Source organism: Citrus clementina, unplaced genomic scaffold, assembly GCF_000493195.1.
Source record: "Citrus clementina cultivar Clemenules unplaced genomic scaffold, Citrus_clementina_v1.0 scaffold_8, whole genome shotgun sequence".
NCBI lineage: Eukaryota > Viridiplantae > Streptophyta > Magnoliopsida > Sapindales > Rutaceae > Citrus > Citrus x clementina.
Window position 1 is genome coordinate 15,029,627 of NW_006262022.1, and position 72,089 is coordinate 15,101,715.

General features: G+C 34.5%; 1 protein-coding gene across 7 annotated transcripts; it reads left to right on the plus strand.

The window, feature by feature from the left end:
- The first annotated feature begins 15,669 nt into the window (after positions 1–15,669).
- Positions 15,670–41,760, plus strand: LOC18033640 (copper-transporting ATPase PAA1, chloroplastic). 7 transcript variants are annotated; one of them, XM_024178393.1, is made up of 18 exons: positions 15,670–16,177; positions 16,262–16,315; positions 16,527–16,680; positions 17,837–17,947; positions 19,347–19,421; positions 19,537–19,814; positions 21,041–21,268; positions 27,186–27,284; positions 27,397–27,546; positions 31,212–31,358; positions 32,921–32,971; positions 33,070–33,242; positions 34,220–34,352; positions 35,046–35,143; positions 35,681–35,927; positions 39,755–39,958; positions 40,631–40,711; positions 41,253–41,760. In XM_024178393.1, exons 1-18 carry the CDS (start codon positions 15,785–15,787, stop codon positions 41,478–41,480), a joined length of 2,904 nt encoding a protein of 967 aa, XP_024034161.1. In that variant the 5' UTR covers positions 15,670–15,784; the 3' UTR covers positions 41,481–41,760. The 7 variants fall into 7 exon arrangements, with proteins under 7 accessions (XP_024034161.1, XP_006423888.2, XP_024034167.1 ...); XM_006423825.2 differs by lacking the exon at positions 17,837–17,947; XM_024178399.1 differs by lacking the exons at positions 35,681–35,927; positions 39,755–39,958; positions 40,631–40,711; positions 41,253–41,760 and adding an exon at positions 35,227–35,576.
- The last annotated feature ends 30,329 nt before the right edge of the window (positions 41,761–72,089 follow it).

Sequence of the window (72,089 nt, forward strand, 5' to 3'; positions counted from 1 at the left end):
AAGTCCTTGGCCAACAAAAAATAGGTCAAGTAATCGTCCATCGCTCTCTCAAACTTGTCCAGTAACATTGTCAATAAAATTAATTTATATTTCTAGTTAATTACAAGTTATTGATATCGATAAGTGTTGAATTTGAGTCACATATAACATGCGGGCACCTACACATTTGTTTCATACGATAAACAATACTTGTTGTTCATTAGTTCATCATCATCCTTATCCAGAAAGTAAATTTAATTTAATTTATTGTTTGTGACAAAAAGTAATATCTACTAAATAATTAAAAATGACAAACTGTTAAAATTATACCACAATGACTTTATGCAGTTGGAGTTTCAAAGTTGCAATTTGACTAATTCAATGTCCAATTTAATGCCATGGATGCAACGTAAAGAATTTCAACAAATAAGTTTTTAGGAATTGCTTCAACATAGCATAGTTTTCACTCTCTTGTACTTCAATGAACTAAATTAGTGTTGTTACTTTATAAACTGCTGGTACTGGTTGCTGTTTAGCTTTTTTTTTAGGTTTATAGTTGTTTTATTTTTTTCTTTTTTGGTTTTTAGCCGTTGTTTGCTGTTTTTCTAGGTTCCATAGTTACTATTTTATTTTTTTTGGATTTACAACTGTTTTTTTTGCTATTTTTCTTAGTTTTATAGCTGTTGTTTTATTGTTTTAGGGTTTACAACTGTTGTTTGCTGTTTTTCTAGGTTCTATTGTTGTTGTTTTCTTTTTTGGGGTCTGCAACAACTATTTATTGTTTTTCTAGGTTCTATAGTCATTATTTTGAATTATTTAGCTGTTGTATTCTTTGCTACTCTGTCTTGGGAAATATGATAACACAGATAACAATTTTGTAATTTCAATCTTTTTTAGCCAATAAAACCAAAACTATCATTTCTCAAATTCAAAAGGGTGCTACATTGTAGTCTTGTACAAACAATTTTAGTAACAGAATGAGCTATATTATTCTCAAACCAAGGAAAATTGTTGATTTAAACTAAAAAGAACATTTGCAAGTACTCTCAGTTATATATTTGAATTGCTTTATATATTTGATTTTAACAAAAATATAAATCTAGTGGGTTATTGTAATCCTAGATGCCAAACATTAAATTCATGATTTTACAAACCTTTGACTTGGCTGGGGAAGCAATGACACTTCTTGATTGTCGTGTGCTTGTATTTCGATTTTGAAGATGGTATGGGTGCAGAGATGCTCTAAATGAGTTCAAGTTTTGAAGTCCTGCTAGATAGAGGGGGTAGAGTCCTAAATCCTTGATTGTTAATTCTTTCATTCAAAGCTTGGCATTATATTGGATCGAATGGTTCACACCAACAATTAGGACTTTATTGATTTGCATCCCATCCTTGCTGAGAGCCTTCTGGGAATTAGAACAGTTATGATATAAAATGTGCATCCAGTTAGCATCTGTTGGACTAGGAACATGTTTCAAGATCACACTACATAGGGCAGTGAAACAAATAAACTAATCAAAATGAAATTGAATCATAAATGGATTAAGTAAAAAATCTAATGATTTAGATTCGATTTACTTATTAAACAAATTGAATTCTTAGAATTTGGATTCAATTTATTTATTAAAAGAATGTTCCGTTCAATTCATTTAATAGAATTAATAAATGAATCAAATGGAATATGGATTTATTTACTATTCGTTCATCCTATTACTAGGGGTGGCAAAAATCCCCACGGGGACGGGTACCTTCGGGGATTTTTCCCATTCGGGGAGAGTATGGGGATAATTTCATACCCAATTTCTTATTCGGGGAAGGGACAGAGAAATTTTTTTATCCAATTTCTTATTCGGGGAGGGGACGGGGATGAGGTGGAATCCCCATCCCCTACCCATTTCCCCATTTTAATTTTTAATTTTATTTTAATTTTTTAAAATTACTAGTAAATAAATTATAAAATTATAAATATTGGTTAAAATAAAAAATATCAAAATATTTATATTATTAAACTTTTAAGCCTAATTAACTAATTAAAGTCCTAAATTTTTATTTAAGACATTAAAAAGACCGAGTAGATTCTATTAGCCCAACATTTTTTTAATTTTAATATTCTTTAAATATTTTAAACTTAAATCTATTTTTTATTTATTTTTAGATGTTATAATTGCCCACAGCCAATCACAATTTTAATATCTAATCTAATATTTGCTCTTGATTTGTTCCAATTTAACTATTGTGTTGTAAAGGGAATAGTCCACATTTATAAAGTGCCCACGCCACCATTGAAAAAGTTAATTTTGAATCTAAATTCGATTTTATTTGTAACAATTTTGTATTAGACTATTAATTTATTCATGATAGTTTGTAAAAGAAGTTTGTATCCCTTGCATGTTGCGTTACTTACTAATTTAATGTATGTGACTTTTGTAATATATATTAATGTAAGATATATTTGAACTTTACTTTTATTTGAATTTTTTATTTTAATATGATTAACTCAAAATCGAAAACAAAAAAAAAATGTATTAGTTATTCGGGGATCGGGGACCCTCGGGGATCCCCTGTTATTATTCGGGGAGGGGATGGGAATTCTCTCAAGTAATTCTGACGGGGACGGGGAGGGGACGGGGACATACGCAAAATATTGGGGATGGGTACGGGGAGATCGGTCTCCTCCCCTCCCCTCCCCATTGCCATCCCTGCCTATTACGGATCTATAACGAATAAAATCAAATCTAAATTTGTTTACAATTCTTTAGAAAAATATAATTAATAAATGAAATTAAGCAAAATAAAATATAAAAAGACAATATCCTAACATCCTACACAATAGAAATAATCCAAATCCTATTCGAAGATTAAATTAATAGTCATCCAAACAAAAATTACAAATTCTTAACAATACAAATAATAGTAATTCAAATTCAAATTTTAAACTAGGAGATTTTTTTAATTCTCTTCATTTTGTCTTTGTCGCCTTGAAAACAAGAATCATACACCAAAAAGTAAATAAAATGATTAACATGTTGCAACACTAATAAAATGTTGCAACACTAATAAAAGTCACTATAATATTTTAAAATATCAAATATATAACAAATTTGTGATATTGTTAAGGAAATAATAATTAAATCTACAAAGCCAAGAAAAATAAGTAAGATAAAACTTTACCTATCACACTCCCACATTGTCATTAGGATCATTAGCACTCTCTGTAGATGAAGAACTATTAGTGCTCATGTTCACAATGTTTTGACCAAGTTGATCCATAGTGACATCAAAATTTTCTATATAATTTTTTAAAAATAAATCTTAATTAGAAACAAGTCCTTACAGCAAAACCTTAGAGTCAAACACAGCAATTTTGTTGAATTCAGTGATTAACCTTGTTGGATTGAAAAATACTGCAATCTTAACTATTATAATTAGAATCACTAAAATAATAAAAATAATTATAATATTCTAACCAATAGATTTAGCTAATATTAATGGCCATCATACAATTTCGAATCCTCCAATGCTTTACAACTTTGCGAGTCAATTCTTGAACAAACAACCTTACCATCACTTTAAAATCTTAGTTTATTATTGTTTTGATAATTTAAAATCTTAATCAAATAGCTTGTGTGAACATTATTGCTTAACCATGAACGTAATAATAAACGAAGATTAAAAAAATTAAAGAAAATTCATTTCATTGGTTAAATCACTTACAAGCACACAAATTTTTTTTTTATCTACGAGAGTAACAGTTAGCACAAAACCCATTGCTAAAAAGTTAAAAAAAGAAAAAGAATTACGGCTTACTGTGTGATTGTGTTAGATAAGACGACGTCGGCTGAGAGATGAAGAAATTATTGAGGGCGGAGACTAGAGACAAGGGAGGGATATTGGTTGAGAGATGAAGGGAAAGAGAGGCGAAATGATAAAATGTAAAGATTAGGGTTGGCTGCCCTAATTCTTGTTTCACTTATATGGCTTGTTTTATTATCGTCAAGAATTACTATATTAACCTTCAAATTTTAAATTATATATATATATATATATATATATAAATGAATATACCGTATTTGATTTATTTATTACCCATTTATTAAACGAATCCTAAACGAATAAATGAATCAATGTCCTTAGTCCCAAATTCAATTTGTTTAATTAGCGAATTAAATCGAATTTACCCATTTATTAAATGAATTAATTTCTTCAAACCCAAACCCATTTAATTTGCATTGAATAGAATCGAAGAAACAAATTCTAACTTAATTGCCACCCTTAACCACACTTTTCAAATTCTCGCAAAACCAAATTAGTATTAACTAGAGGAAATCCATAAACTATAAGCATATTACAACAACCTCACAGTAACTCTCAATTCTCCGGCACTAGACACAAATTGTCACAAATTACTAGTACTCCAATTACAAAAAAATAAATAAACAAAGAGATAGATAAAATTACTCCCCCTAACAATGACATCAATTTGCATGCTCCATCAATTATTTGGGCTCCTCAATCATCCATTCTTTAATCAACCTATTTGCAAGTAGTTACAAGAATTCCTTATTAATCAGACAAAACTTATTTCACCATTCTTTCTCAAATCTTCTCAACATCGAAAGCCAATTTCATTCAACCATTTTTTCATCAAACATGTTCAGCTATTTTTTTTTAACAATATCTGGACATTGGGTTTAAGAGTTCCCAAAGGTATGACTTATGATTAACTTTTTATTTTATTCTTTTTTCATTTTATTCAAATTACCAAAAAGATATATTTTTTAACTAATGTTCTTGTAAAGTGACTAGGTTACTACTATCTTATAGATGCTGGATGTTGAAGTATTCTTTACAATTGATAGAGGAACACGATATCACTTGTCAGAATGGAGAGATGGGTGTGCTCCTAAGAACAAAGAAGAGTTCTTTAACACGAAACATTCTTTGGCAATAAACATTATAGAATGATGTTTCGATTTACTCAAAATGCAATGGGCTATACTATGAAGTCTATCTTTTTATCCAATCAAAACGTAGTGCCATATTATTATTGCTTGCTATTTACTACATAATTTAGTTAGGAGAGAAATGTCAATAGATCCCATTGGAGCATGAATTACTTGAGATAGATGATAATAAAGTACAAGATAGAAGTAACATAACCATTGTTGAAGCTTCAGATCAATGGATTAGGTGGAGAAATGATTTAGCAGATGCAATGTATAATGAATGGCTTGGAAACTGAGGCTAACATATTTTTCATTAGGATTTTATTTCAGGGTTGTGACATTATATTTATGTAGTACTTTGTGATTTGTTTATCTATCAATTTAAAGTTGCAATATTTTTTTAATATTTTAAGTTAAGAATTATGGTAATTTTACAGTTTAAATTATATTTCAAAAAATATAATGAAATCAACATATAAGAATGGAGGAGGATGAAGGTACAAGCCACACTGGTGGAAACAAGGTGCGTATAAGGCCAGCATGGGCAAATGTTGAAGAACAAGCACTGTTGGATGCACTAGATGCAGTGGTCGTAAGTGGTGGTCATGCTGATAATGGATTCAAATCCGTTACATTTAGACATCTTGAAAAGGTACCAAATCAAAAGTTGCCAAATTGTGGTCCGAATGCTCCTTCTCATATTGAGAGGTTAGGAAATGTAAGAAACAATGTGGGTTTATATTTGAGATGCTGAACATGAGTAATTTTGGATGGAATGATGTGAAAAAATGGGTGGAGGTTGATAATGATGAAGTTTGGAATTCATATGTGTAGGTTAGTGAAAATTTAAAAAAAAATGGATTTATTTACTCTCATTTATAGGTTTTTAAAATTTTCTTTTTAGAGATTGATAACTATTTAGCAATTGTTATGTTTAGGTTTATTAAATTTTTGAAATTTTGACTATTTACTACATTTAAATTTAATATTTTTTACTATTTACTGTATCTAACTACATCTTGATTAAATATTTTGTAATCTCATAACACAATAATTAAGAAACTGGAGAAACAAGGCATTCTCACTTTATGAAAGATTGGCAAACATATTTGGAAAGGACCGTGCTACTCAACATGCATGCTGATACAAAAGACGAAGCAAATCAAGAAGAAATTAGCGATGATGATAATGAAATAGATGATGGATGTTCTCCAATATCAGCAACACCACTTTTAAGTTCTCAGCACATTACTCGATCACTCACAACAACGAAATAGGAAGAGATCTAGTCAGAGGGTGACCTGCATGCTGGCATTGATACGATTGCTAATCTTATCAGCCAATCATTTGAAAACATGAATACAATAGCTCAACACATGTTTGATAACAAAAAAGATCGTTTTGACATTTTTTATGAACTTTCAACAATGTGACCTTCTATTGAAGAAGAACTTCTAGCCCTAGAGTTAATTCTAAAGGAACCCCATAATATTTTAGTTTTTAAGTCCTCACAAGGTGAGTGTAAGTTAACATTTGCTCATAAGCTCTTACGAAGAGCACGAGGTTGATATGTTGCTTAAAACAACTGCGATATTTTAAAGTCGATAATATTTTAGTATAGAAAAGAAGTGTGTACTAAACACGACCCAATATTTTATTATAGTATTATAGCATGTGAGTGCATGTGTGTACTTAACACAACCATATATTTTGGTATAGTATTGTTTCAATATTGTATTATTAAGTTGAATAAATTTTTGTAAACTTTTGAATGACTATGTAATTTGATTAGAATTACTTTGAATAATTTTCACAATAAATGTGTAGAAAAATTATGTGTTGAAATTTTTTAAAACTTATAGTTTCATAAATAAATATAAAAATCTTAAATTTGTATGTAAGTATTTTTGTATATAAAATTATTTTTTAGCATATCCATCCTTTTTAGCATTCAAACATAATTACATGTTCTAAGGATTATGATATTTGATATAAAATGGTTAGTTATTTACTTAAATTATTTATTTTTGACAAAAATTAATTGCCAAACATAGGACAATTGATAATAATACAATACAGCGCAGCATCAAATGTTGTACAATTTATACAACAAGTCAATAAATACTATTCTAATACAACACACTCCAATACAATACAATACAATACAATACAGTATAGTGTGGCTCACCAAAGCAATACTCGTTGATTGACTCCAAGTTGCGTTATTATCACCATTGAATAGCTTGGTGACCAAACTAATTCTTGGAAGATTTGAGAAATGAAGATAAAATATTTCCTTTGGATGGCCAGTCAGAAAGAACTATTCAGATGCTTGAAGATATGTTGTGAGAATGTGCTATCGACTTTCAAGGATCATGAAGCAATTTTCCAATGGTTGAATTTGCCTACAACAATAACTACCAAGCAACAATTAGCATGGCACCATATGAAGCTCCATATGGTAGAAAATGTAGGTCACCTATTTCATTAGGATGAGATAGGCGAGCTAAGGTATCTTGGAGTCGACTTAATTACTGTCTCATCGGAAGCGATCGGGAAAATACGTCAAAGAATGTAGGCAGCTCAAAGTTGATAGAAAAGTTATGAGGATAAAAGGCGAAGTGCTTTGGAATTTCAAGTTGGTGACAAAGTATTTCTAAAAGTTGCCCCAGTAAAAGGATCAATGAGATTTAGGAACAAAGGAAAATTAAGTCTGAGGTTTATTAGACCATTTGAAATACTTGAACTTATCAGGAATATTTTTTACTGACTTGCCCTCCCACCATCGTTATTAAGAATACGCAATGTCTTTCATGTCTCCATACATGTTCCAAACTCCTCTCATGTGCTAGATTATAAGCCTCTTCAATTAGAAAAAGACTTAACCTATGAAGAACGTCCAATTCAAATTCTTGATAGAAAGATAAAAGAATTAAGGAACAAAAAGATCCATTTAATTAAAATACTATAGCAAAATAGCTCAGTGGAAGAGGCAACATGGGAATGTGAGGAAGAGATGAAGAATAAGTATTGTGAGCTATTTAGTAAGTAAATTTCAAGGATGAAATTTTCTTAAAAGGGGAGGAAATTATGAGGTACAACTTTCTCACTTGAATATAATATAATTAACTTTAAGCTAAGAAGCCCCCTTAAGTATAATAATAATAATAATATAAATATTTAATTCTAAAGTAATGATGGCATGAGCAATGACATAAGTGGTGATGCAATAAGAGATGTTTGTAGAGATAGTTAGGAATTCTATAATTTACTAAGATATTTATGGAAGGATAATCTCAACCATTAATCAAGAGTTATTGTGGCAAAATCCTAACCATCCATTAACTTTAGGAAATCCTATAAATACCTCTTAGGCCTTTCGTTTTCTATATAAAAAAATAAGAATTCAATCATCTTCTATTCTAAGTCATAACATTAAGAGTAGAGAAATCTTCAAGTTTGAAAGGTCTAGAGAAGTCAAGGTTAAAAGATAAATAACACTTCAACTGCAATGTAGGGACAAAATCCTATTTATACTTAACTTCAACTTTACCTAATCCTTTTTCTTGTGATGGCTACTATAATGTGATTGGTTATAATCTAAATTTTTATATGGATGACTATGCCACCTATATTATGGTATTTTCTTATTTATCTTTATTTGGTTAGCTAGGCTGCCTATATTATGATATTTTCTTATTTACTCATTGTATGGTCGGCTATGCCGCCTAATCTGTGATACTTTTACTTAATTATACTATGGTTGGCTCTGCTGCATATATTATAATACCATTTTGTTTAATCTCTATATGAATGGCAATGCTGCCTAAATTAAAGATTGTTGTCCTTAATTAATGTTGTGTCTTGATTATGTTGTACATTTAGGAACTTCACATGTTATGACCTAAGTTGCATTAAACACGTGCATTTCATGGATTACTTTATAAAGAAAACTTTTTTTTTTTAAAAAAAAAGAGAATTTTTGAAAAATGGGTTGTTGTACTACCAAGTGGCAAAGTTCCCAAAGAGGGAAAGCTCTCTAAGCTAAGTAAAAAGTAATCTTTTGGAGACGGCGATATGTAATGCCCAAAAGATCAACTAATTAGACTCAAGGGCATGTTGTTTTAAAGAATAAAAGTGCTAGCCTTTTAGTGCAACATACCTGGGGCCCTAATAAAGTTGTTTTGTATTTCTAAGTTTCTTTTAAAAACTTAATAAGGTCATCTATATGCATAATCATTTAAACATGCATCAAAGTGTTATCTTACTAGACATTGTCTCATAAAGTCCTTACACTGCAGGTAACGATGAGTACGGCAAGCTGACGCCAAGTCCCAATCGAGGCAAAGTGCTTATGAGCATAACAAATCTTGTGTTTTATGATGGAGCTTTGGTTCTATTAAAAAATAAATATCTTAACCTTATGTAATAATAAAAATTTTAGATTCATACTAAGGAATCTTTGCATGTCTCTTACATTTTATAACAAAGTTTTGCATGTTATGTAAAACTTTTTTTATAATCCGTATTTATATTAAAAGTAGCGAGGTTTTAAATATTTTTAAAGTAAATCATTATTTTTATTATAAAAGTGGAGTGTTACAAAAAAAAAATCAAAATCTCTTCTTTTTTTTAATTGTGCTTTTTTTTATGTCTGGGTTTTAACATCGTTAAGTGTTTGATAGAATTTCCCAATTTTCTCATTTGGGTTGTTTAAAATATTTCATATACTTTGAATTGTTAAATTTCTTCCTTTCTTATCAAATATCAATTTTTTTTTTTGTGGTTTTAACCTATCTTCTTGTTTAAGCTTTGTAACTTTTTGTGGACAGTTGATGGATTGTTGGGACCTGATTAAATAGTTCATGTACTTTCTGGGTATATGTGATTTTCCCAAATTGTTCACAAAATGGTATTAGACTACGGATGATAATGCTGTATTAGGACATGGGCAGGTTAAAGAAATAAGATTCTTTCTTCATTTGACTTTCTCTTGGATAACAAGAACACAAGAGGAATTAATTTTAACCATATCACGACATGACGATCTTCTCTTGATTTAGAGTTTTTAAAGGTCATCTTATGCCATGTCCATATCACTCTTGTATGGTCAAAATTTGCTCCTTTCATTTGAACAAGTTTAGATGTTAAGTTAAACATCATGAACATAAAAAAAAAATTTACCAATTACTTGAAAATTGAGTGGAGTTTAAGCCATTGGTGATTTTTTTGAGCCTTGAAGTTCATGCAACTACCGCCTTCGTTTTGGCTTAATTAATTTAACTATAGTAGTAAGCTCCCAAACCAAATACCATTTTATTTTTTAAGTTCCTCTATTTCTTAATTAATTTCTTTAATTTTAATTAACCATATCTTCTTGCAAATTATATATATTATATCTCCAGTACTCTTCATTATCTCATGCAAATTTGTATCTTTGTATGTATGTATATATGGTGTGGGTATGGGATTCAAAAGATTCAAGCGTAATTTCTCGATGAATTTGATTCCAAATTAATTTACTTTGAATTTTTCGAGATTTTCCTATTAGAAATTTAGATCTCTAGTTATATGCATAGATTGTTGATGACGAGTGGGTGCCGCCCATTTTTATATTCTGGTAGAATATAAAATTAACAACGTGCTCAACTCATCCAAATTCTTTCAAATTCAGCAATTACGCTTCTTAGAATCTTCATCAATCAATTTGATTTCAACACTAGCTTCTCGGGAAATGGCTAGAGAATGCACTTGAGATTTACGTGCAAAGCAATTGTTTAGCAAGTTATACAAGGAGCTCCACTCAGTTTTTTACTTTTTACTTTTTAATTTTCACTAGTTCTAATAGTAAGTTTTAAACTCCTAGTGGGATTAAAATGTTCACAGCAATGAGTGGTAAAAAAAGAGTGGACCCTGAATTAAAATCAGTGCAGGTAATTTTATTTTCCCTATTATTTTAATTAACTATATGTTAAAGTTTTTTAGGTACTTAGATTGAGTTTTACTGTCGTGGGTTCCAAAAAAACCTGGTTTATACGAATGTGGTTACTATGTCACGCTTTATATAAGGGATATTACTGTTGATCATAGTTTGTTGTGCAGCAATGTAAGTGATATGTTTTTGTTAACATGAATATGTTCACAATATTGATTTTAATGATAACAAACTTTAAATGTTTTTTATTAAAATGATGGAGCTATCCATTAATAAACAAAAGCTTTATAATCATTCCAATTATATTCATAAAAGTTGGATAACTGTTAAATTTGAAATTGGAAAATGATTCTCTACAATATCTAGCTAAAACTGTGATTCTGGAAATAAACGGTGAACCGTTTTCCTTTAAACGGTTAACCGATTAAATCCAGAGAGTAACAAATTACTTAAGCTTTAACGGCAAACCGTTTATTTAAACGGTTAACTGGTAAAATCCAGAATGAAAGATTGTACTCATTTGGTACCATTTAACAGAAACGGATAAGGCTAATTTGTTTTGCAGGTTACTGGAAACAAACGGTGAACCGTTAATGACAAACGGCTAACCGAAAAATTCCAGAAAGGTCATCTCGTGCAAATCTTTAACCGTTTAGTATAAACGGATAGCTAAAGTTTATCTTGCAGGTCTTTGGAATTTAACGGTGAAAGGGTAAGCCTAAACGGCAAACCGTTTATTTGAAATTCGGCCCAATGGTAACTTTGACCAGTCTAAACGGTTAACCGTTAATGGTTAACGGCGAACCATTTTCGGGCAGACAGTCTGTAACGGCTAGTTTTTCAGCTCCAACTATAAATAAGCTCACTCAAATTCAAACAAAGGTTGATCACAACACTACCATTGAACTAATATTCGAGAATACAATCTTCATAGAGCTTTAAACACATTCTTGCTTCATCTATTCACACATTGGGCATCGATTTGAAATCTTAAATATTGTGTGAGAAAAAAATAATTTGTAATCTTTTACTTTGAGTGATTGTAAGTGTTGAGATATACTTGGGTTAAGAGATTGAGGATAATCTCTTGTTGTAAAGGTCCATTGACACCTTGGAAGTCAAGTGTAAGCATTTAAAGCCTTGGAGGCTTGCTTAGTGAAATTCTCAAGCCCGAAAAACTTAAAGGCGTGGACATAAGCGAGGTTAGCTGAACCACGTAAAAATCTTTGTGTTTGAATCTCTCTTCCCATTATCTTTTTATATTGTGATTGATTTAATTGTTATTGCTTTAAATTCGTTTTAGATTTGCTTGGTATTTTGTTTTAGAATTGATTAATTTTTAAAATCTCAATTCACCCCCCTCTTGGGTTGCATAACTAGAATTTCAATTTTATGTCCATTTTTTGTTAATATTTTTTCTCCATCATATTTCGTTAAATCATTTGGCCATTTGCAGTTTAACAACAAACCAGTTTACACTCACTTAGAAATGGATGAGGTATAGTATGAATGGATAAATTATGTCTGAACGCTCATATAAGGAGAGGAGATATTTATTAAATGCTTCGGTTAGTTTGGATCTGTTTTGAGTTTTAATGTTCATTTACTTGGCTGTGTTAGGTTGGTTTGAGAGCAAAATTTTGATATGTCAATATATTGTATGATTTTTTTTTTGAGTTGAGGTTGTAATTATACTGGATTAGATTGGTTTGGTTTTGATGGAACACTGCATTTTTAGAAATTTTAAATGTAATGGTAGTATAGGACTAAATTAATTTTAATTGAATATTGTGTTAGCTTATATGACTATAAAATAAAGATTTTGATAATAACAAACCACATGTTTTTGATAGAAAAAGAATTACACATTATGCTTTTATAACAAAAAAATGATTTTACGAAATTAATTATTTTTCAAGATATGGACTAAAATGAAAAAGTTTGATTTTTAAAAAGTATTGTTTTGAATTATGAATTGGGACCTATTTACAAATAGTTGAAACATTTTGGGCCATACCATAATTTCCACATATTTAGGCCAAATCATAATTTTAAAAAGTTTTGGGATTAATAAGTATTATTTAGAAATTCTGAAATTGAATCTTTTTGTAAAATTTTATGACATTTTAGGCCATAGTATAATTTTATAAAGGTTTGGGGGCAACATTACAATTTTAGAAAATAGTTGTTTCATTGTAGCGAAGCGGCTAACCGGATTTGACAAGCATCAAGCCATATTATGGGTAGAAACTCTCTGGATTGAAAGCGGCTAATCGGATTCTGAAAGCGGCATGCTAGATGTTTTAAAATTCAAATATTTGCTGTAACTGTAATATAAAAGCGGCTAACCGGATTCACAAAGCAGTAAGCCGGTTATCACCAAAAAATCAATAACGGCTAATTTTCTTCTTCAACTATAAAATGACTCAAATTAAATTCATTGCAAGTGATGCAACCATTAATACTTTGAGCATTTCTCTGCAAATCTAAAAGCATAAACTTTGTGTATTCATTCAATTGTTCACACATATTGGGCTTTCATTTGTATTCAAACACATTGTGTGAGAGAAATTTTTATAATCCTTTTTGTAAAATCAAATTGAGAGGTTGTAAGTGTTGTGATACACTTGGGTTAAGAGATTGGAGATAATCTCTTGTTGTAAAGGTTCATTGACACTTTGAAAGTCAATTGTAAGCATTTGAAACCTTGGGAGGCTTGGATAGTGAAATCCTTAATCCCGGTGTGCTTGGAGGCGTGGACGTAGACGTAGATTGTCGAACTACGTAAAAATCCTTATGTTTGTTTTCTATTCCCTTACTCTTTTATTATTGTGATTTATTGAATTTATTGTTTTCGATTCTATTAAGGCACTAGATTGAATTGTTGTGTGGTTTGCTTAGCTTAAGTTTTAAAATCTCAATTCACCCCCCTTTTGGGTTGCATAAGTTGTATTTCGTATTGCATCTAGTCTAATTATTAGAAGTGTGAATCTAGTGGAATTTGGTTTGGTTTTTTTTTTATGTTCTCCATAATTTCACTTGCATCTATTTTTATTGCATATGTTTACTTGCGTTTGATTGCAGTAGCAAACTATGTTTGGTTTTGTGGCATTTGATGGCAGTTCGACTGTTCCTGGTGTTGATTTAAGATTGATCTTGTTGTACTGATGTTAATTCCAGGTGCTTGAATCAGCTAGTGTCGCTAGCTTATTCAAATGGTTGACTCAAGCGGTGTTGCTGGTTTAAGGTGGTGTTGCTGGTTGATTCAGATGGCTGACTCAAGTTGTTCATCTAAGAATTGTAATTCTAAAGTTAAGAAGCAAATTAAGAATTAATGAAGTATTCATTTAACTGTAATTGTTGTAGTTATTATATTTCATAATTGAATTATAATCTATGAAAATTGTGGATGGATTTGAGAATTATTATGTATGAATTATATATATATAGATAGATAGATCTTTCTATTTATATAATAATATAAAGAGTATATTTCAATTCCTTTAAAAAAAAATTGGCGCCAATTTCAATAATTGTCGCTAAATAATTAAAATGATTTTATTTACTGCCAAAATATATCTTAAAAAAATTTTAGTTATTCTCGCCAGATTCAATAAAAATAATTTTTAGGAATTATTATTTAATTAAAATAATAAAATAATTTTATTATTCCAATTAAATATGTCATTTTTATATGACAGACAACAATCATAAATGGGGAGTCTTTATGATTGATATTAATCATGCATGAAATTTTTTTATTAAAGTAAAAATGACAGAATCGTGATAAATAGTATATCATGCATAACATGACATATAAAAACAGTCATCTTATTTTCTTGGCACCGAAATCAATGACGGTCGCTCAACTATCATGTTATAGGACAAATGACGGGTAATAACCGTCATAAAAGTCTTTTTTTTTGTAGTAGTGAAAAAATAAGAAAGGAAGGGAAAAAATATTGGAAGAAACTTATTACCGTAATACATTACATCATTGTTGCACATTGTTTATATACAAAACCATCAGCTAACTAAAAGGGTAAAAAAATTGATTGCTAGCTATACACAACAGTAAAGAAAATTGCTGCTAATAAGAGAAATTTGACTATCTAATTACGTTTATTAATGCAGCAGAATAATTTTCCTTAGCCTTTGCCAAATTTCAACATCTCTTTTTATTTTTACAAAAAGTCTGAGCTTCCTTTCTTATTTATTATTTCCTCTCTCTCATTTCCCTCAAACTTTTTCAGTTTTGTTGAATGAAATAGAAGTGGAAGGAAATTATCTAAACCAATATTGTTAGTATAAGAAAGTACGCAAGTGAATTTATATTACGAGAGCAAATCTAAACTGAAATGAAAATATTTATATGTCACACAAGAAAATTATTTAAGTTGAGAAAGTCTATAGAAAGAGAAAGCTAACATCAATTAGGGAGAAAAAAAAAGTTCCAATGAGTTTTTTGATAAATAAATGAGTTGAGATACTACTCCAATTAAAGTGAGAAAGACGTTTTATTAGAGTTTTCAAGGGAACTAGCATCACTGCGTCACTCGAATTTAAAATATCCAGGCTTGAAAAATTTGTAGCCTCGGCCAGCACTAGGTTCAATTCCGGCCTCGGGCTTTTCCTGGGCCCGGATTTGAGTCAACAACGGCCGGGCCGGGCTTGGCTTCAATGTTCAGGCCATTTACAATTTTCTAAAGAAAGTGGTGAATGTGAAAATTAGTAACAAAAGACAGGCCGTAAAGTAATTGTATAAACAAAACGACTCCACTTGCACGGGAGTCTTGACCATGGCTTGTCTCAACTCTATCTCTAAAACGAAGTATAAAGAAACAGATAAACACAAACAAATAGCAAATTAGCAGTATCAATCAGTGTCTCTTTAATAGACGGAGCATTGCAGCAAGCAACAACAATGGAGTCTGCATTATCTTTATCAACTACAACTACTACTTTGACTCTCTTCACCATCTCGAAAGCCCGCCATTTCCTCAAAAGAGTCCCAACGGCTTATCGAATTCGCCCGCTCACTTCCATTTCTACTCAAACCTTACCCCTTGCTTCTCTCTCAAGGAGAAAGTTTTCCGCCGTGCTGCCGCCACACATACGATGTCGTTTGGAGTGCATGTCTAGCTGTGCGGCGTCGTTTGGGGCCGCTGGTGGAAGTGCCGGAGGAGATGTTGGCGGCGGAGGCGGCGGCGGCGGCAATGGTGGATCGGATGGTGGAGATTCGAAGTCGAAATTGGGCGGCAGAGGAGGTGAAGAGCTATCGGCGTTGTCCTCTGATGTTATTATACTGGATGTCGGGGTATGAATTCCCTTTCTTTCTTTCTACATTGACGTTCGTTTTAGGTTTTAATAATGTACTGAAGTTAGCTTCAATTTCTTGTAGGGAATGACATGCGGGGGATGTGCAGCCAGTGTCAAGAGAATACTAGAGAGTCAAGTAAGTCTTTTTCTTTTCTTTTTTTTTTTAAATTTTTTTATCAAGTAATTAATTTAAATGAGATGAAAGATTTTGAAACTAGATTCTTACTGTGAAAAACTCCAAGCTGGTGACATTAATTTAAATCGAACATAGAATTGCAACGACATTCTCTTGAACAAATTGTAGTGAAAACTAATCCGAAGTTATCTCATTTCATATTGAGATGCAGCCACAAGTTTCTTCTGCTAGTGTTAATCTCACAACAGAGACAGCAATTGTATGGCCGGTATCCAAAGCCAAAGTCATACCAAACTGGCAACGTCAGTTAGGAGAGGCACTTGCAAAGCATTTGACTAGTTGTGGTTTTAAGTCCAGTCTTCGAGGTAAGAATTTTATGAGCATCACCATTTTTGTTTTTGTCTCTTGACTACGATTGGCATACACCTTATCACCAACCAAAAAAATTTACTAAAAAAGTTTGTTAAAAGTTTGTTAAACATTTGTAATCTATTAGTTTTACAGCTATAGAGAAGTCAATGCAGAAGAGAAAGATCTTTTAGATAATGTATTAGAACTTAACAATCGTTAGTAACATTGCATGTTCTTGACATTCTTGACTTTTTTGACTTGTTCAAATGCTGTTACTTGGGATTCCGGTTCTGTTAGATCCGCAGTCCTGTGAATATTGGTAGAACTTTGATGAGTATCTAGAAAAATCGCTTACTAATAGCATCTTGCGGCTTTTAATTGTTGTTTATCCATATGATTCATGTAGTAGTCCCTAGCAGAGGAGAACAGTCCACTGGTGGATATTGTCACTGTAGACATGTTTATGGTCCATAAACTTGCATGTGTGCATCTTTTTGAACATATATGCTGCTGAGCTCTAAAATGTCTGCTTCCAAAGTATGGTTCTCAGGATGCTGTCTTTTACCTTTTAATTCTCTGGTGACTATTGTGTAAAACAGTTATTTTGAGTTTCATTCGTCAAAGTATTGGACTTCATGTTAATCTTTGTTCATGTTGTAAATGCGAGGATAGCCAATTTCAGGAAGTTTAAGTGGTATAGGTTATGAAGCTTCCACTTGTAGGAGATGGAAAAATGATAGGCAAATTGTCAATTTTTTAATGTACAACAGTACACAATTTGTTTGTCATATCATGTGTATATCAGATCAAAGAACAAGTTTGTTGTTTTTTTTTTTCCTCCAAATTTTTGGGTATCTTTATCAACTTATGCATTAGAGCAGCTCTATCTGTGACTTAGAGTAGATGTAACATAGTTAAATATACAGAGGGTTTCATGTGACTTATGTGAAGCTTGGTCGGTAACTGGCAGGTGAGGGAGCTATTGAATGAGATATTTCACCATAATAATGCAAAAGATAATTTTAGGGAGAAATCATAGTTCTTTGTGGTATGTCTGTAATTTATTGAGTTTAATTGCAAAAGATTGTTGCAAATGTCATTCCAGTATTTGAGATGTCGAAAGATAGGCTGCAGAGTCATTATTAATTCTACAATTTCTCCCTTTAATAGGTGAGTTGCAGCAGCTACTTGGGGTGGATTGTTGGAATGGAAGTCTGGTGCTAAGGAGCCATTTGCTTTCTAGAATTTATTCTCCTCAATCCAAGTTTAGCAAATTTTTAAGTGATTGGCAGGAACTCAAATTTTTTATTCTTGAAAAGTTGATTGTAGATTATTTTTGAGAGTTGATACTACTCTCATCTTGTATTTTTCATTGGGAAAGTTGATATTGGTTTATATGAATATGATCATCATAACATATCTAGTATATTTTCATCCTTTTGAAGTTTGTGCTCTGCCCTTCTCCAGAGGTTTTGTATAAGCTTTTCCGTTTGGTGAAAATCGTCTTTGTCATTTTATGCCTGTGTAGTTCTTTTCCTTCCGTAATAATTGTAGAGGTACTAAGTGTTGTAGTCTTTAGAAAACCACTAAAAATTTGAGCTACGTGAAAGCTTTCTTTCAACTGAACATGCTATCACTATTATAGATTGGATGTTCAGGAAAAGTTTTCCTGGTTGAAATTTATTATGCAATTGATAATTCTAATCTTTCTTCAATTGTAGATGTCATAAAGTTGTCTAATTTTTGAACTTTTGAGCCTGGCTTGGAAATTCATTTATTTTCATTATGATTTGGTTATAAATTTCATTGCATTTCTATGCTCGCACTTGTTTCCTTTTCAATTCTTTATTTTTTATTTTTTTAACTCTCTTCCGCCTTTTTTTTAGATCATACCTTTTAGGATAAATCTGAGAAATACGACTTTATGTATTTCAAAAAATTGTTAGTAAGTCTGATTTCTGGCCAAACAAATTAATATATTGAAAAATGAAAGTAATATAACTGAACCTTCAGTAGCTAATAAAATTTTATTCTTGTATATTATCAAATAAAATAAAGAAATATTTCTTGAATTTGAGAGCACATTCATTGTAAATGTTAATGGTATTTTTGTTGGTTACAGGACATTCATTGTGGCAAGAAATGATTTATGTCTTTGTGGAGCTAGAATAGGTTTTCATTGTGGGTGATTTTGCATTAGAAGTTCTGTTCACCTCTTGTTAATCTTGGTTATGCCCATGTTCATGGCTGTTTCTTTGATTATGGCAGGGTGATAACCAATTCATTCGATTTCCTGATGTTTTGGATTGTTTGTCTCCTTTCTGTTTTGGTGTACCCTAGTATTAAAGCAGTTGCGTGTAATTCTTAGCCAGAATTTGGACATTATTGCACCTTCCTAATGCCATACAATATCCATAAATGGGTTCTGGTACCTGGGTGGAAAGTTTTGCGTTGAACCAAAGTATTATTTATTTTATTGTATGTTTAATATCCTGAACTGGTTTTAACTTCACTAATGTGTTTCGAATTTGAAAGTGACTGTATTCTTATATGGATTTATACCGTAAAACCTTTTTCTTCTTGTAATAACCATTGTAGCTGGGTTTAGTTTATTAAGTGTTTGCACTTCTATTTACCCATCTGAGTAACTGCTCAATTGCTTCTCTTCTCCTTTCGACAGATATGGGGACTGATAATTTCTTCAAAGTATTTGAAACGAAGATGCATGAGAAGCGTAATCGCTTAAAAGAAAGTGGCAAGCATCTTTCCTCAACTTTTTTCTTTGTTTTTCTTTTTGATGAAAGTTACATTATTATGCTGTGATAGAGGCTGAGAAAGAAATTTGTGGCTAATTGCTCTACATTTGTTAGGTCGCGGGCTTGCTGTCTCCTGGGCGTTATGTGCTGTATGCCTTGTTGGGCATCTCTCTCATATCTTAGGAGCCAAGGCATCATGGATCCACGTATTTCATTCCACAGGATTCCATCTTTCCCTGTCTTTGTTTACATTGCTTGGTCCTGGGTTTCAACTTATTCTTGATGGCGTCAAAAGCCTATTTAAGGGGGCTCCAAACATGAACACATTAGTCGGTCTTGGAGCTGTATCCTCTTTTACTGTTAGTTCATTAGCTGCCTTGGTACCAAAGCTGGTAAGTATGATTCTCGAATCATACATGGCTTTTGTTCCTTCATTGGAGTTCCATTGCATCAATAATTGAACATGTGTGGTGTTTTAGTATATTCTTTCAGAAATTCGTACTATTTGCAGTTTCTTGGTACTCATTTAAATTTCTTCTGATATTCTGATGTGCCAACTTTTCTGTTCCTAATTGTAAACCTTTGCTTGTTTACAAAATGTTTAAACATTAGGGGCTTTTTTAAACATACTTTTATGTTGGCATGTGTTATCATCTACTCTTTGGTAATCATTCATAGGTTTTGCCAAAAAGCTAATTACATGTTTAGAAGAATGGGACTGGATGATTTCCAAATCCTCATGAATGCTTAATGTACTAGTAAACACTAAGGGCTTTCGAACATCCGTGTATGATAGTATGTGTCATCATCTACTCTTTGCTGCTAATCATTAGTAGGTTTTGCCAAAAAGGCAATTATGTGTTTAGAAGAATTGGATTGAATGATTTTCAAATCCTCGCGAAAGCTTTTTACGCTAGTTTGAACTCAAACTTACTGTTTGTTCTCACCTAGTTATAATTTTTAAGAATTGAGAAATTACTTGTATTCTATGCTGTATAGTATGTATAAAGCATAGTGGTGATCTGGCCAGAATCAGAGGACATAGCCTGCTGTCATGGAATTTTATAATTGCAATGAGGGAAAGAAATTTCTAATGCTGTGTAATGGGAAAATGATTTTAGCAATAATAGTGTTTTTGGCTAGACATTGGATCACATTTACCTGCTGCATCATCCACTATGTGCCCCAAATTATGGTTTGGGTACTTGGATAAGTCTTGCTATGTTTTGATAGATTATCCAGGAGTGCTGTTGGCCTCTCTGTCTCATCTCAGGTGAAACATTATTGTAAAACTTGTACTGTCAAAATATGATTTGAGATGAGACATGATTGTAAAACTTGTACTGTCAAAATATGATTATTTTATTTTTTGGGTTTTGTTTTTATTATAGTTCAACAAGCAATACTTTCACAAAGCATAAATGGTTACAGTCAAATAATTATAGACGGCAACTTGGATTTTCTGATTGGAAATGGACTTTATTAATTGAATTGGTGTTTCTGCTTTTAACTCTTAAGATATAGCATGATTTTTGCACTAAAAATATGGGCTTGCAGATTTGGCACATGATATTTTGGTTGACACGATGACTCTTTTCAATGGATGACGTTTATGCAGGGTTGGAAGGCATTCTTTGAGGAACCAATTATGTTGATAGCATTTGTTCTGTTAGGAAAGAATCTTGAACAGAGAGCTAAAATAAAAGCCACCAGTGATATGACTGGGCTACTGGGTATATTACCTTCAAAAGCTCGTCTTCTTGTTGATAATGATGCCAAAGATTCAATTATTGAAGTTCCTTGTAACAGTTTACATGTTGGAGATCACATTGTTGTACTGCCTGGGGTAAGTACAATTAACTCTCATTTTCTTTATGGTTTTATCCTTCTTTTATCTTTTTTTCTAATTTCATTTCAAAATAAGAAACATGGATTTGTTAGTTAAATGAATTGGAAGTACAAAGGGTGAACAACCAGGTGTCGATGCTTGACCTTTTACATCTTTCTTTCTGAATTTTTTGTGTCATGGGGAAATAACCGTTCCCAATTTGCAATACAGAAGATATATTTAAGTAAACTATTGAACACAATCATGACCATCATAACATTGTAGCATAGGATCTCAGTGTCAACATAGCCCAGTGTAGCATGACAATAATGTTGAAGGAGGTTGGCGGAGCGCTTTGGTGTATGTACATTTACATATTTTTCAAAAATAATAAAATATAATGTAACAAATAACAATTGGTCAAACACAGTGCTGTTGTAGCACTTTTTTCTTCTCACTTAATATAAATTATAGTTTCTTATATAAAAAATGGATCAAACACAAGCTCAAGATTTTTTAATTTAGTTAGGGAGGACCTGATCACCAACTTGTTAAAAAAATCTGATTTAATAACAACTCAACTCCAGCTCTTGCTAATGATAGTAAAGCTCCAATAGGTAGACTACAAGTTGCTTTAAGTAGCTTCAGTGGGAAAATCTTATTTTCTTTTCATATTGTGGTCTTTTCATGCAATGGTTTTTTGTTTTCTTGACTTCGGTCTAAATTACTACTTGTTTTTTACTTTGTTCTTCTGAAGTAATGATGATTTCTGGACTATGAGTTTGAAAACAGACAATCAATATCAGCTATTATCGAAATGTAAAAGATTGAACGGTTTCGTAGCTTATCATTCTTAAGAAAATCCTTCTATATAGTTGATACTTTCTAATATATAAGATCTGACACTTATTTCTTCTCATTACAGATATCATCTACATGTATGTATAAAATTTTTCATACCAATGACCAAGGCATCAAAATTTCTCTTACAATAATAAAATAAAAATGTAAGAATGCGTTACACAACTAGATAACCTTGTTTGCATTTTTTAAGTACAAAAATAACATAAACATAATTCTTTTACTATCTATAGCATGAATTATTTAAAATTAAAATTAAATTGTAGTTTATTCTCAAGGTTCCTTTGCTCCAATTTATGATTAGAAAAACTCTTAGTTCACATAGTTTTAGGATGTCAATATAAATTTGTGAAAATAGGTAGAGAAAAAGTTTATGGAATAATTCTCTATTTCATATCTTCATGAGATTGTACACAGTCTTAATATAGGGATACAAGAGACTAAGAAAGGAAAGAAAAAATTAAAGCAGAATATTACACACTGATTTCTAGGAAGCAATAACTCTATATTTACACCAAATATGCACCTAAATATATAAGGAATACCAAATCAATTTGATTTGGTCAACCTTTCAACACTCCCCCTCAAGCTGGTCTAAAAATGTCTTTCATGGCCAGCTTGCAAACCAATTTCTCAAAATGTTTCTTAGGTAGTCCCTTGGTGAGTATATCAGCAATCTGCTCATTTGTAGGAATGTAGGGCATGCAGAACAAACCACTGTCCAGTTTTTCTTTTATGAAGTGTTTGTCCACTTCAACATGTTTAGTTCGGTCGTGGAGTACTGGATTATGTGCTATTGCAATGGCAGATTTGTTGTCACAATATACTTTCATAGGTAGAGAATTACTTGCCTTAAGTTCTTCAAGAATTTTTTTGATCCAAAAAAGCTCACAAATTCCTAGAGCTACTGCTCTATATTCTGCCTCTGCATTACTTCTTGCTACCACAGTTTGTTTCTTGCTGCGCCAAGTGACCAAATTTCCTCCAACAAAGGTGCAGTAACCAGAAGTGGATCTTCTATCGGTTACACTACCAACCCAGTCAGCATCAGTGTAGACTTCTACTTGTAGGTGCCCGTTTTTTCTGAACAAAAGGCCTTTACCCGGAGATCCTTTTAAGTATCTAAGGATTCTATATACAGTTTCAAAGTGTTCTGGTCCTGGAGCATGCATAAACTGGCTGACTAAGCTCACTGCAAAGGCTATGTCCGGGCGTGTATGTGAAAGGTAGATTAATCTACCTACAAGACGTTGGTGCCGATCTATGTTGGTCACATCTTCAATTTTAGCCGGCTGTAATTTCATATTAGGATCCATGGGTGTCTCGGCTGCTTTACATCCAAGTAGACCTGTCTCTTCAAGCAAATCAAGAACATACTTGCGTTGAGACACAACAATCCCATCTTTTGATCTAGCAAACTCCATGCCCAAAAAATACTTCAGGTTGCCTAAGTCTTTGATTTCAAAGTCACGTGCAAGTACTTTCTTTAATCTGCAATTCTCAACTAAGTCATCACCAGTCAAAATTATATCATCTACATATACAATTAACACGGCTAATTTCCCTTCAATAGAATGTTTGTAAAACATTGTATGATCTGCCTGACTTTGGGAGTAGCCGTGTCCCTTTATAACATTACCAAAGCGTTCAAACCATGCTCTAGGAGACTGTTTGAGCCCATACAAAGACTTATGTAGTTTACACACTTTACTGCTGCCATGATTTCCCTCAAAACCTGGTGGTAAATCCATAAAGACTTCTTCTTCTAGCTCCCCATTCAGAAAAGCATTTTTAACATCTAACTGGTATAGATTCCAATCAGAATGTACAGCCAATGAGATAAGGACCCGGATGGAACTTATCTTTGCAACGGGGGCAAAGGTTTCTTGATAATCAATTCCATAGGTTTGAGTGAACCCTTTTGCTACAAGCCTTGCCTTATATCTCTCAACACTCCCATCAGCATTACATTTAAGTGTAAACACCCACTTACAACCCACAGTTTTCTTTTCTTTTGGTAAATCCACAATCTCCCACGTACCATTCTTCTTTAGAGCATTCATTTCCTCTAAAACTGCTAACTTCCAATCTGGGTGGTCTAAGGCTTCTTTTATGGTTTTAGGAATTGGTATCTAAGAGATTTTTGTGGTAAAGGCTCTTTGTTTATTGGACAACTTTTCATAGGAAACATATCTAGCAATGGGGTGCTTAGTACAGGTTCGGGTTCCTTTCCTATGTGCTATGGGTAAGTCAAGATCAGGAAAAAAAGTGCTGGAATGTTTAGGAGAAGAAATGTTACCTGATTTTCTGAGGAATCAGTACTTGGAGGCAACGATTGTGGCTGTACCGAGTTTACGAGAGGGTCTTTACTGCTGTGATGATACTTTCGAGTATAAACACGAAGATCTGGTGGTGGAATTTTATCTTGTAGTTTTTCTCCCCGTCTCTGGTGCATTAACACTTGGTTCCTGCAGTTCAAGGTTTCCTAGGTTTTCATTATTAGAAATATCAGTTTTTTGAGTTTGAGTTGAAGTGCCCAGATCAGGTAAAAACAGATTAGGCATAGGTGTAGAAGTATGCCAAAAATGATCTTCACTATTTTCTTTCTCCCCCTGAAGAGAATTTTGGCCAAAAAAAGGTTGATTTTCGAGAAATATAACATCCATACTAACATGGAATTTCTTTGTTTGAGGATTGAAACATTTGTAAACTTTTTTATTAGGAGCATAGCCCAAGAAAACACATTTTTCAGATCTAGGATCCAATTTAGATCTAAGATGGTTAGGAACATGAACAAATACGGTGCACCCAAAGACTCTTAACTGAATATTGGAGGTAATCCTACTAGAAGGATATATAAGTGTGAAGTATTCTAAAGGTGATTGATACTTTAAAACACGGGTAGGCATCCTATTAATCAAATAACATGCTTTTAAAACAGCATCACCCTACAAATATTTAGGAACATGCATAGAGAGTATGATAGCCCGACTAACTTCAAGTAAATGGCGGTTTTTTCGTTCCGCAATTCTATTTTGTTGTGGAGTATCACGACAAGTGGATGTGTGAATTATACCCTTTTCCTTACAAAACACCTCTAGATAATTATTAAAATATTCAGTACCATTATCTGTATGGAGTAGGCTTATTTTTGTTTGAAATTGATTTTCAACCATGTTATAAAAATCTTTGAATAACCCCTCAACTTCAGATTTTTCTCTCATTAAATAAACCCAACAAAGCCGAGTATGATCATCTATGAATGTTACAAACCATTTTTTTCCAGTTAAAGTGTTGATTTTTGAGGGTCCCCAAACATCACTATGAATTAAATAAAAAGGTTTTGAGGCACGATAAGTAAGTGCTTTATATGAAACTTGATGACTTTTAGATAAAAAACAACTTTCACACTGAAAAGTAGTACAATCAACATTTTTAAATAAATCTGGAAACAAATATTTCAAATAAGGAAAGCTGGGGTGTCCTAGTCTAAGGTGCCAAAGCATTATTTGATCCCTAGCAGAGTTTGAACTAATATTACTGCTCAAACCTTGAGCTTGTTTATTCCTTGATAAGTAGTCATCAAAATAGTAAAGACCTTCTCGCAAACTAGCACTGCCAATCATCGTCCCCAAGTCCCTGTCCTGAAATTCACAATGGGAGTCAAAAAAGACAGCACAACAATTAGAATCTTTGGTTAATTTACTGACAGATAACAGATTGCAAGAAAGTTTAGGGACATGTAGCACATTTTTAAGCTCAATGGTTCTAGAGATTTTTATTGATCCTTTTCCAGCTATGGAAGATAAGCTTCCATCAGCAACTCTTACCTTTTTGTTACCAGGGCAAGGATAATAGGAATCAAATAAACTAGAAATGCTAGTCATATGATCAGAAGCACCCGAATCAATAATCCATGGTGCAGTAGTTGAGTGGCTAAATAGAGCATTAATAATAGTACCTGTTTGGGCTAGTGAACCACTAGGAGTACTAGGTGGAGGATTAGAAGTCAGCAGCTTTATGAGATGGTCAATTTGCTCCTTGCTGAGATTTTTTTCTAGATTCTCCACTTCATTGGCAGACGCACGGCTATGCTTGCTGTTTTTCCAGTCTGCAGGCTTTCCGTGGAGTTTCCAGCAAGCCTCCTGAGTATGGCGTGGTTTATTACAGTAATCACACCATACTCGAGGTTTTAGTTGCTGTTGAGTGATGGAGCGGGTAGCATTAGCATCTGCTGTAACAAGGGCAGATTTTTCCACAGAGACAACGGAGTTCTTTTTTCCCAACATAACACCTCGACGACTTTCTTCTCTCCTTACTCCAGAGAAAACATCCTCAAGAGTAGGAAGTGGCTTTCTCCCAATAATTCTTCCTCTTACCTCTAATATACATTCTAACCGACTGAGACCATCTTTGAAAATTTCCTTCATTCAGCCGGATAGTTGTAATCTGGACAGAATGAGATTCAGAATGGGAAATTTTTGGTTCTCGTCTTTTTGAGGTGACTGTGGTTTCAGAAGATTGGTCAGACATGGTAGGGAAGATATCAGAAAGAAAGGGAGCCTAGCTCTGATACCATGTGAAAATAGGTAGAGAAAAAGTTTATGGAATAATTCTCTATTTCATATCTTCATGAGACTGTACACAGTCTTAATATAGGGATACAAGAGACTAAGAAAGGAAAGAAAAAATTAAAGCAGAATATTACACACTGATTTCTAGGAAGCAATAACTATATATTTACACCAAATATACACCTAAATATATAAGGAAAACCAAATCAATTTGATTTGGTCAACCTTTCAACAAAATTATCTTTTATTCAACATTAGATATTTATGTGAAATTGCATATGAAAATGCTGGTTTTCAGATACTTTTAGCTGTTAGAAACAACTAAGTCATTATTTTAAAATGTTACGGTATGTATATTTACACACACACACACACACACATGCTATGTAGACTCATGAATTTGAATTTCATATCAATTAATAACTACTAATATTTTAGTTAGAAAACAAACGCTGCTCACTGCTGGAATCCTCTTAAGCATGTTTTTTCTGGTGTTTTAGGATCGTATCCCAGCAGATGGAGTTGTCAGAGCTGGTAGAAGTACCGTTGATGAGTCAAGTTTCACAGGGGAGCCATTGCCAGTGACCAAAATACCCGAGGTAATGATTTTCATTTACCAGTAAATATTTTTCTTACTCTAAGCCTCAAGCTACATACCGTTGTATCTTTCTCCTTTTTTTTTTTAATACCTTGGTAAATTTTCTGTGCCAGAGTGAAGTAGCCGCTGGAAGTATAAACCTTAATGGAACACTTACAGTTGAAGTGCGGAGACCAGGGGGCGAGACTGCAATGGGAGATATTGTTCGTTTAGTGGAAGAAGCACAGAGTAGGGAAGCTCCTGTACAACGATTGGCTGACCAGGTTCTTCTTTTAACTTTTTTACTATGTATAAGTCATTTTTGTTTTAGTAGTGCTAAGGAATTCTGCAAGATTTAGAATTTTCATTTTATAATATGAATTATTGGCATGTTGGGTTGTGTTGCAATGCAATTTTCCTAAATTTTCAGCATTTCACCCTATCGATGAACGGTACAAGATATAAATAAAATACGCTTAATATCTAAAATGGCATCTTAAGAGTATGTAGATCCTTGAATGTGATCTTTCACTTGGATTTATTTTTTGCGAGGAAAAGGACATCTAGACCTCCTAAATACAAAGAAATATACTTAAAGACGCCTATGGTTTTGAAAATACCTTGAGAACCCGAGTAGACTCTTTAAGTTGTATGGTTTATCAACTTTTATGTTGTATTTACCAATATATCCCTCTAACCAACTTTAATATTTAATTGTTCTCTTCAAAATTAATAGAGGTATAACAAATCAACTTTTCTTCAAGGTAATAATATTGTTGCTTAGCTTCGAGGGGGCAGCCCAGTTCAGTTGGTTGAGTGCTCGGGATTTGGTGCTTGGCTATATCGAGGTCTTAGGTTTGATCCCTCTGGTGAGCTTAAAAATTCCGCGGTTTGTGGTCTCATGGGTCATAGGGTTGGGGAGCCTAACTGACCCTCCAATTGTAGGGCCTAGCCGGGGGGATCCGTGGTCTGGGTCAGTGTGGGAGTCTGGGTTACACACACACACACACACACACACACACACACACAGATATAGAGAGAGAGATATATATACATTAGTATATCTTTTGTTGCTTGGTATGGTTTCTTATAAAAAAATAATAATATTAATAATAATATTGTTGCTTGGTTTGTAAGAATAAAAATAGATAAAATTTTATCCTGCTTACTTTTGTACAGGATTTGGCTGTCTTTTTCGGGTTAAATCAGACATTTGCGGATTGATACTGTTTTGTATAGCTTTGATTGATCATGGTTGGATACCTGGTCTACTACTCACATACAATATGTCTGTTATATATTAATATGCGTACTCGTAGTTCTTATAAAAAAAATGATTAAATTTTATGACTCATAATTCATATTAAATCAAGTATTTATGGTCATGATTATTTTCTCTATACTTTAATATGATAAATAACAGTGCATGCCAATTGGCATAACTGGTAAAACTTCTTGGGTGTTATAAGAGATATGAGGTTCAAACTTTGTCTCATGGATAGGGTGAGGATTTAATTAGTACTTTTGTAATAAAGATTGATACATGAAATGTTATCTATTTATGAAAGAATTTTTATTAATATGTTTATGTATATTTTGTTTATGAAAAATAATAAATTCTGAATTTCATGATTCACTGAATTGTTGAGTCGTTTTCTACAGTAAAGCACCAGAGGGAGGTAAATGTGGTGAAACCTGTGGCAGCCATTGTAATGCTGCTTTCAGTCACCGATGAGTTTCAGTGTACATTGACCGCATCACAGTGGATGCCATGGGTTTTGCCTCATTTGACCTTCCATTGCTTTGTACTTAGATCTAGAAAATCTGGGGTTTGATAGTGTCACTTGTGTGCTGATTTGACATTGTCTTGCTAGTGCACGACAGAGTTTTTCAATTTTTTATTTATTTTGTTCACTTATAAAATAAGTAATTAATTATTGAGAACTGTTAGGGGACCAGATTGTGTCACATGTATTGTTACGATACATTATGTTATATAATAGTAAGAATACTACAAATTCTACAATTCCCTCATGATTTTCTTAATTGATTTTGATGAGTAGCTGTTAATTGTTCGACTTGATGGAGATGGCGCTACATCATGGCAGCACAGTGGCTGCCTTGTGTTTCGCCACAATTGAACCTCCTCCATTGCTTCATTTTAAAAATGACTATCCTATAGCATAGATCAGAAAATACCCTCCTGACTAAACTGACTGAACTTATTTATGGGCTGGGTCTTGTCAGATATTTTTGTATCATGGCTCCTTAAATAAATTTGGCCATGCTTAAGGGCAATGAATATCTTTTTCCAATTGTGCAGCCTGCTGTGCTGGCAAAAATGCCAGCTAACCTGCTAGGGAGTTTTGAAATAAATATATCATATTGATGCTACAATGACTACCATACAAAACTTTGCAAGTACTAAATACTATTTTTGCCTGCATGCATTGGATCTATTAATTGTATTGATGTTGTATAACATCACTGAATGAGAAAGAGGAGTAATTGCTGCAATTTGTTCGTGTTATGGATATAACATTGCTGCAATTATTGAGTTTTGACTTATATTTGAATTCCCTCCCATTTTCTCTTGTTTTCTTTTATCATTCTATAGACTCGAATAGCAATATTTTGAAATAACTTTACAGTTATGTACATGATTGTGATAGCACGAAGAGGTATGCGATGACTGTGGACATTGTGGTTGTACAAACAAGGGGAATTTTTTTTTTTTTTTAAAAAGAAAGATCCAAGAATTCTTCTGATTCTAAGTAGCTGCATTGGAAGTAAAAGATGTTATATACAAGTAAAAGTTGTTTAACTAATCTTGGTGTCTAAATCTTGTAGCTGGTTAGTTAAATCATTGAAATCTCTTTTGAGTATCAATCATTGTTTTTGTGGATTTGTAGTCCCATCAATCGTTGTACATCTCTCTTATAATACTTCTCATTTTCTATGAACAAATTAATTCATAGAAACCTTACATGATGAATGATTTATATTTTGCGATTGAGTGCTAAGAAAGTAATTTCATTGTAAAAGTAATATGTTCATGTTGTTTGATTTGGGAGGAGAAAAGAAACTACTGAAAAGACTCAACATTTTGCATCTGTTATGTCATAGAATTATATTTGTTGTGAGCCCAGAAATCCTCTGTTTTCTCTTTTCCGCACTTGCGTTCTTATGCTCTTAGATTAAGGGAGTCCCAATTCAGGCAAAAAAGTGCGCACAGAAAGAATTCTTGATTGGTAAATCCATCGTCAAAAGGTCGAGTGTCAATCATGCTTTCCTAAAACGTTAGCAAGACAAAGTCTAGGGAGTTAGTGTTGCTAAATACTTCCCAAAAGCCGTAAAAGTATTTAAAAAAGGTAGTTGCCTATTTTTAAGAGTCCATTCACTGCAATCCGTTCAGGCAGTATATATTCGGTATTTTCAAAAGGATTTTAAATATTCTACTCATTTTAGGCTACCCTGAGTTTCTTTTTAAGAAATCTAGCTTCACGGGTGTTTAGAATCAATCCTAGTTAATTGGGACGGTAGGATGATCTTACTTTATGGTTGGCTAAAGTCCTCAGTCTTTTACCAAACTGAAGATATCATCAACTTGATTGATACTTAAGGACTTTGTTGGCATTAATTGCAACGCAATTTTTTTTATTTTTTTTTATTTAAGTTTCATTTCAGGTTTTCTTGACTTTTGGTAATCCATGAACATCTTTATCCTTTTTGCTTTTTTTTTACAAGGCATTATAAAATTAATAAGGAAAATATTTGAAAGATATAAATACTGATAGCGATTGGTTGTCTCATCAATTTAGTATGGCAAAAGCTTTGAAGAATTAGTTGAGTTTAGTGAATTGGCTGTGCTTGTTGACATTTATTTTGTTAGCATTGAGCGTATTTATTTGGTGGAATACCGTTAATGTTTATTTTTTGGTTTCCCAAGGTATCTGGGCACTTTACTTATGGAGTAATAGCACTATCAGCTGCGACTTTTGTGTTCTGGAACTTGTTTGGTGCACATGTTCTACCAACTGCTATCCAATATGGAGGTCCAGTTTCACTGGCTCTACAACTGTCTTGCAGTGTTCTGGTACTGTACTTGGGAGTTTAACCCTCACAAAATTTCTTGACTATCCTGATATAATGATTGAGTTGCTAATTCATTTAAAAAAAGATCTATTAGGGTTTTGTCTACGGTTTTGTTTCCAAGTATATGGTTCTTGTTCAATTTTTCTTAATTATTATGCTAGAAAAACCAAGTTACTTTATTTGAGTTAGTTGTGATTTTAATAGTGAATGATCATTAGATTCTACTTTTTACGTAATGGATTTAAAGATGAATTTGTTTTCTTTTTAAAAAGGCAAAGAAAGGAGAATTAGAAAGCGATTAGGGAGGTTGGGTAAATGGAGGAAATATGTTGGTGGCAGAAACCCAAGATTATTTGATTGAAAGCAGAATTTTTGCCCCCTTCGAAAAGCTGATTAATACTTACAAGGGTTCTAGTTTTGTTGGAAGCTGCTGATTGTAAAACATCTTAAATCATAATATTCAGATTAGCATGTAGAACTTTATTGAAGTCGTTTATTGAGGATGGTTTGGCAGCCTTATATATGGAATGAATCCTTCTTGTCTTAGCTGCTTAAATTCAATTTGGCACGAAAGGAGTTTTAAGAAGACTTTAAAGCAGCTTTGGGTTCAAGTGTTTGTAAGGCATGCTGTCCTTATAGGTTTTCTATTGTTTCTTTCCACATTATTAATGTTGTATAAATAGACTTGTATAGATGTATTGGTAATTATAAATGAGAGCTACTGGGAAAGAACAAAGGACCACTACATATTGTATAGTTATCAGCTACATATCTGAATGATTACAAGAAACAACTTTGGCTTTATTTAAAGAACTCTGAAGAATAAGAAAAAGAACCCAATGCTCTCGGCATTAAACTAAAACCTTCACTGAGTTCATAAAGCAAAAAAAAATGTCTCAAACTTTTATTGTCATAGAGACTGTATTGATTACTGAAATCAAACTTTATTCCACAACTGCCTCTAGTTTTGCATTTCGTTTTATTTTACTCTTGCAAGATCACTCAAAAATTGCACCACAACAAACCCATTAATGATAAGCCACATGAAACTGGCATATTCCAAAATATTTTTGCAGCCTCAATAATTATACCACAATCTATTTGCTTAATTGTAATCTATTAGTTGATGATTAATATTTCCACATTTCTTTTGTACATTGTAGAGAAAGGAGACAAGCATATGTATGGTTTCTGTCCCTGAATATCTCTCTTGTATAAGTCCTGCCTTTCGCTAGTACCTGGTTTATTCAAACCTCACATGAAGTGTGGTGTTCCTAATCACTTTAGCCAGCAAAAAGCTGTTACAAGATTGACCTTCAATCAGCAATGTTACGTTGGATTTGTAACAGAAGCTACTCTAAGAATTCAGCAGTCACATTTTCCTATCTTGCTGTAACTCATTGATAGTACCATTGGCTTCCATGATGAGAAGAATTGAAAATTCTCCTGAACTTCTCTCTCATTCATGTTTTGAAGTTTTTGGTAACGTCAAAGAGTAAAACGGAAGGCTCCTTGCTTCCATTTTGTACATGTATTAGTTCAAACCTCTATTTTCTATTTCAGGTTGTTGCTTGTCCATGTGCCCTTGGCTTAGCCACGCCTACAGCTATGTTGGTAATCTCTTTGTAAACTCTGCAGTTATTCCTTTTCTAATGGTGATATGGCCAAACTTCTTTTGCAAAATACATCACGACTAACGTTCTCCATTTCAGGTTGGAACTTCATTAGGGGCAACCAGAGGATTGCTTCTGCGAGGTGGAAATATCTTAGAGAAGTTTGCAATGGTAAATACTGTAGTGTTTGACAAAACAGGGACCCTTACAATTGGCAGACCTGTAGTGACAAAGGTTGTGACTTCTGGCAGCCTGACAGATCCGAATTCAAAGTTGAGTGTTGAAAGAAATTCCCTTTCTTAAATTATTCTGTTCATGATGTTTCTAAGGTTTTGTAAAATGTTTCTTATGGTGACTAAAGGTCTTAAACATATTGCTAAAATTGCGTAAAATCTTCAAGTATAAACATGTCTTTTTTGTATTAAAATCCGAGGAAAAATATTTTTTCCTTTTTTATCTGGCTATTTTCTATAGTGCAAATGTGAATTATTTGGCCTAGTAAATTGTGGCCAAACAAGAGAGCATCAGTGGATCTTGTTTTAAATGAAGATTATGATTTTGGGAAACTGTGGCTTTCTTGTACATGAAAAACATGGCAAGAAAAATTGTTGGCAGTAACAAAGAGGTTGAAGGTATGGCTGTGCACATCAGAATAATATGCTTTTATCCTAATCCAAGTTGGGCATTACAAACATGCATTCTCCAACTTGAGAAGTGTTATAGCTTAAATAGGAATTTGTGGGGTGTCATTAGTTGGTGCTTTTTATGATTTTACTGTCATTGAGTTGGCCTTCCATATATGTTTTAATTTAGCACTACAAAAGTCCTGAAAAATTCATCAGTAATACAATACAGTAACAATGTACTTCTTTATGTTCATCTCTGCCTATATGGCTCTTTCTTTTTCTCTGTTAACGGTCTAGAATGTAATTGACCATAAGTTTCACATGGTAGTGATATCCAACAGCACAGTGCGTGGGGCATAGACCTTTGATTTCCAATTAGTATGCTACATAATTATGGAATTTTTTCTTTGAAAGCGACCATATCCACAGTGACCTAGAGCATTAACTTTTAGTCGTGATGTATTTTGCAACCATATCCCCTCTTTTTTTAATTAAAAAAAAAAATTCTCTATGCAGGTTAATTATGTTAGTACCATGACAAATATTGACCTGCATTATATTTATATATCCAAAAGCATATAACATCAACATTTTATGATATTAAACTGCAAGCTTTGATGCAGACAAAATCCCATTCATCCTTTGTCGGAAACTGAGATTTTAAAGTTTGCTGCTGGTGTTGAATCAAATACAGTTCACCCAATTGGCAAAGCAATTGTGGAAGCAGCTGAGTTCTCTAACTGTCAGAATGTAAAGGTACCTTCTTCTTTTTTCCTTTGTGTAATTGTATATAGTCTATGCAATCAAGAACTACTAATCATCTTTAACTATAAGCAGCCATCTTAAAATGATTTCTACCAGTACTGCTAAAACATTGAAGATCATACCTTAATCCTTTAACTATCTTCTAAAGATCATGATGCCTCTAATATCTGGTTCTTTGGAGCCTTTGGACTCTAGAGCTGCCAAGAAATTGGCTTGCTAAGTTGAGGTATTACTCTGCACTATGCAACAGAAGCCAATTTGTCAAAGTGAAATTTTGGGGACTTAATATTTACTAGTCTTTATGTCAGAAGAATCCAAATTGACATCTTCAGTGATAAACCTCTATGAGGGTTTTTGATTTTCCTTTTCTATTGTTGATTTTGTAAGGCTGTCACTAGATTAATTTTGAGGTCAAAGACATATCATGGGTGCTAGAAATAGCCAAGGATTTATTAATCGATATTCAACTTGCAGCGTTTCATATAGAATTGCTTACTGCTCTGGCTGCTGCTATTTTATGGTATTTATAGGTATTTAAAACCCCCTGTGGTTGCATCTGACCACATATGACAGACACTGTTGTTCTTAGTCTTCTTTTTCATAGTCATTTATTTTGATCCTACAATTAAATATGGAAACAATGATATATATATTTCGAAATTTTCATGGAAGATGTTTCTACAGGTAGCAGATGGAACATTTATAGAAGAGCCTGGGTCTGGCACTGTAGCTATTATTGAGGACAGAAAGGTGTCTGTTGGGACAATAGATTGGCTTCGCAGGTGCTGTCCTTGAGACTATTTCTTAATTAAGTGTCATGGTGTTCTAGATTTGTTTATACAACAATTCATTTCATTGCACACAGGATAGATTTTTTTGCCGGTACGCATTCTACATTCAAGACATCTGGTACTTGGTTGGATGTATATCTTATTACTCATGCTTTTGATGTCATTTTTTTGTCGGTTTTGGTTAATCTAGCAAGTCAAAACATATTTAAGTGATCAGGACTTCTATGGTATTATCTCAACTGTAAACAATGTCACTGAGGTGAATTTATCCTTTTTCTGGCATTATAAACAGGATAGTGGTTAGGATTTGACCATCTAAGGGAATACTTGGATCAGTGTAAAACCCACTGGCTGGGACCTTAGAAATGAAGTCGCCTCTCTCATGATTATGCCAATGCCTTTTGTGAATGAATCCATGACTTCTGATAATTATATATTACATAAAACTGGAAGCCCCTGCCTTTGGTTTAGAGATTGGTGTGTGGGACTTCTAATTACAGCTCATGACTGAATCTTTTCTTTCTGCAGTCATGGAGTTGATACCAGTACATTTCAAGAAGTGGAAATGGAGGACCTTATGAATCAATCTCTTGTCTATGTTGGAGTAGATAATATGCTTGCTGGTCTTATTTATGTTGAGGATCGGATCAGGGATGATGCAGCACATGTTGTTAACTCTTTATCTAGTCAAGGAATTGGTGTGTACATGCTGTCTGGGGATAAAAAAAATTCTGCTGAGTATGTTGCATCCCTTGTTGGTATTCCAAAGGACAAGGTAAGATATGCCCTTCTTGTTATTAAATCCTGAATCTTAAGGTTGAGTCCAAGTCTACCTGTTCTTTTGGCATTCGATTTTATAGCCAAAATATAATAATGATAATAATTAATAAAATAATTCAACTATGTGTCTTTTGTTTTTGTTATATTGATTTTTGTTTTCATTTAAATTTTCTTGTTTCTTAGTAGTAAAATTTTAAAGTAATAGAAAGATCATCAATTTCAAAGAGATGTTTATTAAATATGCCTAGGAAACATGTGCTCATAATATGAAGGATCATTGATACAAAATAAAATCTCACTTCTAATGCTAGTTTGATCAGAAATCCATTACTTGGTTAACTGTATCACACCTATTGATCTTCTTTTCTTCAAAACTATGGTAAAATTCCTTATCCTAGCTTGTATTTCTAGTTATCTTAGTCAGGACTCGGGTGTTAATCCTAATCTTTTGTTTCTTATTCTCTCTGCATAATTCGCTGCTAGTTCCTTTTTTTTTAACTCACTATTCTTTTTCTCGCAATATCTGCTATCTTTCCTTTTCTAGTTCCAATTCTTTATATCTGGGTGTTTCCCAGTTATTCAAATGACTTTTGTGAAAGTAGAATCTCTTGCACAATAGATTGAGGAAATAATTGGACTATTGGCTTTAAAAATTTAATGAGATACTTAAGAGTTATCGCTATTTTATCTAGAGAGTAAAGAACTAGACTACAAGACAATTCAGACTCCATTTTGTTTTAGGAGTGAAAAAAAGCTGGGAAAAAAATAATAAACAAGTGTATATGGAGTTTAAGAAGAAAGGGATATTTTTGGTCTTAAAATAAGTATAATTGAAAATGGGGATTCATAAGCATTTTAAAAGTTGCTAGAAGCTCTACACATTTCTGGATCCATTCCATTTTCAGGCCCATTCGGCTACCATGATATTTATGGATGATTTATTTTTGGGTCGATTTTTTGGCCCATTAGGCTACAAAATAAAAATAAAAAATAAAATGTGGCCAGAAAATTCCAATGTTTGGTGATGAAGATCCAGCTAGATAGGTTTTCCAAATATAAAAAAGATCATCAATAGGTCAGAAGTGTTGGATGGTGAGATGAAGGTTGTGGTTGCAACTTAGTCATAGTTACACATGCTGACATGCATAATATATCATAGTCTATCCATTAAGTGCTTCGATTTGGTGGTGCAGGAAAATTAATGGTTCTTTTTAGATATAAACACCCATCACGCTTATGCTGTTTAAGTAGCAAAATTTTGGGAGGAATTGGTCACCTTTATAACAAGAAAGCACCATTGTAGTTGTATTTAAGTCATTTGGCTCTAACTATCCTTATAACAACTTAAGCAAGCACTCCTTTATTCTAACTTCCTTTGGCATATCTGCTTTTGAGCATTTATAGTTAGCGGAGCAAGTGAAAATGTGTTTCTTTTAATTATGATGAGCAATTTAAGCTTAACATGCATCCAAAATGTCAACCGTTATTTTTCAAAATATCTCCAGTGGTAAAGATCATGTTACACTAGAAGTGATGCAAAGGCAAACATATCTGCATACATGCTTGAGGTAGAAATTTTCATTGATTCTGTAGTTCTGTGATTTTCAAACTTGAGATGACTGTGATGAGTTGGCTGCTTATTTTCCAGATTGTTTTCTTCAGAACAGGTATCTTTAGGCTCTGTTTGTTGTGGCTTTTCAAATAGAGCTTAGTTGCAGGACTTTTACCAGTAAAGCTTTTACAAGTGATGCTTTTACCATAAAATTTTTGGTTTTTCGGTTGTCAATGAGAGCTTTTTAAATAGAGCTTGTTCAAGTAAAACTTTTACAAGTTATGTTTTTACTGTAAATTTTTAGTTATTTAGTTGTTAATGAGAACTTTTATTGAAATTATAAAATTACTTTAATAGATTAATTTTTTAAAATTATGTTATAAAAGGAATGAAATAGTTCTAATCTTTGTTTTCTGAGTGGACAATTGGTCCACTCTCTATTTTTACATCTTCATTAACACATTTTTTAGTTTCTTATCAAAAAAAGGAATGAAGTAAGACTGTGGATCGTGTAAAGGGTATTCTGGATAGTTTAACTTTTTTGAAAAGCTTTAGAACCTCTATTGCCAAAAATAGTTTATTTAATCCCTAAAGCTCTAATCAAAATGGAACCAAACAACACAGTAGAGAACCCTAGTACTAGCCCCTGTGCTGTCTTTCTGTTGGTCAAATTCAGCCGTAGATATGAAACGGATGTGGTAGCCTTAACACTACTGTTTTAATTTTTGGATACTAACTTTTAATCGACATCTTGAAGAAATCATGAAATACAGATTAAAACAATAGAATTAGCATTTCATTTTTCTAAGCATGGAAATTTTTGAAGAAGCATTTGACATCTATCAAAGAGAGAATGGGATGTTTTGGATCTGAATTAGGAACTCTATTAGTTTGTCATAGAAGTATCTCTTCTACAGGGACTCTTGTTTGGAAATGGTTTTCATGATGGACTAAATTTGGCCCTCCCTAGGATTTTCAGAGTTCCTCATATTAGAGCTTAAAATATGATAGTCAAACCTCACTTATTTAGCAGCTCCTTAATATGGTATTAGAGTCAATTTTACCAGAATGCACAGACTTTTAAATTTATCAATAATAAGTCATCATTTTAATTTTCTTATGTTTTTGCTGGGTCCATATTAGAACATGTTGACCAATCCAACCTTGCACGTAGGGGGGTCATGGCAGAGATTAAAACACTGCTATTGTATCTTTGCCATCACTTTAAACTTTTGGGTTATACAACTTCTTAACCCTAGAGACAATTGCCTTGCCATCTGTGTTGGCTTCAGTATTATGATTTCCTCAAACAATTGTATATGATCTGTTTTGTCTGTACTTATAATTGTTCGCTCTTCACCAAAGCACTTTGGTACAGGCTATATATTGTAAAAGGTGGTCCATTTTGTTGGATCGAGATCCTTGTTGCCACCTCCCAACAGGTCACCCATCATTGGATTTCTCTACCTTTAGAACACTTAACTATAGAGTTTTGAAGTAAAAGTTACCATACTAAACTATTTAACCTTCATCCCTCAGCAGTCCTAAGGGTCGTTGCTGGCCCCCCCATAAGGCCCACAATCTCCCCCTCAGCAACACCCTGGTGACTTGGCCACACTCGAGCCTTCGCCATTATGACTTGGCCACACCTGGCCTCTGCCATCCACGATGCTAGCGCACTGTTGATTGGTTAAAACGGTGCTAGCCCACCTATCAAACACATGATCAAGCTTTGATACCACTTGTAGTTCCCAGCAAGTCCCTTACCATTGAATTTCTCCACCTTGAGCATGCTTAACTATGTATGTTTTGAAGTAAATGTTGCCATAATCCTTTGAAAACCAATTGGTGCTTGGAGAATGGACATTAAACCCATTTCACTTCGTCCCTCTGTAATCCTGTGGATGGTCGCTGGTCCCACATAAGGCCAACACATTGGGTGGGGAAAATTACGCATAGGTGCATATCAGCATTATAAATTAGAAAGTGCTAGTAAATTAAAAGAAAGCTCTCTAGCTTATATTTGTTATATGAATATGGCTAATCAGTTTTCTGTACCTGGCTTGTTTGATCGACTTGAGAACTTATTTTTATCTACTGATTTCTGAATATTAGTTTTTGTCAGCTATTGCAATCCATTTTGAATTCATAATGGCTTTACAATGGAATGCTACAGACATGGGACCTAACTGCTTTTGTAGTGAATAATAATCATATCTTAATCAAGACTATGGACAAAAATAATAAAATTTGGAATTTCTGAACTGCAGGTGCTTTCTGGTGTTAAACCAAATGAAAAGAAGAGGTTCATTAATGAACTTCAGAATGATGAAAACGTTGTAGCCATGGTTGGTGATGGAATCAATGATGCTGCCGCTTTGGCTTCATCTCATATTGGAGTTGCCATGGGTGGGGGTGTTGGAGCTGCCAGTGAGGTCGCTTCTGTTGTATTGATGGGAAACAGACTATCTCAGGTATTTCTGACATCATTTCTTGGCTAGCTGCATTACTCTAATTAATTTCTAAAAATTTATGCAAAATCTCAAAAGTTCTGAGCTTTTCTTGTCTTACCTTAAATCTGTCCCATTTTCTTTTCTGAACTTGAAGTCTTCAATTTCAATGGTTAGAAATTGTTATGAATAAGCATAGGCTGGCTGCCTGAGTTGTCAAAGTTTGTTTTCTTGAAAAGGAGACTGTTGGTTATAGACAGTGTTATATGCATACGAGGGAATTATGTTGTTCTTCACTGTCCAATTACTGATGAAATTTTGCCTCTTTTTGGTCATTGCTTGATGTTAATTCGGTCATGCTTCATGCAGTTATGGGATATGTTTCAAGTTTTAGGGGTCATTGAAGTATAGGTTCAGTTTGTTGTTTGGACGGGGGTTTCATTTTGTTTGTTTCAAAATTTATTTCTTGAGAGTAATTGTCAATCTTCTTCGGGAGTATAGTACTCATTATGACTTACACAGGATTTAAGTAACCCTTTTTCTTGATAATCATTTCTACTTGGTGAAATTGGCGGAAACTTTTTTATTAATTTATTGATATGATAGATATAGGCTATAGAGATTACTTCTTTCATTCTTTTTCCAGCACTCCCTTGTATATTTCTTGGAATGACTCAGTTTCTTACCTCTACGCAGTTACTTGTTGCATTGGAGTTGAGCAGGCTAACCATGAAGACTGTGAAGCAAAATCTTTGGTGGGCCTTCGGGTATAACATTGTAAGTTTTCATGAACCATGCAGGGATAGACGTGTACTTGTAATAAAGGCCATGGAACATGAAGCCGTATTATGCGCAATGCATTGCATACAATACATGGATCTAACCCATACATTATATGGGTTCCACTTTTCACACAAAATAAAGTATTTGCATTTCTCTACTGCAAGCTGTGGGACGACCTAGAAGCTAGGGATATGCCTCCGGTAGAAAATGAGCACTAGTAAAATCATCAATAATAATATACTATGGAAATGCTGCAGAACTTATTGAATCTTATTTCCAGTGCTCATATCATGATTCTTTACGTCTGGTGTGAATGAGGATCTGGATTCTTTTAGGGTATCTCAGCACATGGTCCAGCAATTAATAAAATGCAAGTTTATATGCTGCCCATATCTTCTTCTATACCTTTTACCCTCTGCCTTACATTTCACCCTCTCACTAAGAAGTGCTTAGATTGAAGAAACTGATGACATATATTTTATATTATTGCTGCTGCCAGAGTTGTTCATTTCACATTCCTTCTATTATGGCGCAGGTCGGAATTCCAATAGCTGCAGGAGTGTTACTCCCAGTAACCGGGACAATGTTGACTCCATCAATTGCAGGAGCCCTTATGGGTTTAAGTTCTATTGGAGTGATGGCAAATTCATTGCTTTTGAGATTAAAATTTTCCTCAAAACAGAAAGCGAGTTTTCAAGCGCCTTCTTCACGTGTCAATAGTAATGTTGATTCTCATCAACTCATGGATTTAAAAGGAAAATAAAGAACCCGTCTGATGATGGTAGATAGAGAGAGATAGATGACACGGCATGCGGCATCCTTGTGTATCATATTTTTTGTTACTTCTTAATTAAAAGAAAAAAAATTCCCTTGTACATATTAACAATTGAGTATTCATGTGTTCCCCATTGCAAATGTTCCAACATCTGCCAGAGAACAGTTTGTGAATGCTGATATTGTTAAGTGAGTTTTACTTGCAAAGAGTTCGTTACTTCCCAGTTGACATTTTTTTTTTCCTTAAAAGGTGTGTTTGATATATTATATTGTATTATGTTGTATTATATTATTTTAATATAAGTATATTATATTATGTTGTATTGCATTAGTATTGTAATATTGTATAATATTTAATGCTACACTTTATTGAAGTTTTAAATTTTAAAAATTTAACATTATTTTCTAATATAAATGTTAAAAAAATAATCCTTCATATAATAATACTATAACATTTATTTTTTCAGCATTTTTTAAATAAATAACTTGTGAAATAAAGATAATCAAATCATTCAATCAAATAATCTCTAAAAATATCACAACAAAAGTTAATTATTAAAACATACAATATTAGTTCAAAAATCATCTTAGAATAATAAAGGGTAGCGTACACATAGTCAAACCAAAGTAGAAAAATACGTAAAATGTTCCTTTAAAAAAAGGGTAATTTCCACTTTTCTCCCCTAAAGTTTGGTGTATCTCCACTTTAATGGAAAGTACGGCTGTATCTCCACTTTTCTCCGCTGCTGTTAGTACAGTGTTTCGTATATGGTTAGTCACTAATGGTAATTTTGTAATTGTATACTTCATTAATTATATATTCAGGCTAATTTAAAGGTTTTCACTTTAAGAATAGTGTAGTCATAGAAACATGTTAACATCCACTGAGTAACAATAGATGTAATCTTTTATCCATTGTATTTTAACTCACAACAAAAGCCATGCTTTTCTCTTTCATCTATTGGAATCGAAGCTGCAAAAAAGCTCATAAGTAGGGGTGGGCGCGGTTCGGTTCGGTTCGGTTTTTTACTAAATTTTTTATAATCGTTCAATTACGATTATTTTAAAATCATAATCGCGATTAATCAAATTACCGAAATAATCAAATACTCGATTAATCGAAATAATTCGATTCGATTCAATTTGATTATTTCGATTATGGGCATATTGGACCTATTTTGGGCTTTTTAAAATTTAAAACCTTAAATTAATAAATCTACCACAAACATAAAAAGCTAACAAACAAAAAATTAAAATGTCTCAAAGTATGTTCAAGAACACATAACATGTTCAAATAACATGTTCAAAAAGTCTTTTTTTCCCATCATCAACCTCCACTTCTTGCACTTCTTCCTCATCATAATTTTCCATTCTGCACAAACACATGCAATAACATAGACATATTAGAACAAAAGAAGATAAAATCATTCATGCAAAATTGTGGTAAATCAAAAATCAGCACTCAGCAGCAACAAATAAAAAATCAGGGTAGAGCAAAAGATCAAAACAAAAGCAGGTTCATTACATAATTCCATATTGTAATCGAAACGCTTGAAAGCCATAATCAAACAACTTAACAAACCTGTTTAATGCAAAAAAGAAGCACAACCACATATTTCACAGGTTCAAGCTATGTACAAAAACCACAAGGCAATCTTATGTTACTAGGCTACATATGCACGAATGGATTGAACAAAACTATCAATCCTTTTCCTTATCTCTTCTGGATTGGCACCCACTAGTTTGTCGAATACAATTAAATTGTATAGGTTTCTCTTTTGTTTTATCTTTTTCACCTATAGTTCTATCCAGGCTCCTGTATTTATTTGGTCATTCTTATTTCATTTCCTTTTCGATTTCAAGCTTTCAAAATGTTGCAGGATTCTTTTATAATTGTTTCATTTATGATAATTAATACTTGAGCGGTTTCTTAATGTCATTGAGTATCTGCTTAATGTCTAGAGTCTGCAGATTGAGTTTCACTAACATGTTCATGCCTAGGGATGGCAAATTCTGGGTCCGGGTCTGGGTTTGGCCGTTTCGGTTGCGGACCCGGATGTGAATTTACTATCCCGGATCCAGATATAAACCTGGATAATTAGACCCCGGTTCTGGAACGGATTTAACCCAGAAAAATACGGGTTTCCGGATTGCGGGTTTCAAACCCGGATACCTATATGAATTTTTCTTTTCCACTTCTCTTAAGGCCATGGATACAATGGGAAAAATGGTACAACCGCATATCAATTTCACCCAAAAAAGCAAAAGCAGCAAAATGTGAAGCAATACAATTATAGAATCCAATTACTACAACAAATAAGCAAGCAAAAGAACACAAGCTACAAAAATTACAAACACAGATCATCTCCCTGATCACCATGTTCACCGTCACCAAATTCAGCACCAACCTCCTCATAATCCTTCCCCAAAGTCGTAAGATCCTCACGGGCTTCAAAGAATTCACCTTTCTTTATGCCCTCTAAACATTACATCAAATCAAATTTGTGGTCAATGCGAGAAAACACCTTGGCCTCACAAGCTGAGTTCAATATCACGCACACAGCCTCTACACCTTCGCGAGATCACCACCTGGAACAACAGTTGGAGGCTGGTAATTGATACCGCACTTGAATCCAATTTGACGCCAATTAACGAATTGAATGGCAGCTAACGACAATAATGATCAACACAGCCGTGATGGCAGCAAAGCAACAAAGGGGCGTCACGATGATGGCAGCAAAGCGGCATCACCACGATGGCAAGAAAGGCAATAGTTGGCGACTGTGTTCGATTAACGAAGAGAATAGGAAAATGGTGGCGGCTGTGTTGAGAGAAAGCTGTAAAGTATAAACTAGGGTTTCCTCTTTTCTTTTTTATTCTTTTAACTTTTTGTTTTTTCTATTTATATTAATTAAAATTAAAAATATAATATTTAGAATAAAGAAATCCGGGTTCAGGTTCTGGATATACGGGTTGACTCATTCTGGTTCCGGACCCAGATACATCTGAGTTTATTATTTTACTTCCGGATCTGGATATTATTTATATCCGGTACGGGTTGAACCCGGTCCGGATTATCCGGGTTTATGCGGGTCCGGGTCGGGTCCAGGTTATTTTGCCATCCCTATTCATGCATGCAGCTGCAACTAGTAACATGAAATAATTTTTGAAGTTTTATCTGGAATTTGAATGGAAATTAACTTGAACAAAATATTTAGATGTTCAATAAAAGTCCTCTACTCGAGCTCTGACCCATCTCACTGTTGATAAATGAAAACCAAAACATTGAAACTGTTGGCAAGCTCAAAGTGATTTCCATTGCAATTTCAGAAGAATGCCAAAAATATACACTTTACAAAAGTGATTCTCAACGTAAGCAATCTCAACACGAATTGATTTACAACTTAAATTTCTTAAAACACACCGAGCATAATTTGCTCTTAAATCATCAAAACAAAAAGGATCGTGTGCCCTGAAACTCCATCATTGGCCATTAAGCCTAGACTAATTGGACTCTCTATATATACACACACAACTTCAATCATCAACATAAATATATACAAACACAACTTCAATCATCAACATAAAACAAGAAAAACGACATGGATTACAATCATCAAAGAAAGAAATGAAAAATGGAACCTTTCTCATTCAATTTTTTGTTCTGCTGAGAGTTTTTTGTGACAGTGGCAACAATAGCAGATGATAGCGGCTACAGCAGGTGGTAGCGGTGGCGAAGACTCGGTGACGAGCAGCAGCGGTAAATCAGATTCGTGAAGGATGAGCAGCGGTGACAACTGACGAGCAGTGGCGACGACAAGATTGCAGTGGCGGTGACGAGCAGCGGGGATGAGATTCCAGCGGCTGAAGGTGCTGCGGCTGAATTTTAAAAATCAGCAGCGGCTGAAGAATGAAGATCAGAAGAAGAAGTGTTTAGTTTCGAATTTAGGGATTATTATTTGAATTCCAGTTCGGTTTTTCAGTTTTTTTTGTAAAACTGCAAAACCGAACTGACTGGTTTTACTACTTTTGTTATATTACTACTTCGGTTTTTTGGATGCAAAAAAAGGCATAAAAATCAAACCGAACCGTTGGGTTCGGTTCGGTTCTTGATTAATCAGTTTTTTTTGCCCACTCCTACTCATAAGCTTTTCTTTTTCATCTACTAGAATCGAAGCCACAAAAAGCTCATAACTTATTTCAATTATTCTCAAATCATTTTAAGAAATCAGAAGTTGTTAACAAAATGAAAAAGAGCCAATCTCAATTGATAACACCTGGGATGGATTCGATGAATCCAGCTGAATGGACTACTATTAGCGAATATCGTCGACGATCTAGAGATCATCCACTTGCATTAGAGCCAAGGGCTAGGTAACTGCAACTTTCCCTTGCTTAGGATTTTTTTGTCTTTTTTGCTTATAATGGTGATGGGATTAGTTAAAATGCGGCTGAGATGTTGTTGTTCATAGTGATGTGAGTTTGTGGGGATGATTTTTATATATATTTTTTCTTAAAGTACGAAAATGGATAACACGAACTGATGTTTCAGTTAACTCAAATTGATGTTTTTGTAAATTGTCCTCGACTTTATACAGGAATATCTTTTCTTGACCTTTACCTCCCCAAATACCTGAGATGAGAGAAACTTGTAACGAACATTTATGATCATTTTGTGCTGTACAAATTTTTCTTCATGTCTAAATAAGTACTAATTTTTTGAAAAAAAATTGAAGAAAAACTCGGCTAACCCACCTACATGTTTGTGATATTAAAAAAATTCTTAGTGATTTTAACTATAATATTTTAAAAGCTTTTTTCTATAATATTTTTAAAACTTTTTTCTTTTTTGTTAAACTTTGATTTCTAAATCAACAAAGAAATTTCAGTTTTTGTTAGGGATAATATGGTAATTTTGTATTGTTTATATACTTGGCACCAATTTTTGGAAGAAACTATCACCCAGCAGATCTTCGATAGCTTTGATTGTACTAGTTCAAGGGTATTTTCGTCGTTTACTCAGTCAACTAACGGGTATTTAAACACTGTACTAACGGCAGGAGAGGAAAGTGGCGATACAACACTACTTTCTATCAAAGTGGAGACACGCCAAACCTCTGGGTAGAAAAGTGGAAATTACCCTAAAAAAAACAGAGAGTAAAAACAAAAACAAAAACAAAAGTAGCATTAAAATTAGATCCACCAAATGAGAAATTCAATTCCTTTTTCTTCTCAGACCAAGTTCAAAGACAGCTCACTACATTCTCATATATACGCCTTTAATTTCCACCCACCAATGGCCCTTTTCAAGCAAATAATTCTAGTTGGAGTCTTTGGAGAAGGTTTGTTTTTGGTCTGATGCTTTTGGATTTTTTTTTTTATATTGCCCAATTTCACCTCCCTCTCGCTTACTCAATATGCTCTTCAAAAAAGCTCTTCTTTTTCTCTCTCTCACACCAACTTCAACTTTTTTGGATCCAAAACAAAACATAGTCTAGGAGAAGAAGCCACAATAAGCTGGTGTCGTGCGGTGGTGTTTTCACCTACCAGCAACAAAAGGAAATGCTGTTCTTTAAAATTTTAGTCCAATAAATGGAAATGTATACTCTTATTTCTTTTTCTTTTTTTCCCTTAATCTCAAAGCTCTATGCCTCCATAATAAAACTTGACATATGTTTTATAATTCAAGAATAATCGACAAATGAGAATATTTGAAAAACTTTTGTAGTGCCTAAGCTGAACTTGCAAAAATGTATAGAGCTTGATTTTAAAAAAAGGCTCAATGTTGATTTCTAGAAAAAGCCAGTCAAGTAGAAGAGAAGGGCCTTCAACTAAATAAGGTACGAGCCTATTAAGGTGGAGGTAGACCGATTATTGTAGGTCGGGTTTATAAGGAAGGCTATTTATCCAAATTGGGTTTTGAATGTTGTTTTGGTTAAAAAGGCCAATGGGAAAATGGTGCATGTGCATCGATTTTACAAACTTAAACAGAGCATGCCTGAAGGATAATTTCCTTGTCCTTGGAGTAGATTAGCTAGTTGACGCCACCTCCGATCATGAGATGCTAAGCTTCATGGATGCTTTCTTGGGTTATAACAACATCAGAATGTTTGATTCAATAAGGAGAAAACTGCATTGATCACCAATTGGGGGCTCTACTGTTACAGAGTTATGCCTTTTGGATTGAAAAATGATGGGGCAACCGAACAACGTTTGGTCAATAAAATTTTCAAAGACCAAATTATTAAAAGTATAGAGGTCTACATGGATGGTATGATTATTGAATCCATACAAGCTACTGACCATACATAAGACCTCCAAAATACTTTTAAACTCCTTCAAAAATACAATATGTGATTAAATCTTGAGAAATGTGCCTTTGGGGTAATGTCAGTGAAGTTTTTAGAATTCATGATGCAGCAAAGGGTATCAAAGCTAACGACAAGATTAGAGCTGTGCTTGAAATGAGGTCTCCACATATAGTGAAGGAAGTACAGAGTTTAGCCGGCAAAGTAGCAATATTGAGTCGATTTATCTCCAAAGCTACGGTGGAGAGAAGCCCTCAAGGCTAGAAAGAAGTTACAGTGGACTCTAGAGTGTGAAGAAGCTTTCCAACAGCTGAAGGAATATATGGTCCAACCACAATGCTCGCCAAAAGGAAACTAGGAGAAAACCTTCTTTTATACTTGGTTGTTTCTGAACATGCTAAGCTCAGTTCTGGCTAGGGAAGAAGATCATGGAACACAAAGGTCTGTCCATTACACCAGTAAAGTGCTGGTGGACAGGGAGAAGAGATATTCTTTATTGGAAAAGCTAGTGCTACCTTTGGTAATCTTCACAAGGAGACTCAAGCGCTACTTTTAGGCCTATATAACAGTGGTCACAAACCTTCCCTTGAGGCAAGTGCTCTAGAAACTTGACGTGTTAAGAAGGCTTGTGAAATGGTCCCTCAATTAAGTGAGTATGATATTGTTTACTATCCTCGGTTGGCAATCAAGGCACAAGCCATCACCAACTTCTTGGCCGAATTCTCCTACGAGGAGGTAACCGTCGAGGTACCTGAGAAGCATTGGGATGCCTATATGGAAGGATCTTCAAACTTTTATGGTGGTGGAGCTGGTTTGATCATCGTAAGCCCCAGAAGAGTGAATCTCCAGTATGCATTGCAGTTCGACTTCAGAACTAAATACGAGGCAGTTATTGCTACGTTGAGAATCTATAAAGCTCTCAGGGCAAGAAAGGTTGTCATTAGGAGTGATTCTCAGTTGATCGTCAATGAGATTGGCTTAGAATATTAGACCAAGGTAGAGAATATGAATGTTTGTTTGAAGAAGAAAAAGTTTGATGATGGAGTTTAAGGAAGTGAAAATGGAGCAAGTCCTAAGAGCCAAGAACAGTGAAGCTAAAAACCTGGCTAAAATAGCCTTATTGGGGACTGGTCAATTACCATAATAGGTGTTAGTAGAGCATGTCCTTTCACTAAGCACTACGCCCATTGAAGCAAAAGTGGTAAGCTCTATTTGTTCAAAGGAATCTTGGATGACACCCATAAAGAGGAGAGCTCCCAAACAATAAGGAAGCCGCAAGAAGACTGAGGTGCAGAGTAGCTCGCTATTGTCTGATTGAAGAAGTACTCTACAGAAGGGTGCTTTCCTTCCTTTATTTGAGATGTTTAGAAGCAGGTCAGGCCGAGTATGTTTTGAGTGAAATACATCAGGGGATCTACAACAATCATTATGGGGTAAGTGTATCGGCTCACAAGGCTTTAAGACAGAGGTACTACTGGCCAACAATGCATGAGGATGCAAATAAGATGGTCAGAAGTTGTGATAAGGGCCAGAGGCTTGCTAAAGTAACATATATGCCCCCTAAGAAGTTAATTATGACGTCTTAACCATGGCCATCTGCTGTATAGGGAGTTGACTCCATTGGCTCAATACCAACCAAAAGAGCACAAGCGAAGTACACCATAGTAAGCATGGATTTCTACACAAAGTGGGCCAAACAGAGCCACTTTATTCCCTTACCAAGAGAAAAACTACTAAGTTTATTTGGAGGTCCATGATTTATAGATTTTGTGTTCCTAATGCCATAGTTAGTGACAAAAAGAAACATTTTGACAACCAAAATTTTCGGGAGTTTTGGTCAAGGTTGGGTATAACTGATAGGTTTTCGTTACTAGCTCACTCGCAATCCAATGGCCAATGAAGGCCATCAACAAGATCATTAAGGGAATTTTAAAGAAGAAGCTTGAGGATAGGAAGTGAACTTGGGTAGATGAGCTATTAAAGCTACAACATTTTAGATAACCAATTTGAAAATACTGCAATATTAAAGTGGGAGTGGAGACCTTAAAAGACCTAGAGATGAACTCAATTCACAAAAAGGACCTATGAAATATACATTTTCAGTAACTGAATCGTCCATACACACTCCATCCTAGATGTTTTTTATTTCTAATAAAAATCCACTAAGATGGTGGGGGGTTAGGCCAGGCTCCCTACCTGTAAATAAATCAATCGATGAATGAACAAAAGGAAAGGGGGACACAAACTAAACCTCCCAAGAGAAGCAAATGATTTAGTGATCAATATATAACCAATCCAAATCAAGATGATTAATGCCGAATATATGGAATTTCAAGAGTATCCAAATGAAGAATGCCCGATAAACCAGCTAGAAGGTCTCCAGGATTAAAAAATCACTGACAAGTCTGATGAGTACAAGCTTAGTTGGCCATAAAGTCAGCAGCATATATAGCTTCTTGAAAAACATGCATGATAACAATAGATGGGCTAGATGCCTGAACACGACCAAAGAGATAAGCAAAGTTCCACTGCATGAATCCATTTGAAATAGCCCAAGGGACCATAGTGGCTGAATCAAATTCCACCTTAAGATAAAAAAAAACCAAGTTGAGTAGCAAGATATAAACCCTCTAACAAAGCCATCAATTCAGTAAAAAGAATAGACTGATACCCCAAAAAGGAACCAAAGGCTGTTAACACCATGCCTTGATGATCTCGCAAAACACTACTAGTAGTAGCCACACTCAACTTCACCACCTCTAGCGCGGTTTCATCCAAGAAACCAATCGAGGTGGTCTACGGGGAGGCATGATAATCTGTAATCCCTCCCCAATCTGAGTATCCAAAATACCCCTTAACTGAGATGGCTTGAAATTAAACACGTCACTTACTATCCTATGATCCAGGAGCACTCTCAAAATAATAGCGTCCACATTAAAGGCAATAGAATTGTACCGAGAGTGTTTTGAGCCTTCCAAACATGCCATAAAATGAAGCATGGGAAAAATTACTCGAATATGTTTTGAAGAACGGTAACACTACCGCCAATGACTAAACAAAGCATGAGGAGGCAAAAAAGAGAGATACGAACCACCAATCATTGAATAAAACCGCCGCCAAATCTATTGAACCACTGGGTAATCTAAAAACAAGTGTCTGATAGTCTCAACATCTTAATTACAAAGACACCGAGAAACCATGTGAAAAAATCTCAAGCACAAAGCATCATTTGTTGCCAAGAAACCATGCAATAAGCGCCACAAGAAAAAAAAACCCCCCGCAAACGAATGTCATTGCCAAATTAAAGAAAAAAAACCTCATTCTTGCTAGAGACCCACGTACACATTCTAGCTACTCCATAGAGAAAAATTCTCATCCCTAGATAAGGCCCAACGAAGTATATCTGGCCCAGCACCAGAAATAGGTACTAACAAAATTTGCTCAACAATTGAAGATGGAAGTACTAATAAACGCTTCCCCCTGTCCCAATCCATACCACACCAAAAGATACTAGGGCCATAGAAGTTGCTGAAGGATTAAAATGGAAAAGAAGCATAGAACCAAGCCAACAATCATACTAGAAACTATCACCAGATCTAACTAGCCAACAAATATGAGGCTCAGCAATACAACGAATAGAGCATAATCATCTCCACAAAAGAAAGGCGGATAATGAAATTGAACTATACTTGGATGCTCAGTTTTAGAATATTTAGATTTCATGAAAGAAGCCTAAAGCGAATATTGGTCTCGAAACCACCACTACAGCTTCATCTCGAAAGCATCAGCCAAATTAGAAAGTGAATGAACTCCAAGACCACCCTCCGCCACTGGAAAATAGACAAATGACCATCTGGGTAATCTAAAAACAAGTGTATGATAGTCTCAACATCTTAATTACAAAGACACCGAGAAACCATGTGAAGAAATCTCAAGCACAAAGCATCATTTGTTGCCAAGAAACCATGCAATAAACGCCACAAGAAAAAAAAAACCCCCGCAAACGAATATGTCATTGCCAAATTAAAGAAAAAAAACCTCATTCTTGCTAGAGACCCACGTACACATTCCAGCTACTCCATAGAGAAAAATTCTCATCCCTAGATAAGGCCTAACGAAGTATATCTGGCCCAGCACCAGAAATAGGTACTAACAAAATTTGCTCAACAATTGAAGATGGAAGTACTAATAAACGCTTCCCCCTGTCCCAATCCATACCACACCAAAAGATACTAGGGCCATAGAAGTTGCTGAAGGATTAAAATGGAAAAGAAGCATAGAACCAAGCCAACAATCATACTAGAAACTATCACCAGATCTAACTAGCCAACAAATATGAGGCTCAGCAATAGAACGAATAGAGCATAATCATCTCCACAGAAGAAAGGCGGATAATGAAATTGAACTATACTTGGATGCTCAGTTTTAGAATATTTAGATTTCATGAAAGAAGCCTAAAGCGAATATTGGTCCCGAAACCACCACTACAGCTTCATCTCGAAAGCATCAGCCAAATTAGAAAGTGAATGAACTCCAAGACCACCCTCCGCCACTGGAAAATAGACAAATGACCATCTGGGTAATCTAAAAACAAGTGTCTGATAGTCTCAACATCTTAATTACAAAGACATCGAGAAACCATGTGAAGAAATCTCAAGCACAAAGCATCATTTGTTGCCAAGAAACCATGCAATAAGCGCCACAAGAAAAAAAAAACCCCCGCAAACGAATATGTCATTGCCAAATTAAAGAAAAAAAACCTCATTCTTGCTAGAGACCCACGTACACATTCCAGCTACTCCATAGAGAAAAATTCTCATCCCTAGATAAGGCCTAACGAAGTATATCTGGCCCAGCACCAGAAATAGGTACTAACAAAATTTGCTCAACAATTGAAGATGGAAGTACTAATAAACGCTTCCCCCTGTCCCAATCCATACCACACCAAAAGATACTAGGGCCATAGAAGTTGCTGAAGGATTAAAATGGAAAAGAAGCATAGAACTAAGCCAACAATCATACTAGAAACTATCACCAGATCTAACTAGCCAACAAATATGAGGCTCAGCAATAGAACGAATAGAGCATAATCATCTCCACAGAAGAAAGGCGGATAATGAAATTGAACTATACTTGGATGCTCAGTTTTAGAATATTTAGATTTCATGAAAGAAGCCTAAAGCGAATATTGGTCCCGAAACCACCACTACAGCTTCATCTCGAAAGCATCAGCCAAATTAGAAAGTGAATGAACTCTAAGACCACCCTCCGCCACTGGAAAATAGACAAATGACCATCTGAACCAATAAATGCGCTGCTAAAAATTCCTATCACACCATAAAAATCTGGCGAATAACCTCTCAAGGATCTGAATGACCGTAGCAGGCGGTCGAAGAACATGAAAGAGATGAAGCGGCATGGATGAAAATATATGTCGAATGAGTACTAGCTTACCCCTAAAAGGGAGCAACCAATTGGCCCACCCAAAAATACTTCCCTTGATCTTACGGTTCATATCATCAAAGTATTGAATCCGCACACTTCCCGCATACACTGGACAACCCAGATAAGTAAACAGAAATTATCGTGGCTAGAAACCAATAATAGATTGAACTATAGCCTTATGTGAGACCGAAGCCAGTTGGCCAGAAACATTCTCATAATGATGTAAAAAATCCATAAGACGATAAAGACTAGATCGGCACCCATTCACAAAGATCATAATATCATAAGCGAAGCTCAAATAAGAAACACACATAGGAGCGGCCACAGTATACCTCAGCGAAGGGTACTAAGAATATAATTGTTCTAAACCTCGAGAAAAAAATTCAGTGGCAATGATAAATAGGCAGGGCTACAAAAGATCACCTTGTCAAAGACCACTCTACGACTGAAAGAAATCGTGACTGACTCAATTAACCAGCATTGAAAACCATGGCCTATGAATCGCCCCTTTGATCAAGGATATCTATTGATCAAAGACCCAAAGCACTGGAGCATTTAAAGAATAAAGAACCAGGACATTCTATCATAAGTCTTTGCCATATCTAGTTTTAGAACTACATTACCACTTCGAGTACAACGATTAATATCATGAGCGATCTTTTGGACCAATATTACATTATCATGTAACACCCGACTCGAAACAAAGCCACTCTGGGATGGAGATATAATACATGAAACATAAGACCAGCAACTTAGTCAGCACCTTATTACTGACATTACAAAGATTCATAGGTCAAAAATCTGCCCAAGTAGCTGGGGTATTCTTCTTGGGTAAAAGAATCAACAACGTACTCTAGAATCCTCGAGGCATAGCAGATCCACTGAAAATTTCATATTCGAATGAACTGCATAATCGTAAAAAAAGTCAGTTTTTTTCGCTATAGGCCTAGCAAAAGAAAAATTGGGATAGGAATCCAAAACAGCAGCATGCTGGTCAGCCCCAACTATATCCCAAAATGACTGATAAAATCTACTATATAAATCATCTAGTCTAAAGGCACTATCTGGGTCGATAGAAAAAATTGTTTGTCGAATCTCCCTCATATCAGGAATCCTACATAGGTCTGCATCCTCCTCCTCTATAATCAAATAAAGGATAAAACTAAAATCATCTAGTTGAAGTTGGCCATCCCCATCTGTCAACAGGTCCTGGAAGAATGCTACAACAGAATCAGCAATTGCAAAAGGTTTAGAAAGCCATACTGAAGAAGCATCCTGAATCCGATAAACATGGAATAACTGATGTTTCTTTTGAATCATCGCCTGAAAAAATCATGTATTAACATCCCCTTCCCAGATCCAAAAAACACTAGACTACTGCCTCAAAAAACTCTCCTCATACAATAAAGCATGTTGTAGTCTAGCCCTAGCCTCTGAAAAAATAACCCTGTCCTCAGGTGAACTAGACAAATCATACTTGAAATACTAACTAGGCAGCCCAAGAGGGGAGTGAATTAAGTTTTTAAAACTTAAGCTAAGCAAACCACACAACAATTTAATCTAATGCCTTAATGAAATAAAAAACAATAAATTTAACAATGCTCAAAAATAAAAAGAGTAAGGAAGGAGAGAGAAAACACAAATATTTTTACGTGGTTCGGCAATCTCTGCTTATGTCCACTCCTTCAAGCAAACCAAGCTTCATGATTTCACTATCCAAGCCTCCTAAGGCTTCAAATGCTTACAATTAACTTTCAACGTGTCAATGGACCCTTACAATAAGACATTATCCTCAATCTCTTCACCCAAGTGTATCACAACACTTACAACCTCTCAACTTGATTTTATAAAAATGAATACAAATAAATTTCCCTCACACAATGTGTTTGATTACAAATGAAAACTCAATGTGTAAATAAATGAAATGAATACAAATTTTATGCTCAGATTGCATAGAATGGTTCAATGATAACAATGATTATATATCTAAATTTGGATTCAATTGAAGCCATTTTATAGTTGGAGAAGAAAACTAGTCGTTATTGACTTTTTTGTGATATTTGGCTTACCGCTTTGTGTTAATCATCTCGCCACTCTATGTTACAATTATGTTCAAAGATTTGAATTTTTGCACATCTGGTTAATCCGCTTTTCATTTTCAGTTAGCCGCTTTTATTCTAGAGAGCTTCTGCTTGATAACTGGTTGCCGCTTTTGGAATTCGGATAACCACTTTTATTCTAGAGTGCTTCTACCCATAACCAGTTTGCTGCTTTGATAAATCCGGCTAGCCACTTGCTAAAGCGAAACATATATTTTCTAAAATCATAGTTTTGCCCCAAACTTTATAAAATTATACTATGGCCTAAATATTTATAAACTTTACAAATAAGTCCATTTTCAGAATTTTAAAACCATACTTGTTAATTTCAAAGTTCTCAAAACTTTTCATTTTAAACCATAAACTTGAAAACAACTAATTTCATAAAATAATTTTCTTGTTATAAAAACATAGTGTGTAATTCTTTGTTTATCTACAACATGTGGTTTGTTATCATCAAAATCATCATTTTATAGCCATATAGGCTAACAATCTCCCCCTTTTTTATGATGACAAAACACATTATAAACATGTGATTTAGTTATGAAAATCTCCCCCTTAATAAATGGAAGATTAAAAATTGATTTGAAGGAGACTTCTAAAAAGCTCCCCCACATGAATGCATATGAATATTTTTCATGACAAACAGTTACATATCATATCTCCCCCTTAATCATCAAAAAGAGTACAATACTCCCCCTATTTATCATCAAAAACTCAAGACAAACACATTAGTTCCACATTATCCAAAACATAAGTGAAAAACAAAACAAAGACCCATATCAAATCCACATGATCCAAAATCATAACAAACATCCGCATAATTTAAAAAATGGTTTATTGGTTTTCCTAATTGGCTGACTGGTTGTTTCCAGTGAGTGAACAATAATTAATCGGCTTGTCAGTTTTCTATATTCGGCAATCTGGTTTTTGTCCAGTGAGTAACCTTTAAGCAAACAGCTAGCCGGTTTCTCTAATCGGCTGACCAATTTTTTCCAGAAAGTTTTCATTGAGAAAATGGCTTACCGATTGGTTACATTTGGTATGCCGCTTCTGCCTCAGAAATCATTTTGCCTCTTAATGAATTTTGGTTAACTTGTATTGTGCATACCAATTTAGCTTAAAACTTGATCAATTTTAAATCATTTTGTGATTCAAAATTTTTCAATAAGCCATTTAATGCATGAAACATGAATGCATAGAAGAGCAAATATATCAAATACAAGTTTTGTAATATCACTCCCAAATTATCATAAATCACGATACAAACCAACTCCATACACAAATCATCACACAATCCATCAACCATAAAAAGATCATGAACCATTATTCCATCAATTACCAAATCAGCAACTCATAATATTAAATCATCATATAAAACAATCATGCAATCAAATCATCACCATATCTCAAAATCATCACCATAATTACATATCAATCATTAAAAGAAAGTTCAAAGTTCATATTATTCTCCCCCTTTTGACATCATTAAAATGATATATTACTTTGTCTCCCCCTTTGGTCAACAAAATGTTCAAAATGCATATTATCCAAAATAAAAGCAACAAGAACTAAGTAAAGTTGCCAAGGTACCTTCCTTTATCAATAATCAAGAAAACAAGTAATAAATCAAGCAATGGCATGCAAAAGTCATAAGAGCATATTATCAACTATCCAAGCTCCATAATCACTAATCACATTTTAGAAATCAAGACAACTAAATTTATCAAAGATCTAATGTGAAAAGCTCACATCCCATGACCTAATACCGGGGTAGACCAAGACTGTCTAATAACATCCAAACAATTAGGATGTTTAAGCCAAGCATAAAGAAACTTGAACCTCGATGGTCCCCTAGCAGTGTTCCTGTCGCAAGATAGTAACAAAGAAGAATAATCTGAAGCAGCTCGGTTCAGGTGAGAAATACTGAAAATAACCTAGACCATAGCGAGTTACATACCACCTTATCAAGGCGTCTCCAAGTATACCTATTAGTCCAAGTAAAAGGACTTCCAGCAAAACCAACATCCTCCAAGCCACAATCCAATAAAGCCAGATTAAATGCATCCAAAGCAACCTAAGGTTGAGTGCGGCCACCAGAAATCTCAAACAACGACTGCACTACATGAAAATCCCTTGTGACCATCCAAGGATTATTATGAGTATTCGCAAACTCAATAAGAGCATTCCACAAAGCCTCCCGGCCAGATGTGGAACAATTAGCATATACGTAGGAAATCAAAACAAGCTCTGGGAAAAAAAGTGACTAACCCGGCAATTAATCACTTGACCCACATCTTGAATTACCTCAACTGAAAAAAGGGAAGACCAAAATATCCAAATCTTTCCAGACATAGAAGAAAACGCCATCTCCATCCCCAGACGAACTCTAGTAAGATCCAGTCTATCCGCACCTAAAGACGGCTCCAAATTTGTTTTCGTAATCTACAAGCCCCAGATGCCTTACTAATCCCCCGAATATTCTAAATAATGGAATTAATCATTGGGATGAAGAAAGTTTAGAAGGCAGCATACGCCTTCTAATGTTACGATTCTTTCTACTAGTAAGAGAATCCACATGTATAATATTTGTATCATCAATAGGTCTTGAACAATATTAGAATCAGCCAGAGTATTAGTATTAGTAACATTAAGCCGATATTGGTAACCCAAATCAATCTCATTAGTCTGACATCAGACACTGGGATCCTGACATCCGTGGATGCATCCTTAATACTAACTGGCCTTAGAGGCCGAACTTATGCCCGCGAAACATGTTGTTATGCTAAACCAAAAGAATTAGGCTTCTTAGGCCGATTATCATTAACTACTATATACTGGGCAGTAGGAGCCACCTTAAGTTGTACATGTGTAGCAGGTGTATGTTGTTTGCCATTATCCCTAAGATCTGCACCTTAAGCTTGGTGTTTACGAAGCCTAGGTTTAGTAACATAACAACTGTCGACCGAATGGCCCAAATGCTTACATGAATCACAATAGGCTAGAACCCGCTTAAAACAACATCCTGCCAAAAATCTGAATGACCCTCACCAATCCAAATATACGGTAACAAAGGGCGTGAAACATCATACTCTACCAATACCCTGATGACATATGGCCTATTAACCGAGGCCGTAGCATGATCCACACATAATGGAGTACCAATAGCGGAAGCAATTGAAAATAAAGCAAGCTTACAATGAACAAAATGAACAGGTAAATAAGGAAAAGATACCTAAACAGGAACAGTGAGAGATTCCACTGAGGAACGGAAGTCAGTAAACTATTTAAAAACCCACATTCCTCTACCACTAACATACCAAGTCTGCCTAACCCATATCCGAGAATAATCTTCCTCCATTTCCAATTTAATCAGGATGTGTCTATTATCAGTAAGGAAATATGAGAATTTCCTTTCAGCTCTAAAAAAAAAAAAAATTGAATAACATCCATGGGAGGACGACCAAACGAGAACTTATCGACAAGAGCCAATTTAAAAGGCTTAGCCATCTCTTGAATTTCCGCTGCAGAGAAATAGACAACTGGTTCACCTCTGTGTAACTGAGCCGATTTCACAAGAATTGATGAAGCAGTAGAACCAGTCACAAAATCTACAAAAGACTTTTGTAGTCTTAAAGTGGTATTAGGGTTGAGGACAGTGACCGGGTTAAGAGCAGAAGCATATGAAGGCTTGGGGTTGATGTTGTTGCTATGGTTTGGAGGAGTTGGGTTGTTGGAATGGGTTTTGGTAGCCACAAGAGTTAGGCCATTTGAGTGGCTAGTGGTGGCTACTGAGATGTCGATGTGCGTAATGTTGTTTCTGAGAGGTTCGAGGGTGGTAATAGTTGTCGTGTTACAGCATCGTCGACGTTAAGAATGGCGCTAGCGGTGTGCAGGGTATCACGCGACATAAGTTTGCTGTTTTAATGTAGGTGTGGTTGTATTGGGTGTAGACGATCAAGAGGTTGACCGCCGGCAAAATCTAGTGGATCATCACCATCAGTGGCTACTGAAGCCATGGGTGGTTTATAGTGCTCCTGGGGCCTCAAAGTGTAAAATTATGAATTTTCCCTTATCGATCAAAGATGGCCGGTAGTCAAGCCCGGCGCCCAGCAAGCTCATGTTAGACCCTTCAGGCCACGCTGATTCCAATGATGATGGCCGTGAGCTTTCACGCGCAGCTGTGGCTTCAGATCGAGCTCCTGAACCCGCGAGTCTCCAATAGCTGAGCAGCAGTGAGAACGACCAATTTGGTGCTTACGGTTGATTGAAAAATGAAGAGAGAATCTTAAAGAACCAAACTCAGATGGTGGCGTGGCTCGAAACCAACAAAATCAGGCGAAAATGAAGCAGCATTGTCGTCATTTCGTGAGCTCGATTCGCAGCCTTCTGGTTGTTTTACTGCGGCATTTACAGCAGGGACACGACCGGCGTAGCTCCAGCTTCTAATCGATACCCGCCTTGGTGGATGAAGTGGTCGGAGAAGTGAGGTCCGCTCGGGTCGGGTCGTTGTGCTTGGTCAAGTGTTATTTTACATGATCGTAGACCACATCATTTATGAAGTTTGAATTACAATACTTGTCACTCCATCCTAGATTGATTGCAAACCACTCAGCTAAAAAAAAAAAAAAAACAAGTGCCCATCATGATGGTTAGCTAAAAATGCATCAAGAAGTTGGCCTCCGAAAGGGTTAATTGAACAGTGAAAGCAAGACAAGCCTTCATAAGACCATTCCCAAAATGAGGGAATACTATGCCCTAAATAAGGGAATGGCTACTATTTACTATGGGAGACACAAATGCTCCTATATATATGACTAGGGATGGCAAAAATCTCTATAGGGATGGGTACCCTTGGGGATTTTCCCCATTCGGGGAGGGTATGAGGATAATTTCATATCCAATTTCTTATTCGGGGAGGGGACGGGGATGAGGTGGAATCCCCATCCCCTACCTATTTCTCCATTTTAATTTTTAATTTTTTAAAATTACTAGTAAATAAATAATAAAATTTAAATTATAAAATTATAAATATTGGTAAAAATAAAAAATATCGAAATATTTATATTATTAAACTTTTAGGCCTAATTAACTAATTAAAGTTCTAAATTTTTATTTAGGACATTAAAAAGATCGAGTAGATTCTATTAGCCAAATATTTTTTTTAATTTTAATATTCTTTAAATATTTTAAACTTAAATCTATTTTTTATTTATTTTTAGATGTTATAATTGCCCACAGCGAATCACAATTTTAATATCTAATCTAATCTAATATTTGCTTTTGATTTGCTCCGATTTAACTATTGTGTTGTAAAGGGAATAGTCCACATTTATAAAGTGCCCACGCCACCATTGAAAAAGTTAATTTTGAATCTAAATTTGATTTTATTTGTAACAATTTTGTATTAAACTATTAATTTGTTTATGATAGTTTGTAAAAGAAGTTTGTATTCCTTGCATGTTGCGTTACTTACTAATTTAATGTATGTGACTTTTGTAATAGATATTAATGTAAGATATATTTCGAATTTTACTTTTATTTGAATTTTTTATTTTAATATGATTAACTCAAAATTGAAAAAAAAATGTATTAGTTATTCGGGGATCGGGGACTCTCGGGGATCGGGGACCCTCGGGGATCCCCTGTTATTATTCGGGGAGGAGATGAGGATTCTCTCAAGTAATTCTGACAGGGACGGGAATATACGCAAAATATCGAGAATGGGTACGGGGAGATCGGTCCCCTCCCCTCCCCTCCCCATTGCCATCCCTATATATGACATAATGGTGTAAGAAACCATAAAAGAGCTCAACTACTTTATGCACTTATTTATCATCTATTTAAATCACCCTATGAGTTATCGCCCTAGGAATTATCACCTATGGGAGCTAAACTCTGCTTTTCTTAGATTGCGTAAGCTCACCTTGAGCACATGGACTGAGAATTCCTCCCCATGAGATTCTTTGTTAATTTACCATGAAAAAGCACTTTTGAATAGGCACAAAGCGTAAACACCTTGGAAACATGTCTAAAGCACTATTAAGAAAGCTAAATCTCCATAAAAAATTGGTAAAAGGGGTGGAGAGCTATTCTCTATTTACAATTACTCTCTATTTGGCTAAAAAAATATAGATGCCCTATCATAGTACGCAAGCCTCTCTCCCAATCTTATGTGCGGAAAGCCTGCACAAATTTTGGTATCATTGCCTAAGTAGGACAACTCTTGAAATTTTCCCAAATTTTAGAAAAAATCACAAACATCACCAGTAAAATAACTAAACATTACTTCTTATATTAACACTTTAACCATAAATTGACCTCAATCAAAAGTTTTCTGCTGAGTGATTCGTTTGAAAATATCCAAAATACAAAACCCCCCAACAAACTCCAAACAAAGTCTTAATAGAAGAGCAATCTAAAGTGCTTGAAAAATGTAAAAAGCATAAGTTGTTCATATGTCTGTGAAGAGCATCAATAATAAAGCAAACATCAATGAGATTGATTTAGGCAGAAGGATTAACTTCTTTAATTGTTTGGGAGGTTGGCTCCGGGAGAGTAAGGGGATCAGTACTTGGCAGAACCTCCTTGTTCAAATTTGTGATATCTTGGGAATCGTCTTCAGTAGCTTTCTTGGCTGCCTCATCCTTTTCTTATTTTATCAAAGTCGGGGTCCACCTTCTAGATCTTTGACATGACGAAATTCATAGCAACCTGGACATTCTTGTCACTCTTTTTTCAGACCCCCTAAGTAATCCTCCAGTTTAAAATTAACTTTTTCTCCAACGTTTTCTTTCTAGCTTCATATTTATGTCTCTTTGCCTGTAGCAGTGAGTTCACCTCCTCTAGAGGCTCCTCCCATCGCTTGTCTTCACGTTTGCGTTCTCTCTTAAGTTGAGCCATTCAATCTTCACACTTGGCACCGGCCGAAAAAATAGTAGATGATTCTTTGGCCTGGTCATAATTTACGGACAACATACAGGTCCTTTGGGAAAAAGGAAAAGAGATTTAACATCTAATACAATTAAAATATAAGTACACCTTATAAAAAGGAGTAGGAAAACTCACATCTCCAAATGCCCTGATGGCCCTAATGACGCTTTCTAAAAGACTCTGCCCACTCATTTTGGTACCATCCTTGGGAATCAGATGTTCCCCTAAGAATTGGACATATCTCTCAAGATGTGAAGGTATGTCGCCAAAGGCTGGGTCTAACTCCACAACATTGGGGTTGGAGGAAAACGCCTCTAGATGTTTCATTTTCTTGGAGATGTTTCATTTTCTTGGAGGAATCTAAAGTATTCTCCGAAGGGTCTTTGGAGTTGGGTAATAGAGAGGCATTGATACCTAGTCATCCGGAGAGTGGGTGAGGGGATAACTTCTTCCCCAAAGAAGCTCTAGCCTTCTTTCCCTCTAACTTGTACATAAGGCTAGCAAAGGCATGTTTGTCCAGTGTCTTTTACTTGCTCATACCAAAGCCAAAAGAGAATTCCATAGCTACAAAATAGAAAGATAACTGCTAGTCAACAAATAAAACAATAAATTAAGAAAGCTAAGCAAAATAAACTGAAGAAAAAAGAATCAAGAGAGAAGACAAAAGCATTCATCATTAATTTGACTTGCTCGTCAAATAGGGAGCTCTTCTTAACAAGCCCAGACTTAAGAAGTCTATCTTTACACAACATCTATTCTTTTTTCAAGATGGGCAAGCCTTATCATATGGAAGGTCACAAAGTCTTTCATTATTGCTGTTGTTGCAAACAAATAAGCTCTGTTTTTTTTGTTGTTATTTCCACTCTCTGTTTCAGCTTTTCATTGGCTCATTGTCTTCGGTTTCCTTTTTAGTTTTTTGGCTGCTTCTTTTTCTTCTAGGTTGCTCGACTTTGAGGCTTCTTTGTAGTTCTATCTCACGTGGTCTTCCTTTTTCCTCTTGATCCTTCTCTGTTCTTGTTCTTTATTTCCATTGCTGCCTTGGTTTTCTTGGATTTAATTATTGTTGCTGCTCTTGCCTGTTATTTGTCGTTGCTGCAAATTGTCTCTCCCCGCTGCCTTCCTTCGTTGCCTTTTTTATAGATAATTTTGTGCTTATCTATTACAAGTGTCAATATAAGTTACACATGCCCTACACTTTGACTCTCCAGCTCACTTGACTTATGTTTTATTGTCTAACACCTGACCACTCTGCTTTTATACAATTAATTTATTAACAGTAAGCCCCCCATTGTATTATATTTTATTTTTAAATATAACGCAATGTTTTGACAGTTGTTACTGCACGTGTCATTATCCTTAAACCATTTGCTTTAGGCAAGGCTCTGAACGTTTAAATAACCTTACTTTGAACTTTTTCTTGATCTAAAATGCTTCCCTGACGTTGGATTAATCAAATGTGAGCGGTGATAACTATTATCGAAGAGAAGAGGCTAGTTATGATCATTATCCGAGAAGATTTGGTGTTGGTGATTTCAAGAGGGATGATGAAAATCGAAAAAGAAGCCGCCACAAAATGTATGGAAGTGATCGTTACAGAGCATGTTATGAAGATCGCCAAAGGGTTTGTGATGAAGATTATTCCACCACAAACGTAAATCCCGATGGTCAGAGGATTTTTCTGGGAAGGCGAATTATGAAGTTTCAAAATTTATGGAAGAAGAAATAAGATCAGAAAAATCTTCATCAATTGCTCATCTAAATATCAAAGCTGCTCAAATTAAAGTTTTTCCGTCTACTGGAGCTGTTATTCCAGTTTCAGGGTCTGAAATTAATGCAAGACATATAATTTCTCAACCTCTGAACACCCAAACTCGAGGGGATGCAAGTAGTTCTCGTATTCCTGGCGGCAATATTTCTTCTCGAAAGGGTGTTTTGAATGAGAATTTTTCTCTGCTTAATAATTCCCTTGTTGCATCAGCTTTATCAAAGAGAATTATCCCAACTAATGACCGGGCTTTTTAAGCATCCCTTGACGATCATACAGTTTGTTTGGGGATTGCTAATGGATTGTGGAATGTAAGACTTTACAAATTTACTTTTATTATTTAGTTTAATTCCTGACTTATAATTTTTATTCTTATTGTTTTATAGGCTTTATGCAATCATACCATTCTTCATGAAAGACATGATCGTCTTTTGAGCTTAAATAAGATGTCAAATGATGAATTGAATGTTTTGAGGGAATCGGTTCCACTTTTGAGGGAGGAATTGGTCAATACAAAGGATGTACTTAGAAAAACTGAAGAAGAACATCAGCATACTTTCAGCTGTTTAAATGATGAAAAGAAGAAGAGAAAAGAAATTGAAAAGAAATTGCAAGAACTAACATCTGTTAAGAAATCGGACTGTGCGTCGATGAAAGATAATGGAAAACAAGAGGTAGACTACTCAGTTGAAAAAGGTATTGCTCACCGGCTTGTAATGTCTGAAGTTTCGGGTACTGAAGAAAACAAGGGGAAGCAAATTTGCCAATATGGCTTGGATGAGACTTTCAAAACTTTGGAGCCATCCATACAAAATATTTTGGATGAAGCCTACGTGGAAGAGTTCTTGGCATCGATTGAGATTGAGAAAAAAGCCTAATATCCTAAGCAATGGGCCTGAAGCTTAGAAATATCTAATGTTTTAAGTCTCAGTTGAACCTCCATTTTGGAGCTTTTTGTTTTTTGTGTAAGTTTTTTATGAGGATATAACTTTTTGTGTAAACAATTGCCTACATAATGGAACATGTTAATTTTATAAATAACTCTTTATTTATTTTCAGAGAAATTTATCTTAAAGGTTTAACCTAGATAAGTCTTATCTTGCAGATTTTTCTTATAGCTAAAATATTATTTTACTTAATTTGTTTAATGTAAATTAAAAATAATTTTTTTTAATAATTTGCAGGTTTATATCCGTCTCTAAATGAGTTTGAGTTCATAAATCATTTGTACCTACCCAAAAGTTTAGATAAAACTAATTATAACTCTAAGCTTCGTAATAGAATTTCTAAAAATTAACGAATTGCTTAAATTCTGGAAATTCTATTATGATCTTAAATAGTTTTTGGAAAGTCAAATTAACTTATTGATGAGAACCATCAAGGGAATATCATTAAAGCTTCAAGTGATCCTTTGCACATTCATGGAGGCCGAATTACAAGAGCTAGAGCCAAAAAGATGCAAGCTGCATTAAATGGATTAATTGAGAAAATATGGATTGAAAATGCAATTCAAGATGCAAGACATCATGAATTGGGCTTGGAGAGAAGACAAGGCATTGTGGGCATTATTCAAGCTATTGGGCAGCCAAATACACAATTTGGATCAAATGTACAAAGGAAAAATTCGGAATAAATCTGGTATTGATTGAGCTAGAATTAATGTACAAGTTATATACCGTTGAAAAGATAATTAAGTTAGCTTTCCAATGCATTTTACAGAGCTGGATTTGGAGTTCTCTAGAAGGAGTTATGATCAATTTATTACAGCTTGTTCAGGCTTAGGAATTCAAACGACTCCTTTGATTATTCAACTTCATTTATTTATTTTGTGTCAAGTTTATCAATGTGTTAGGTAAGTCTATCATTAATAATAGTGGGTTGGTGAAGGCTTTTAAAGCACCCTTTGACAAACCTATACTTGGAGGGTTGTTCCAATGTTTCCATTTATATTTTTAGGATCTTGGGTTTCTTTTAGGCTATTTAAACTCAGCAACCTTACTATGTATGATAATTAAGAGATTAATGTTATTTGAATTTGAAAGATTATTCTTTCTTGGGTTCTTTTGAGAACTAGTGAACTTATCAAGAATTTGCATTCTTGTGGCGTTCCAAATTTAGACTTATCACTCACCTTTTCATCTATTTCTTGAGTGTGGCGTCAATATCATTCTCTATACCTTTGGTTCATGCTTTTCTTAAGAATTAGGTCAAGGTTTTGTTTGTCATAAATCTGTTTAGAACTTTCTTGGGAAGTTGAAACTATAATTTAAGTGTGAGTTTCAAAGTTTCATTGTGAGATTTCGTATCATTTGGTATCAGAGCTAGTTTCTAATCAGGTTTGAATGTCTTATTTATTTTGATTATAAAAAAAATGTACAAAAAAAAATTACAAAAGGATTCAAGTATTTCTACTTTCATCAAATTGAATTTTAGTTATTCATTTTTCTTGACATTGCTTACACACAATATCAATTGTGTTGCTTCGCTTGCTTGCTTTCCTTTCTTCAATTTCCTTTTCATTCTTTGTGTTCTCTTAATTTCTTTTCTTTGTTAGTGTGCTGGATTGTCATATTTGGTGTGCCACTTGGGTTTTTTTTCTTGATTGTGTTTATTTAGTTCAATAAAGAACCTAAAGAGAGAATTAAGTGTGGTAAAAGGCAAAAGTTTGTGAGATCATTAGAGGAAAAAAGCCAATTTGTGTGTTAAACACGAGAGTTAAGTGACATCAAATTGAGTGAAACACGTGAGGGAGTGTTGTGAGGTCTTTTTGCTAATATTCTTTTCAGATCACAAATATGTCAAAAGATCAAGAAGCTATAGACCAATCAATTATGCTTAAGGCCATGCAACAACAATTTGAGCGCATGAATCTGATGTTTGGAGAGATCCATGACAAATTGGAGAGGCAAGACACTGTCATAGCCAATCTACAAAGGGGGCAACAACCAATAGCTCCTAATGTAAGAGGTAATCAAGGGCGTGCTGCCATGGGAAAAGAAGATGGTGATGACTTAGATAATTTTGATGACTAGGCCACTGTTGACATGCGTGGAAGAGATGATATAAGGGTAAGACGTATAGATCATGATTTGGGGAGTATCAAACTAAAAATTCCTTCTTTTCAAGGTAAAAATGATTTGGAAGTTTATTTGGAGTGGGAAAAAAAGGTGGAGCTAATATTTGATTGCCACAACTACTCTGAGGAGAAAAAGGTAAAACTAACTACTGTTGAATTTACTGATTATGCTATTATTTGGTGGGATCAACTTGTTTTGAGTAGGAGAAGAAATCGTGAAAGGCCTATAAACATTTGGGAGGAGATTAAGGCAATCATGAGGAGGAGATTTGTTCCTAGTCATTATTATAGGGAGCTGCACCAAAGGCTTCAAAGTCTTACACAAGGTTCTAGAAGTGTGGAAGATTACCACAAGGAGATGGAAATAATCATGATTCGAGCCAACATTGAAGAAGAACGAGAGGCCACTATGGCAAGATTTTTACATGGTTTAAATCAAGATATTGCTAATGTGGTTGACTTGCAGCACTATGTTGAGTTGGAAGACATGGTTCACATGGCCATGAAAGTGGAACGACAATTGAAAAAGAAAGGTTCCACTAGAACCAATTTGGGTTCATCTTCCTCATGGAAGTCAAAATGGAGCAAAGATGAAAAGGCTATTTCAAAGCCTAAGATTGAGCCATTCAAGGATCATAAAGAGGGAGGCAACCAAAGCAAAGGTAAATCTGATTCTCAACACTCTAGAAATAGAGATATTAAGTGTTTTAAATGTTTGGGGACATGTCATATTGCATCTCAATGCCCAAATAAGAGAGTAATGATCTTGAGGGATGATGGAGATGTTGAAACCGAGAGTGAATCAGATGATGATCCTATGCCACATTTGGAGGATGCTAATGATGGTGTAGAGTATCCTGTTGATGGTAAATTGATGGTTGTTAGGCATGCTCTCAACGTGCAAGTAAAAGAAGATGCAGAGGCAAAACGTGATAACATCTTTCATACTAGATGCCACATCAAAGATAAGGTATGTAGTATGATAATTGATGGTGGAAGTTGTACTAATGTGGCTAGCACTGGTTTAGTTGAAAAATTGAATTTGAAAACTTTGAAACATCCTAGGCCATATAAGCTACAATGGCTGAAAGATTGTGGGGAAGTCAAAGTAAATAAACAAGTGATGCTTTCATTCTCTATTGGGAGATACAAGGATGAAGTTCTATGTGATGTAGTACCCATGCATGCTGGACACATTCTTTTGGGGCGACCTTGGTAATATGATAGGCGTGTGACACATGATGGTTACTTAAATAGATATTCTTTTGTAATGAATAAAAAGCAAATCACTCTTGCACCATTAACACCTAGGCAAGTGTATGAGGATCAAATGTCAATACAAAAAGAGAGTGATACAAAAAAAGAAAATGAGAGTACAAAAGAAAGAGAGATTGAGAGAAAAACAAGTGAAAAGATAAAAAAAAATATTGTTGAGAGAAAAGAGAGGCAGCAAGTGAACTTGTTTGCAAAAGAGAGCGAGGTTAAGAGGGCTTTCTGTTCAAAACAGCCTATCGTTGTACTTTTGTGCAAAGAGGCTTGTTTACATATAATGAGCTTAATTTTTCTTTGCCTAGTGCTATTGTGACTCTTTTGTAGGACTTTGATGATGTGTTTCCAAATGAAGTCCCTAATGGTTTGCCACCTATTAGGGGAATTGAACATCAAATAGACTTAGTCCCTGGAGCTACCATTCCTAATAGACCCGTATATAAAAGTAACCCTGAGGAGACAAATGAACTTTAAAGGCAAGTTGAAGAACTCTTGGCAAATGGATATGTGAGGGAGAGCATAAGTCCATGTGCGGTACTAGTTTTACTAGTGCCCAAAAAGGATAGCACATGGAGGATGTGCGTTGACTGTCGTGCAATTAATAAAATTGCTGTAAAGTATCGACATCCTATTCCTAGACTTGATGACATGCTTGATGAATTGCATGGTTCTTATGTACTTAGTAAAATTGATCTTAAAAGTGGATATCATCAAATTAGGATTAGAGAGGGAGATGAGTGGAAAACTGCCTTTAAAATAAAATATGATTTATATGAGTGGTTAGTGATGCCATTTGGGTTATCTAATGCACCTAGCACTTTTATGAGGTTAATGAACCATGTTTTGCGTTCTTTTATTGGTAAATTTGTAGTTGTCTATTTTGATGATATTTTGATCTATAACAAAGGCTTAGATGAACACATTGAACATTTGCAAACTGTATTGACTGTTTTAAGGAAGGAAAAAGTATATACTAATTTGAAGAAGTGCTCCTTTTGTACAAATCAGATTGTTTTTCTTAGTTATGTTGTAAGTGCTAAAGGAATTGAGGTTGATGAAGAGAAGGTAAAGGCTATTAAAGAGTGGCCTACACCTAAAAGTGTAAGTGAGGTAAGAAGTTTTCATGGTTTGGCTAGTTTTTATAGAAGATTTGTGAAAGATTTTAGCACTCTTACTGCACCATTGACTGAAATTGTGAAGAAACATGTGGGATTTAAGTGGGCTAGTGAACAAAAAAGGGTATTTAATCTAATTAAGGAGAAATTGGTTTCTGCACCATTACTCGCTTTACCCGATTTTGCTAAAACTTTTGAAATTGAGTGTGATGCTTCATGTATATGTATTGGAGCTGTTTTGATGCAAGAAGGGCGTCTGATTGCTTATTTTAGTGAGAAATTGAGTGGAGCAGCCCTAAACTATCCTACATATGACAAGGAGATGTATGCATTAGTGAGAGCATTAGAAACTTGGCAACACTATCTTCTACCTAAAGAGTTTGTTATACACACTGATCACGCGTCCTTGAAGCATTTGAAAGGGCAGGTAAGTTGCATAAGAGACATGCCAAATGGGTTGAATTTATTGAGCCATTTCCTTATGTGATCAAATACAAACAAGGTAAGGAGAATGTGGTGGCTGATGCATTATCTAGAAGATATGCACTTATCTCTACATTAAATGCAAAGTTGTTAGGATTTGAGTACATTAAAGAATTATATGTTAATGATCCTGATTTTGCTAATGTGTTTAATGCTTGTGAGAAAGTTTCATTCGGTAAGTTCTATAGGCATGATGGGTTCTTATTTAGAGAAAATAAATTATGTGTGCCTAATAGTTCTTTGCGTGAATTGCTTGTGCGTGAAGCTCATGAGGGAGGTTTAATGGGACATTTTGGCATTGCAAAGACTTTAGATGTTTTAAAAGAGCACTTCTTTTGGCCACATATGAAATGTGATGTTGAAAGAATATGTGAGAAGTGTATCACTTGTAAACATGCTAAGTCTAGAGTTTTACCACATGGATTGTATAACCCTTTACCCATACCTAGTGAACCTTGGGTTGATATTTCTATGGACTTTGTTTTGGGTTTACCTAGGTCAAAAAGAGGAAAGGATTCTGTTTTTGTTGTTGTTGATAGGTTTTCAAAGATGGCACATTTCATTCCATGTCACAAAACTGATGATGCAACAAACATAGCTAATTTATTTTTCAAGGAAATAGTCAGATTGCATGGAGTACCAAGGAGCATAGTTTTCAGATCGAGATGCTAAGCTCTTGAGCCACTTTTGGAAAACTTTGTGGGGTAAGTTGGGTACTAAACTTTTGTTTTCTACTACTTGTCATCCACAAACTGATGGACAAGCTAAGGTTGTAAATAGAACTCTGTCTACTTTGTTGCAAGCCATTATTCAAAAGAACTTGAAAACTTGGGAAGAATGTTTGCCACATGTTGAATTTGCTTACAATAGAACTGTCCATTCAGCTACTAAATTTTCACCATTTGAGATTGTATATGGTTTTAATCCATTAACTCCTTTGGATTTATTACCTTTACCTATTGATGAGCGTGCTAGTATGGATGGTAAAAAGAAAGCTGAATTTGTCAAGCAATTGCATGAGAGAACGCGACAACACATAGAAAAGAGAACTGAACAATATGCTACTCAAGCCAACAAAGGACGTAAGCAAGTGGTTTTTCAGCCTGGAGATTGGGTGTGGGTGCATAGGAGAAAGGAGAGGTTCCCAGCACAAAGGCATTCCAAGTTGCTTCCAAGGGGAGATGGTCCATTTCAAGTGGTTGCACGAATCAATGACAATGCCTACAAATTGGATCTTCCTGGTGAGTATAATGTAAGTGCTACTTTTAATGTTTATGATCTTTCTCCTTTCGATGTAGTTGAAGATTCGAGGACGAATCCTTTTGAAGAGAGGGGGAATGATGAGAACCATCAAGGGAATACCATTAAAGCTTCAAGTGATCCTTTGCACATTCATGGAGGCCCAATTACAAGAGCTAAAGCCAAAAAGATGCAAGCTGCATTAAATGGATTAATTAAGAAAATATGGATTGAAAATGCAATTCAAGATGCAAGACATCATGAATTGGGCTTGGAGAGAAGACAAGGCATTGTGGGTATTATTCAAGCTATTGGGCAACCAAATACACAATTTGGATCAAATGCAAAAATGGCAAATTCGGAATAAATCGGGTATTGATTGAGCCAGAATTAATGTGCAAGCTATATACCGTTGGAAAGATAATTAAGTTAGCTTTCCAATGCATTTTACAGAGTTGGATTTGGAGTTCTCTAGAAGGAGTTATGATCAATTTATTACAGCTTATTCAGGCTTGGGAATTCAAACGACTCCTTTGATTATTCAACTTCATTTATTTGTTTTGTGTCAAGTTTATCAATGTATTAGGTAAGTCTATCATTAATAATAGTGGGTTGGTGAAGGTTTTTAAAGAACCCTTTGACAAACCTATACTTGGAGGGTTATTCCAATGTTTCCATTTGTATTTTTAGGCTCTTGGGTTTCTTTTAGGCTATTTAAACTCAGCAACCTTGCTATGTATGATAATTAAGAGATTAATGTTATTTGAATTTGAAAGATTATTCTTTCTTAGGTTCTTTTGAGAACTAGTAAACTTATCAAGAATTTGCATTCTTGTGGCATTCCAAATTTAGACTTATCACTCACC

Coding starts and splice junctions, on each gene's coding strand:
- LOC18033640 (XM_024178393.1), top strand. CDS start 15,785: ATGGAGTCTGCATTATCTTTATCAACTACAACTACTACTTTGACTCTC. Junction 19,815..21,040: donor CTGCCTTGGTACCAAAGCTG/GTAAGTATGATT, acceptor ACGTTTATGCAG/GGTTGGAAGGCATTCTTTGA. Junction 40,712..41,252: donor GGGCCTTCGGGTATAACATT/GTAAGTTTTCAT, acceptor ATTATGGCGCAG/GTCGGAATTCCAATAGCTGC.